This window comes from Cervus elaphus, chromosome 8, assembly GCF_910594005.1.
Source record: "Cervus elaphus chromosome 8, mCerEla1.1, whole genome shotgun sequence".
Classification (NCBI taxonomy): Eukaryota; Metazoa; Chordata; class Mammalia; order Artiodactyla; family Cervidae; genus Cervus; species Cervus elaphus.
In genome coordinates, this window is record NC_057822.1 from 22,619,440 (window position 1) to 22,691,528 (window position 72,089).

General features: G+C 43.7%; 1 protein-coding gene across 2 annotated transcripts; it reads left to right on the forward strand.

Annotated features, from left to right (window-relative positions):
• Positions 1-1,990: 1,990 nt before the first annotated feature.
• On the forward strand, positions 1,991-54,076 carry FAM124B (family with sequence similarity 124 member B). 2 transcript variants are annotated; one of them, XM_043909868.1, is made up of 3 exons: positions 1,991-2,091; positions 41,063-42,101; positions 51,260-54,076. In XM_043909868.1, exons 2-3 carry the CDS (start codon positions 41,370-41,372, stop codon positions 51,911-51,913), a joined length of 1,386 nt encoding a protein of 461 aa, XP_043765803.1. In that variant the 5' UTR covers positions 1,991-2,091; positions 41,063-41,369; the 3' UTR covers positions 51,914-54,076. The 2 variants fall into 2 exon arrangements, with proteins under 2 accessions (XP_043765803.1, XP_043765804.1); XM_043909869.1 differs by lacking the exon at positions 1,991-2,091 and having other exon boundaries at positions 40,927-42,101.
• The last annotated feature ends 18,013 nt before the right edge of the window (positions 54,077-72,089 follow it).

Sequence of the window (72,089 nt, forward strand, 5' to 3'; positions counted from 1 at the left end):
TATATCTAGGAGGATAAAGTGGAAACTAAAAAATGCCTTTTTTGAGACTTTCCTGGAGGTCTAGTGGTTAAGACTCTGGGCTTCTGCAGGGGGCATGGATTTGATTCCCTGATCAGTAAACTAAGATCCCAGGATCCCACATGCTGCATGATGCAGCCAAATGCACAATAAAGAAAAAAAAATTTAATGCTTTTTTTGATATGAGCTCAGATGTCACACCCCAGTTTTCTCCTGGTCGTGCACACCAGCCCTGATTCAGTGCCTCCGTCACCTACACCAGGGGCATTATAGCTCAAGGTGAGGACCCCTGGGGGCCACCTTGGGGCTGGCTACCACCTCCAAGTGCCCTTTTGGAAATTAAAGAACTACATAGGATATCAGTTTCTCTAAGAGGTGCTACTGTAGTGTAATTTTTTAAAGCCCACGATTTGTTTAATCCATATCTGATCACTGTTGCTGTTGTTCAGTCGCTCGACTCTTTGTGACCCCATGGACTGCAGCACGCCAGGCTTCCCTGTCCATCACTATTTCCCGAGTTTGCTCAAACTCATGTTCATTGAGTCAGTGACGCCATCCAACCATCTCATCCTCTCTTGAGCCCTCCTCCTCCTGCCTTTAATCTTTCCCAGCATCAGGGTCTTTTCCAATGAGTCAGCTCTTCGCATCAGGTGGCCAAAGTATTGGACCTTCAGCTTCAACATCAGTCCTTCCAAAGAATATTCAGGGTTGATTTCCTTTAGGATTGACTGGTTTGATCTCCTTGTTGTCCAATGGACTCTCTAAAAGTCTTCTCCAACTCTTCTATTCATCTAATACCTACTGATTCCTCCATACCACACACTGGGAAATCTGCTTTCAGTTGTTTAGTTGAAGGATGTATTAAGGAACCCAGTGTTCATAGCACCTTAGAACTTGGGCCACATTTTGTAAAATAGCTTCCTTTTGAACTTTTTGAGTGTTTGGGATGTAATGGAACATCTGATTCATTTCTTGAGGCTAGTCAGTGAAAGCCCAGTATGAGGAAGTCCTTTCTGCTCAGGTGTTGGTGGCTCATCTCTTTAGACTCAAGATTAGATATGGTTCTCTAGCCTCCAGGTGTAGGTACAGGTCCGAAGGGAGCCCTGGGGGACACCATCCTGGGGAAAGGGCGGAAGGTAGAGTCAGAAACTCCTAAGTCTCCTTCAGCTTCTAAAATTCCCTTATCCGACTTCAGTTAACGCCTTTGGGCTTCTCTCTTTAAACTCCTGGCCTCTTGTTTGTTCTTCAAAAGGTATCAGCACTTTGAAAGAAACACTGGGTGGTCCTTTACAGCATGTAACGCTAAAATAAATTAATAACCCCCATTTAGCCCGGATCTTCCCTAGTGGCTCAGTGGTAAAGAGTCCGCCTGCAATGCAGGAGACCTGGGCTCGATCCCTGGGTCGGGAAGATCCCCTGTTGTAGCAAATGGCAACCCACTCTAGTATTCTAGGAGAATCCTATGGACATAGGAACCTGGCGGGCTACAGTCCATTGGGTGGCAGAGTCGGACTGGGTTTAGCGACTAAACAACAACTAGGCCGCGGGTTTTATACGTGGATAATTCCCAAGACTTCTCATGAAACAGGTAGTTCTAGGGTAGAGGAGGTCAGAGCCAAATTGGCATGAAAAAGTAAAGAGGTGTTACATCCGGTGAATCGGGAAATAATCGGTCTGAAAATGAAAAGGGGGGCCAAAAGAAAACACTAGGCTCTGTTTACAGTGAGAGTTTCACCCGTTCGGCTCTCGCCTCCAGGAAGCCTTCCTGGAGAGCGCCGCCTCTCCGCGGCCCCATCAGATCCTGGATGGACCAGGTCCCTGGTGGCCCGGCCATCGGTCTCGCTCTAAGCGCCCCCGGGCACCAGGCCCGGGCCGGGCGGGGGGCTTGTGCCCGCGGTGGGGCTGAGGCAGGCGGGGGACCGCGAACGCGCGCAGGACCTGGGCGCAGCGGAGCGGCGCCAACATCCAGTCCGGTGGTGACCAGGTGGAACAGCTCGAGGGGGACCGAGGGGAGCGCAAAGCCACGGCGGCGGCTGCGGAGTGGCACATCCCGCAAGCCCTTTTGTGCCAGGGGTTAGTTGGCGGCTTCCACGTGGCCCGGGCTGGGATGGTGGGTGGGGGAGGGGCGGGCAGGGCGGGGTCGTGGAGGGACCGGGCCGGAGCCTAGATAGGGGCGGGGCCGGAGCCCAGGTGGGGCGGGACCAGAGCCTAGGTGGGGCGGGGCCGGAGCCTAGGTGGGGCGGGGCCAGAGTTTGGGAGGGAAGGGGCCGGAGCCTAGGTGGGGCGGGGCCAGAGTTTGGGAGGGAAGGGGCCGGAGCCTAGGTGGGGCGGGAAGCCGAAGTCCCCGTCCAGCCTTCAGGGAGACTAGCCTGGCACCGATGGAACCTGAGTCCCTGGACTCAGCCTGCGAGAGAGGCGGGATGCGGGTGGGCTGGGGGGACCTGGCGTCGCTTCGTTTCTGAATGCGGCCTGCGAGATTCCCTGGACGTCGGCTTGTATTTCCTTCCTCTCTGTCATTGACGATGGGTCCCGGGTCTCTGAATGGACTCTCTGATTGCCCCGTTATTCTGCTTCCTGAATCCTTAGTGCCCTTTCTTTGGCTTCCCATTTTGGATTCTCCTGATACCGTCTCCCATGAACTGAACTCCCGTCCTCACCCCCACCCCCATCTTTAACAGCGCACAGAGGTCACGTGGTGTCTTGCACAGAACCCCACTCAGCGTCCGCCCAGACCCCCTCCTTACATCCATCATGAAAAGATCCAAAAGCGACGTTAGAGACCAGGTCCTCCAACTAGGTTCTCAAACCCGGCCCCGTGATCACCCGAGCCCCATCATCTCCTTTGGACGGGAATTTGTGGACATCCACCCTTTGGCCCAGCTCCCTCTTTCCCTCCTTCTGTTTATGACTTTTCTCCTGGATACTTAAAAGGTATTTATTTATGTCTTCCCTTTGTACTAAAAGGTGAGTGGTGATACCAGCACTATTGATGGAGAAGAAGTTAAAGAGGAGTGAGGGTGGTGGCTGGGGATGAGGGGTGGGGTTGTGGAGGAGACCAGGGGGATCTGAATGAAAGGCCAAGGGTGCAAGCACACCACCTGGGCTTGAAGAGAACGTGCAGCTTAAAGTAACTGCAGTATCCGGGGTGCTGTTTCTCCTCTCCTTTCTAACTTGGGGTGATCACGTTTTGCTCCATAAAGACCACCTTCTTATGTGTTACTTGTGTAATGCTGAGCCAATGAAAAGAAAAATTCAATGGTGATTTTTGGGAAATGAGTACGTCAAAGCTGTATATTGTCACCCTGCTTATTTAACTTACATGCAGAGTACATCATGAGAAATGCTGGGATGGATGAAACACAAGCTGGAATTAAGATTGCCGGGAGAAATATCAGTAACCTCAGACACGCAGATGACACCACCCTTATGGCAGAAAGTGAAGAACTAAAGAACCTCTTGATGAAAGTGAGAGAGTGAAAAAGTTGGCTTAAAACATGACATTCAGAAACCTGAGATTATGGTCCCATTACTTCATAGCAAATAGACGGGGAAACAATGGAAACAGTGACAGACTCTATTTTCTTGGGCTCCAAAATCACTGCAGATGGTGACTGCAGCCATGAAATTAAAAGACGCTTACTCCTTGGAAGAAAAGCTATGACCAACTTAGACAGCATATTAAAAAGCAGAGACATTACTTTGCCAACAAAGGTCTGTCTAGTCAAAGCTATGGTTTTTCCAGTAGTCATGTATGGATGTGAGAGTTGGATTATAAAGAAAGCTGAGCACCGAAGAATTGATGCTTTTGAACTGTGGTGTTGAAGAAGACTCTTGAGAGTCCCTTGGACTGCAAGGAGATCTAACCAGCCCATCCTCAAGGAAATCAGTCCTGAATATTCATTGGAAGGACTGATGCTGAAGTTGAAACTCCAATACTTTGGCCACCTGATGTGAAGAACTGACTCATTTGAAAAGACTCTGATGCTGGGAAGGATTGAAGGTGGGAGGAGAAGGGGATGACAGAGGATGAGATGGTTGGATGGCATCACCGACTCTATGGACATGAGTTTGAGTAAGCTCTGTTAGTTGGTGATGGATAGGGAAGGTTCCATGGGGCCACAAAGAGTCAGACACAACTGAGTGACTGAACTGAACTGAACTGGACTGAATGGTGATTTTTTCCATCTGCTTGGCAAATTAATACCTGAGAGGATAAAGGCTCAAGTTACAGGGGACCTTCCCCCAGATTAGCTCAGTAACTGTGTGGGGATAAGAAGTAACTGTAGGAGTTAGAAATCGCTTAGCCATTTGAATCTTGACACTAATCAACAAGATTCAAATGAGTGTCAGTAGACCAGAACCCTGTGCAAGAGAGCAAAATACACAAGGGTCTTTATGTCACAGCTTTAAGCTGAAGAGGATTGGGCAAAAGAAAAAAAAGAAGAAAAAAGCAAAAACAAAAACCCAAAGCATCAACTGAGGAGTGAAGAAAGGCAGTTGTGGGTAAACCCAGTTCAAAAATGATCACTTTGATGAGCTGGATAGTTGCTTGCAAGCCGAAGATGGGAAACGCTTGTCGTTTTAATAATGAATCATACAAAATATTTTCTAGACCGAGGGTATTTTAATTCCACTGCTCTCTTCTTTGTAATACGACCTGATTGGGGAACATGGCAAGGTCAAAATCTATCAATTTGAATCCTAACTCAGGCTTTCCCAGGCTGCATTACCCCTGGGGCAAGAGGAGGGGAGGAGGGGGAGCTACCAACCTCTCAGAGTCTCTGCTGGTTCATTAGCTAAATAGGATTGTGTGTGAATTACATAATAAACAGAGCATCTATACACCTGGTAGCTGCTATGAACAAATATAATTGTCATTACTAAAATTACTAGTCATATTAATAAACTACTTTGTTAGAAATCATGCCATGGCTTTAATGGGCACTCAGTATATATTTTGTTTTTAATTTTCTTTTTAGTACTTATTTTCTTGTCTGGGGAATCCCTTGGACAGAGGAGCTTGGTGGGCTAAAGTCCATAGGGTCTCAAAGAGTTGGACATGACTGAAGTGACTTAGCATGCACATGTGTTTAAAGAATAAATGAATCTCCTTAATACTGTCTGTGTCTAGTGTTTAGTCACAGACTTCCTGTTTTATCCTAAAGGCAATATCATACAAACTAAAATACTGGCATTTACTTACTTTTGATTTGTTCTATTTAAGAATAATAGAAAAATTTACAGACTGTGGCAAAAGAAGCTGGTACAACTCTGTAATCTTATGAAAGATAAAAGAATGAGAAAGGGAAACTCAGGACTGCCCAGAGTCACCGCTTGTCACTCATAAATCCTTGTTGATTTGGGGAGTTTCCCAGTTTGCCTGTCGTTCTCAAGGTCAAAATCCAGCTTTCCCAGGATGCCAAGGCACTTTGGAATGTTAGTGGAAGATATTCTTCTTGGCCCTGGAATCCTTACATCATCCTAGGGGCTGTTGCCGAGAGAGGAGAATAATTAAAGAGTAAGTAAATTAATATTGCTCTCATTCTCCTGGCAGGGGCCATACAATGGGATTTGCATTACAAAGGTGGAATTTACATGATAAAGAAGTCCCTTAAGTGTTTTATAACTCAATCCTTTTAGGCAAAGTCTGCTACAGACTTGCCTTGCCTGACTACACGTTCTTTATAAAGCATTCCAATTCCACAGAAAACTAAGTGAACAGTGATATGATGAATGCTTTTTGGAGTAAATCTTGAAGGACTTAATAAGTGGAAGGGCATGGCGGTGGGGGGGGCCCAGCGGGGTGGGATGTATGAACAAAAGCCTCTGGAGAAAGGTGTACAGTGGTTGGGAGTCTCTTCTCTAGTGCTGGTGTAGAGGTGGTTCATGTGCTCCGTCACTTCAGTCATGTCCGACTCTTGGCGACCCCATGGACTGTCGGCTCCTCTGTCCATGGGATTCTCCAGGCAAGAATACTGGAGAGGGTTGCCATGCCCTCCTCCAGAAATCTTCCCAACCCGGGGATCAAACGCGCATCTCTTATGTCTCCTGCATTGGCTGGCAGGTTCTTTACCACTAACAGTAGAGGTGGGAGATGGGAGAATTTGCTCTGGGGATAGGAATTCACTCACAAATGAAAAGGGGGAAGGGAGAGAGGGATAGGTTTCTGGGAATAAACCTTACAGCCCTGGACCAGAAGTTTAGCATGATGAGGAGCACATGGGAAAAAAGGACAGCATTCAAAAACAAGTCATTGTGTTGTTGACTTGAAAAAATATTCACAACCTAAAAGTTCAGAGTTATGTTTACGTGGTGGAAATTTTTAGGAATTCAAGACCAGGAGGCAGCATCTCAAGTGACCCTGAGAGAACTGCTCTGAGGAGGTGAGGGGAGGAGCCAGGTTATACAGAAGTTTTGCAACAAAGGGCAGGTAGTCTGAGCATCAAAAAATGATGGTAAATTAAAGAAAACCAGATCTCCTAAATTAAGGAATTTATCGATTTTCTGGGAAGATGCAAAAGTCTGGATTCACTGAAATCATCCCTTTTATATGCATCAAACCATCAAACCTGGGGTCAGTGTCCTATGTTCTTCACACCCTGAGCTTCCATGGGGCTCACCTTAGGGAGTGGCTGCAATCTGATGGCCTGTGTGTGCTCAGGTGCTCAGTTGTGTCCAACTGTTTGTGACCCCATGGACTGTATCTTGCCAGGTCCTTCTGTTCATGGAATTTTCCAGGCAAGAATACTGGAGTGGGTTGCCATTTCCTCCTACAGGGGATCTTCCCAACCCAAGGATCAAACCTGCGTCTCTTGCGTCTCCTGCACTGGCAGGCGGATTCTTTACCACTGTACCATCTGGAAAGCCCAAAGATATTTTTCTCCTTCCTGAGTGCCCTTAGGGTCCAGCAGCTCACATTCAGTTCAGTTCAGTTCAGTCGCTCAGTCATGTCTGACCCCATGAACCGCAGCACGCCAGGCCTCCCTGTCCATCACCAGCTCCCGGAGTCCATCAAAACTCATGTCCATTGAGTCGATGATGCCATCCAACCATCTCATCCTCATCGTCCCCTTCTCCTCCTGCCCCCAATATTTCCCAGCATCAGGGTCTTTTCAAATGAAAAGCTCTTCCCACCAGGTGGCCAAAGTATTGGAGTTTCAGCTTCAACATCAGTCCTTCCAATGAACACCCAGGACTGATCTCCTTTAGGATGACTGGTGGGATCTCCTTGCAGTCCAAGGGACTCTCAAGAGTCTTCTTCAACACCCCAGTTCAAAAGCATCAATTTTTTGGCGCTCAGCCTTCTTTATAGTCCAACTCTCACATCCATACATGACCACTGGAAAAAACCATAGCCTTGACTAGACAGACCTTTGTTGACAAAGTAATGTCTCTGCTTTTTAATATGCTCTCTAGGATGGTCATAACTTTCCCTCCAAGGAGTAAGGGTCTTTTAATTTCATGGTTGCAATCACCATCTGCAGTGATTTTGGAGCCCAGAAAAATAAAGTCAGCCACTGTTTCCACTGTTTCCCCATCTATCTGCCATGAAGTGATGGGACCAGATGCCATGATCTTAGTTTTCTGAATGTTAGGCTTTAAGCCAACTTTTTCACTTTCCTCTTTCACTTTCATCAAGAGGCTCTTTAGTTCTTCTTCACTTTCTGCCGTGAGGGTGGTGTCATCTGCACATCTGAGGTTATTGATATTTCTCCCAGCAATCTTGATTCCAGCTGTGCTTCCTCCAGCCCAGCGTTTCTCATGATGTACTCTGCATATAAGTTAAATAAGCAGGGTGACAATATACAGCCTTGACATACTCCTTTTCCTATTTGGAACCAGTCTGCTGTTTCATGTCCAGTTCTAACTGTTGCTTCCTGACCTGCATACAGGTTTCTCAAGAGGCAGGTCAGGTGGTCTGGTATGCCCATCTCTTTCAGAATTTTCCACAGTTTATTGTGATCCACATAGTCAAAGGCTTTGGCATAGTCAATAAAGCAGAAATAGATGTGTTTTTTTGGAACTCTCTTGCTTTTTCATTGATCCAGCGGATGTTGGAAATTTGATCTCTGGTTCCCCTGCCACGTTGGAGGGCTACAATCCCTGATGACTGTGCCATCCTTGCTTGCTGATAGGGCAGGAAATACTCCATTTCTCAGTGTCTTCATGGCTGTTCCAGAATTTCCAGTATGGGAGGTGATACCTCTTTCCAGATACCTCAGAATATTTGTCTGGAAGTTCCCTGCAGGGCAAATGCTGCTTTTACTTAGATTACATCTTTATTCGGAGTGGCTCACTGTAGATTAAAGAGATAGGAGTGACTAACTTGCTGCCTCTCCCTACCACCGCTTCATTATTTAGATTGCTTTGATTAAAAAAAAAATGCAAATTGCCAAAAAATGAGATTTTGTTATAAAGATATTAAGGAAATTAGAGTCCTAGTTACCTCCCACAGAAACCCAGCCGCCCTCACAGAGACTGTAAAAGAATCACAGTTGGTGGCAGAGCAGAAAAGGACTGCGGACCCAGGCTCCCACAGGAATCCTCTATTATCCTCCTTGGGGACTTGGGGTCTTTGTGTTCTGTTCCCACTGCTGTTGCTTGTCCAGGCGATCTTGCTTCCTTCCAGGGTCTCTTTGATATCAGCTGTCTGTCTTTGTGACGCTCAGTCACACCTCCCTGGAAAGAATATAGTCTTGGTCTCCATGACCCCAGAAAAGGCCCTTTTCCCCTCCAAGGTTGCAGGGGAGGGAGTCACCCTGGAAGACTGCTTTTTAGAACCATCTGGGGCTGTTTCTCAAAGCAGGGTGTGTAGGAGGCACCTTTGGATAAGGGTCTTGGCCTCCCCAGGAAATCTGCTGCTCTCCACTCTGAGAGTGTGCTCAGATTCACAGTTTAATGACTGGGGAACTGGCCCAGCTCTCCTCAGTCTCAGAACCCACTGAATGTGTGGGTGGGAAAAGGGCCTCAGAGGGTTTGAGAAATCATATCATCTTAGAGAACAATCACCCTTCATACCATCGCTGGGTATTGGGACATTCAGCCTACCTTGCAAAATGACAGAATGACAATACAACAGCAAGGAAGGTTTAAAGAGTCCGAATGCAGATCACCACTCTAGAACTGGGACCAGATTTCATCTGCCCATATTTAGCAGCAGTCCAGGGGTGTATTGCCGTTTCCTTCTCTAGGAGATCTTCCCAATCCAGGGATTGAGGCTGCATCTCCTGCATTGGCAGGCGGATTCTTTACCGCTGAGCCACCTGGGAAGCCCGCTGGAAAATATTAGAGACTGTATTAATTTAATTGACTGCCTTTGCAACTATGGTATATGAAACACATCTGAATTTTGGCTCCCGAATGAACATTTCTATGCTCAGTGTCAAGTTTATGAACACTTTCTTCAGAGGGAGTTGTAACATGACCAAGTGTGTGAGCTAAATATGGACAGTTCCCTTTGATGGAGATTTCCTACCTGAAGGAACTTCCCCTGCTCTTAGCATCACATATATGTCCTTTTCCTCCCTGTGAGGAGGGAGGTGCTTCTAATATAACTGGTCACACTTTACAGATGAATCATTTATTTCTATGGAACAAACCACCTTGAAACTTAGCAGACAATGACTATTTGTTCAGGTCTGGAGGGGTGGGTGGCAGTCAGGGGCTTACGTAGGGCTCAGCAGGTCAACATTTCTCTGCTCTGAGATGTTAGGGGCCTTAGTGAATCTGTATGTCTGAGACTGGCTGGGAAGCTTTTTTAAAAAATAATATTAGCATCACTAAGCTGGAAAATCCAAGATGGCCTTATTCACACGACTGGGGTCCTGGTGCTTGCTGTTGGCTGGGGGGTCTTGGGTTTCTCTCTGAGTGGTCCCCCTCTGTCTTTCTCCATGGTCCTTTATCCTTTGGTAGTCTAGCCTCAGCTTCTTCAACTAGTGGCTGGTGTCTGAAAGCGTAAACATGGAAGCTGCAGGGCCTCCTAAGGCAGAAGCCTGAAAGTCACATAGCATCACTTCTGCTGCATTCTCTTGGGCAAAATAAGGCACAGAGACAGCCTAGGTTGCAGGAGAGAGGAGATGGAGCTGCTTGTACACACAGGGAGGGGAGGATCATCTACTGTAGGATGTGAGCTTATTGAAAATGGCAGAACCACCTTCTGTATTGAGGGTGACCCTCAAGTTTATGCTTGCTATTACCTCAGATGTCTCAGTAACAGAGAGGTCAGCACTGGAGTTTTGCTTTGATTAGAAATGTTTTCTGTTGAGATGAAATCTGCTCCCAGTTCTAGAGTGGTGATCTGCACTCGGACTCTTTAAACCTTGCTACTGTTACGAAATACACTATTTTTCCTTCTCTTTGTCTCTCTCTATGGTTTTTTTTTTTTTTTTTGGTGACACCGCATGGCATGTGGGATCCTAGTTTCCCGATCAAGGACCAAATCCTCACCCCTTGCACTGGAAGCTCAGAGTCTTAACTGCTGGACCCCAGGGGAAGTCTCCTATTTTTTCATTTCAAGGATTGACTGATGATGATTCAGACAGAAGACCTCAGTGGTCAAGGACACATTCACCTTTCTGCTGTAAAATGTTTGTGCCCTGGGACAGGACCGAGGAGAATGTTGCAAAGATTCAGAGCGAAGGCCCTTAGAGTAAATACCCTCTCTCCGTGGACCTGTCTCCCGTAAAATGATGATGCTCACAGCACCAAACGATAATTTTTCTTCTTACCTCTCACCCTTTCAAACATGAGTCATTCTAACTATTTATCCTTTTTCTACCCGGATTCAGTTAATGAATTATCATCCAAAAAATACATTTTATAGGATTATACCTTTATCATTTTCAAAAAATAGAAACAGTACTGAGAAACTTTTCAGAAAAGCTTGAGCCATCAGAATGCTTAGCAATGGGCTCCTGGACCCTCTCTTCTTCTGGTTAACTGAATATTGAGCTGTCATCATTTCACCTCCTGTTGGAAAATAGTTCTTGTTCAGTCACTAAGTTGTGTCCGATTCTGTGACCGCACAGACTGTAGCCCACCAGGCTCCTCTGTCCATGGGATTTCCCAAGCAAGAATACTGGGTACATTACCATTTCCTTCTCTAGGAGATCTTCCCAATCCAGGGATTGAGGCTTCATCTTCTGCATTGGCAGGTGGATTCTTTACTGTTAAGCAACAAGGGAAGCCCACTGGAAAATATTAGAGAATGAATTAATTTAATTGACTGCCTTTGCAACTCTGGTATATGAAACACGTCTGAATTTTGACTCCCGAATGAACATTTCTATACTCAGTGTCAAGTTTATGAATGCTTTCTTCGGAGGGAGCTGTGACATGACCAAACGCATGAGCTAAATGTGGAGTTCCCAGAAAGTGACTTGTTGACAGAGTCTGAGTTTTAGTGTAACTTTCCTCTTCTGGATAAAATTAAACACAGCCCCTCTTTTCAAAGAATGCTACCTACTTGGAGATTTTACTATCAACAGAAACAAATACTTTCAACCAAAATGAAGGGAAATTATTTTGTCATTGAATCATGGAGAATTTTACTCTTGTTTCATCTGACTCTTCAAGAGGAAATCAGTAATTAGTATGAGGTTGGTATGCAATAACACGGAACCCCACTTCTTCCTGATAGGAAGTCCCGAACAATAGGGGATATGAACTTTTACTGGACTATTATTATAATGCATAGGCATACCTGTCCAGACACATTCTTCCTGGAACTTCCATTTCTGTTAAACTTTTTATCTTTCACACATTTCCCTGTCAGAGTCTGAATGCCCTCTGAAAGATAAGATTTGCACTTATAACTATAAATGTAGTTCCAGGACTAGGTGATATTTGGATTTGATTGAATAAAGTTGAACTTTGAAGAAGACTTACTTGATTAGTATTTTAAAAAGAAAACCCTTCCAATACAGTGTCATTATTTATCCAGTCAAGTATGGCTTACAGACTAAAAATTCCATGTGCATTTTCCAACTTACATGTAAAATCAGGAAGTGTGGTAAGCAGAGATATTCTGCAGTTATAAAAGATAGAGCTCTTTCTATAGTTAAAAAACTACGTATATATATTTTGGATGTTACATCAAATCGTTCCACAGCTGTCTCTGTTGTTTCCTCTGTGTTTGGCCTTTATAAGTTCCTTTATCTTTCTGTTCATTTGTTAATTTATTCTCCAAGCTTTGAAAAACCTGGTATATATTGGGCATTGGAGATCTAAGGATGAATACAGCTGTAGTCATTCCCCTCTGGAGACAGACGCTGAAGGAGAGTTAGCAATAGGCCAAGTGTTATCACATTAGTATGAATGTGGGGAACTTTGGGGAAGTCAGGGAGGGCTTATTAGAGGAAGAAGTTCCTATGCTGCATTCCTAAGAAATAGCAGGAATTCACCAGATACAAAATGGGGGCAAGGTGGGCATGCTTGGGTGCACGTGTGGATCAGGCCTAGGGATTTGGATTTGGAACTTACCATGGCATAGGGCACAGGAGAAGCCATACATGGTAACATATATGCCATTTATATATTCATTTATATATACCTCTTCTCACACAGGTCACATGTTCAGAAAAGAAAGGGAGGAAAGACAAAGACCTGGGCAAGACTCCCTGGAAATGTGGGTCTGGAGGACTTTGGACCTTTCCCTCTGGAGTGAGGTGACAATATTTTATTGAGCCTGAAGTTGTCCTATTTGTGTTTGGATGATCTGTTAGAAGGCCAGCACATCTGAGGGGGCAGTGGTTCCTGGGGATAGGAAGAAAGAGCCACCCCGAAAGGATGGTTGGGGATGAAAATCAGTTTTGAGGAATTTGCAGAGGAGTGTTCCTAGGCGGAGGAGCACCATGGCAAGGTCAGTGTCAGATGGACGCTGTGAATAGCATGGACTATGGGAATGCGAGCTAGATCTGGGTTGAAGAGCAGCTGCTTCTAAAAATAGCTGCTGTTAATTGAGCATTTACCGTGGGCCTCATCCCGCTAAGCCTCTCAGATGCATGTATTAATCCTCACGGCAACCTCGAAAGTGGGTACTAGTGTCATCTGCCCCTCCCCAGTTGTGAAGCCTCTTAAAGAGATGACATTACTTGCCTCACATCACACAGTAGTGAATGGCAGTGAAGACTGTGATGATTCTGTGATGGGTGCCTGCCTCCTGGGGCTGCAGTTGTTGTTATGAGCATATGGGTTAGGTTTCATCAGGAAACAGATGGGACCTTCCAACTGGGTAATTTGGGAGTGAATCTAAAACAATGGGGCTTCCCTGGTGGCTCAGATAGTAGATAATCTGCCTGCAGTGCAGAAGATCCAGGTTCATTCCCTGGGTCAGGAAGATCCTCTGGAGAAGGCTATGGCTACCCACTCCAGTATTCTTGCCTGGAGAATTCCATGGACAGAAGAGCCTGGTGGGCTACAGTCCACGGGGTTGCAGAGAGTCGGACAGGACTGAACAACTAACACTTTCAAGATACCGTATCAATAATAAAGAAACTAAATGGGAAGGTTTAGGGAAGTCACTAAGAGCAGCGCAAGACCTCCAGGCAAGGAGTTGGTGTGCTAGGAGGGGAGAGGACAGCGGGGAATCTTGGATAGGAGCTGTGACCTTCATAGGTGGCCTGAAGCTGACCCTGAGATGACCCTGCAGGGAGGGAGCCAGAGGAATGATATCCTGCCCTCATAGTCCTGCAGCTCTCAGATCCCATCATTGCCCAAACAACCAGACGCTAAGGGCAGGAGGTCAGTCTCAGGACTCAGAGCAGGGTGGAGAAGGGTGGAGGATGGAGCAGGGGGATAGTGAACGCTTCCAACACAGTCAGGCCAAGGGAGCTGGACCGACAAAAGCTGAGAAGCAAGGCCAGGTAGAGTTTGTGGTCCAACAAGCCTGATGCTATCCTCAGGGCAGACGAATGGGACCTGTGGTGCTGGGCCAACCCAGGAAATCTGGCCCAGGGCATCTTTGTGGTCCCTTTTGGGCCACAACCCCCTCAGACATCTCTCAATTCTTGGATGCAGAGGGTCGACAGTGAAACAAACCCTACACTAGTCAGGGCGATGGGCTCTTGGTTCCCAGGACCTCAGGATCCACCATGGGACTTCCTGGCGCCTGTTAAAGAGAAACTGTTGTCAGATTTCTCCAGCTGTTCCCAGTGGTCAGGTACATGTGGACAAAGAGATGCTAGGTTATGACCTGGAGACCATTTAGAAAGGCTCCCGTCTTCATCCTTCAGAGAAGAGAGAGATGCATGTGTGTGTGTCTGTGCCAGTGTGTGTGAGTGAGTGAATGAAAGAGAAAGAGAATGAATGAATGAATGGGCTGGATCTCATAGGATAAAACTGATGTCAGAGCTGGGGTTAGAGCCTTTTTTGGTGCCCTCTGCAAAGTTTTATTATGCATGCTCCCTACTGCCCTGGAGCACCAGGACCCATACCTAGAATTGTCAAATTCTGATTTGGGTAGGTCTGGATTCCATTCATTCATTTGTGAAAATTAACACAACAGGAGTATTTATTCATATCTTGCAATGAGCAGGAAGCTAAATTAGATGAAAGTGAGAAATGATCGCTGCAGACATTTTTTGAGGGGGATGAAACTGTGGTGAACAGTTTCTATTGGCTGACCATCAGCCATGTACCTGCCGACCTGCACAGATCACCAGGGACACCTGTGCCCCCCAGTGGGTTCTGAGCTGGTAAACTGAGTTGCCAGTTCCCCTGGGTTTTGCTTAAGAACAATTCTTATGTTAGTTCTTCCACCTGGAATATGTCTTTTCCTTTTCATGATACTGGATTCTTCTTTTACTTAAAAATTGCTATCATTTCAGTTTATGCCTTTTATAGTAAGGATACTCCAAACTTGTGTGGATGGGACACACAAGTTGGAAGATACATAAATGTAAGTAGAAGCCCTCCAGGCCCCTCTGTCCATGGAATTCTCCAGGCCAGAATACTGAAGCAGGTAGCTGTTCCCTTGTCCAGGGGATCTTCTCAACCCAGGATTGAACCCAGGTCTCCCACGTTGCAGGAGGATTCTTTACCATCTGAGCCACCAGGGAAGCCCAAGAATACTGGAGTGGGTAGCCTATCCCTTCTCCAGGGGATCTTCCCGACCCGGGAATCAAACTGGAGTCTCCTGCAGTGCAGGCAGATTCTTTACCAGCTAAGCTACCAGGGAAGCCCTTGAACCTTACGTACTAGAACTGTTTTTATGGAAGTTGAAATATTTGATTAATTTACAAGCTGTCCTTCCATGATCATTTAGGAATTTAGCATAACTAAAGAGACTGTATTTAGTAGTTTGCAAAATTTCTCAAATCTATTGGATTGACCGAGAAGTTTCCACAGCATCTTATGGAAAAATCTGAATGAGTTTCTTGGCCAAATCAATATTTCATAAACAATTTTTATTTTGGCATATGATAATTCAAAGCAATTCATAGCCTTTAAAAAATTCCCTGGTGGGCTAATGGTAAAGAATCTGCCTGCCAATGCAGGAGACACAAGAAATGCAGGTTCAATCCCTGGTCTGAGAAGATCGCCTGGAGAAGGAAATGGCAACCCACTCCAATATTCTTGCCAGGAGAACCCCATGGTCAGAGAGGCCTGGTGGGCTACAGTCCACAGGGCTGCAAGAAGTCGGACATGACTGAATGATTGAGCATTACACTACAAAAAATTATTAGAGGTGGCTAGTGCCAAATATTGAGAAGAAAAACAGGAAACCCTTGTTCTAAATTGGCATCTTCTTTTGTTCAGTCAAATCAGCATCAAAGCTTGTGGGATTTAATACTCAAGAGGAAAATGTCTCTTCTGACTCCATTGATTTCATCATTTTAATGCAGGTGGAGCTTTGATTCTGTTGAGCCAGTTAAGCCGTGTTCTTGGTCTTCCAGTGCTTTATCTTAATACCAGGCAAATCCATCATGGCTAGCAAATGTTTACTGAACAGAACCCAATTTATTGAGCATTCCTAGGTGCATGCAACCATGCCAGGCATTGCAGAGAGCAGAACAGGCTGGTAAGGCAGCATCTCCACTGCATGGAGGTTTAGAGTCTCTTGAAGGAGATATCACTATCAGTGAAATGACTGGGAAATGGTTAAGTAGAATGAACACGTGCCGACTACTTATGGTGTTGAGTTGCTTAGCTCTCTGCTCTGGACTGTCTCTCTATACTCACTTCCTTGGTGATCTCACTCAAGGCTTCTTATTTTAAGTTAAATGATTTTATTATGATAAGTAAGATTATATTGTACAGTGTTGCGATTTAAAAAATAGTCAAATCTCACTTATGGCTTTTAATGGCTTTAAATACCATTGATATGCTGCTGACTCTCAAATGTGTGTCTTCCACTCCAAGTTGTCCCAATGCATCTCAAACTCATAGCCCAGACCCAACTTACTCCATGACCAGGTACCGTCCTCGTGGGCAATGACATCACTGTCCACCCGGCTGTTCAAGCCAGAAACCTGGAGTGTCTAATTTCTCTCCTTCCCTCACCCTTCTTATCCAGTTTACTCCAAGCCTGGCTGACCCCACCTCCTCTACCTCCCAAATAATTCACGGATTTTTCACATCTCTGCTGCTTCCCTCACTGCATTGTAGTAGGAGCCTCCTAACTGGTCTCCTGACCCAACCCATTCTCCTCTGTGGTTACTGCCAAAAACATAAGTCAGAGTCTGTCACTTATTTGAAATCCTTCACTAGAGTCTATATGTGGGTTAAAGTTGGATAGAACCATGCATGTGTACAAATGAATAAACGCATATAAAAAATCTGTAAAGCTGAATAGGATCTGTAGTCTACTTAATGATGTTGTATTGATGTCAGTCTCCTGGTTTTGATATTAGTCTCTTGTAAGATCCTGCTCTTGGGGGAAGCTGGGTGAAGGGTACATGGGAATCTACACAACTTCTTATGAGTTTATAATTAGTTAAAAAATCAGATTGAAAAAATGTGCTCAAGAATGAAGAAAACCACTGGCTTTGTACTGCAGCGAATCCAGCTCCTTACCATGGGCTATGGAAATCACTAACTGCTGTGGTTCCTGCCAACCCTTTTCCAACTCCTCCCAATGTCATTGTTCCATCAGTTACACTTTCTCAGGTACAAGGGATTCCTGGCAGTTCCTAAGACATAGTGAACACCTTTCTGCTGCAGGATATTTGCATATGCTGTTTCATGTGCCTACACATGGTATCCCCATGGCTGGTTCTCCTTCATCCCTTGGAAATGTCTTTCCTGGCACCTGACACCTATATAGGACCCCACTTGGCTCTTTTCCTTAATAGAACTCTTTGAGTTCTGTAAGGAGAGCTTGCCTAGTATTCATTGGAACATATAGCCTAGTGAGAAAACATCAATGATCATGTTTGTTTTACTTACTACTGTATCCTTGGTCTCCAGCGTGATGTGTGGCCAGTCAGTGCAGTTCAGTCACTCAGTTGTGTTCGACTCTTTGCAACCCCATGAATCGCAGCATCCCAGGCCTCCCTGTCCATCACCAACTCCCGGAGTTGACTCAAACTCATGTCCATTGATTCGGTGATGCCATCCAACCATCTCATCCTCTGTTGTCCCCTTCTCCTCCTGCCTTCAATCTTTCCCAGCATCAGGGTCTTTTCAAATGAGTCAGTTCTTCACATTAGGTGGCCAAAGTATTGGAGTTTCAGCTTCAGCATCAGTCCTTCCAATGAACTTTCAGGACTGATTTCCTTTAGGATGGACTGGTTGGATCTCCTTGCCGTCCAAGGGACTCTCAAGAGTCTTCTCCAACACCACAGTTCAAAAGCATCCATTCGGTATTCAATACATATTGTCTGATAAAAAGAGCAAACAAACATTATTAGGGTCCCAGAAAATGAAGATGTCAGTGTTGAAAGGAGCTTGAGGAAAACATTTTATAGAGCTTGCTAAAATTTGAATTAATAATGAGTATCTGGTGTAAATGTTGTATTCCATGAACTAGTACTCAGCCATAAAGAATGAAACCACCATAAAGAATGAAACAATGTCATTGACAGCAGCATGGATCTACCTACAAATTATCATACTAAGTGAAGTAAGTCAGAAAGAGACAAATATCACATGATATCACTTATATGTGGAACCTAAAATATGACACACATGAACTTATTCACAAAACCGAAACAAACACACAGACATAGAGACCAGACTTGTGGTTGCCAAGGGGGAGAGAGTAGGGGAGGGATGCGTTGGGAGTTTGGGAATGCAAACTATTATATTATATATGTGTATATATATATATACACACACACACACATATAACTGATCCCTGTACACCAGAAACTAATACAACTTTGTAAATCAATTATTCTTCAATAACAGAAATTAAAATTTAAAAATTCTATCTTCAAAATATAAATGTGTATCATGGATAAGTACAATTCCATTTTATGTTTTATCTGTTTTGAAATTTTGCAATCTATTTTAAAACCAATAGCAGGAACTACTGCAATGTCTAATATTTTAAGTCTCCCCCTATAACATTTGAATTTATTTAAACTCATTTTTTTCTGATATTTTTGTGCGGGTAAAAGGAGGGAGATGATGCATATAAGTTACTTTATTTAAATATATGTTTCTCCTTATTGAAGTTCAATGTGCACATTTCAGATAATTTGGAAAATACAGAAAGATAAAAATAGAAAGAAATGTCAGTTATCCTATTCTCCAGCGATCATCACTGTTCACACTTTTATTTTCTTACTGCTCTATGAATATTTCTCTACCCAAGTTAGAAACATACTATATATGAAATATCATACCTTGGCTTTAAAATTTTAACATTAACATAAGCAGCTTTTCATCAGTAGATACTTTTTGAAAAAAGCTTTTCAAATGATAATGCCATAGTTTACAGAGTGAGGTGCACTGCAGTTTATTATTGTCCAATTTGAAATTTAGGTTGTGTTTTTTCCCCTTTCACAGATTTACAATGGGATGACTATTTCTGTCCACAAATATTTGTCAAAGTTTCTAATATTGGCTTAGAATAACTTTTTAGAAAGAGGATTATTGAGAACATTTTTAAAGTTTTTGATAATATTTGGCCCAATTGTTTTCCAAAGGAAAAAAGAAAACAAAGACACAAATCAAAATCTGCATCTCCCTAGCTATTCCTTTATTACAGAGCCACTGCGGCATTTTATTCTAAACCCAAACTGATATGACCCAGCCCATGTGAGATCCCTTCCAAGAGATGTATTATGTAGGTACCAGAAGGCCTCACACTGGGCTGATCCTGCATAAGAAATGATCTCAATGCATGGATAACCCAGGCAGGATCATCCCGTCTCGTGCATGTTTACTTCCTCATTATTCCAGGGAGAAGCATTAGTATTCAGGTCTGGTTTCCTAAGCCTTCAGTTGGCGAGAAAAGTGAAGGAAGTGGGTTAGTTTAAATTCCCAGGGTATTCCTTTGCATCAGTAAAAGTAACAATGTTTGAATAGATACCTGTATTTCAGCCTGGGCCCCAGGTGCCTGAAGAATTTAGGGCATGATTAAAAGAGTTGAAAGGAAGCAGTGTCAAAAGACCTAGAAAATCTAGTGTGTCGAGAATGAAAACAGGATTTCAAGCCTTTGAACTTCACATGCCATTCACAGCTGTGCATCCTGGCAGATTTGGGCCACTGGGTAAACATCTTTGGAAGAGAAGCATTTGACCTTTGAGAGAAAACTTTTTTGCACCTGAAGGAAGATGAAGGACTGCAGTGACAATAGGCTGATGAGTTTTCTGGAAATCAGTTATTTTTATTTTTAATGAGGTAGGACATGACTGCACAAGTGAATCAGTATTTTTGGCTCTTCCATCTGTGTCTCAAGTACTAAGTTTCAAAATTGTGTTGGCCGAACACAGTGAAGGGTTTTTCACAGTTTTGATTGTGATGATTACCAACAAGTAAACAATGTGTGTCTGTGTGTGTGTGTGTGTGTGTGTGTGTGTGTGTGTGTACACAGTGAGCACGGATGTTAGAATTATATATTCTGTAGACCAGGGAATCCAATATATCCAGGTAGGTTGGAAGTTTCTGCTCAGAGCTCTTAAGAGCCTCAGTGGTGACGAAAGAGGAGTCACTCAGTAACCTCAGAACAACAAAGCTTGGCATAAATATCCCTGTCTTCAAAACAGCAGTTCTAGTGGAGTTCTGTTTCTTTACCTCTGTATTTCCTGTTGTTCCAGAGCTTATGTGGCCAACAGAGATACAAATCACTGTGCTATGCATGTGGCATGCTTTCCTTTGAAGGAATGCTAGGGTGTAACTAATTACTAGGCAAATGGACAATTATTTTTTGAGAGTTTTTTTTTTTTCCAGCATGTTTGTTGATACAGTGATTAGGCTATTTATAGTAATCTTTTCAAGCAGTTTCTGCATCTTTCCTTGTGAGAGCAAATAGATAAAATTCATAGAGATTTGGTGATGGAGTGTAAGAGTGCTGCTAGTTCTTTTGGTAAGAATGTGGTGCTAATGAGGGCATGATCCCCTGAAGATCAGAACAGCAGTTCCATTGGTACCAGTGGAGAATTCTCATCGTCACCAGCTATCTCAGCTTGGGGTTATTCATCATCAGAGGAGCTGTATCAGTGGGAGAGGATGGTCCAGGGCAAACTTTTCGCCATCTGTGGTTCACCTCCTGGTGATGAGTTGTCTCCGTTGTCATCCTAGAACCTGAGGATGCTCTTCTTAGAGAAGACAGAGAATTAACAGAGAGTTGAAAATATGCCTCATGGTGCACCTCTGGCTTTCCTTTGCAAATGCCAGGTATTACCTGGCAAGGCTAACACTTCAGGGAGCACGTGTCATTCCCTGGGCTCCCAGGAGGGAGAAAGTGACCTGAGTGGTACAGGCAGCGTGCGGGAAGCCCTGGGAGTGAGAGTTTTAAACACACCTCCCGTTCGACAGTCAGGGGCTTGCTCTGGGCACAGCTCTCACCATATAACAAGCGCTTGGTCAGTATTCACTGCTGAGATCAAGAAAGATGGAAGCTGTCCTTGCAAAACCTCATCAGACCATCCATCACCTTCCCTCCCACCCAGGGGATAATGTGTAGCTGGCCTAACCAACTGATGACGGAGTACAGGAGGCTAACAAAGGGATTTTCTGATCATGTCTTTAACTCTTTAAAAAACATGCTTTCTAATTTAAGAGCAGAACTTGGCTTTTTCCTCTCAATCCCTTTCCCATCATATCTATTATTATTGCTCAAAACTCTGTTGTCCTAGACCTTCACACATCCAAAACTGAGGGCTGTGGAAGACATTTTTATTTATATTTTTGGCCAGGCCATGAGGCATGTGGGGTCTTAGTTCCCTGACCAGGGATCGAACCCAGATCCCCTGCATTGGGAGTTCAGAGTCTTAACCACTGGACCGGGGAGATATTTTTACAGTTAAAGATAATACTGTAAACTATGTTCATAAAATTAGCAATCTTCCCTTTCAGAGGATACTAATACCTAAATGTAAAATGTTTCATTTCTTTTAAGGAATATTAAAAAAATATAGCTTCCACTGTATAAGAGAAATACACATGATAAACCAATTCAAGGGATGTCTGAAGGATGGTTGTTCCTTCCCTTATAGGAATCTCAAAGTCTCTTTGTTTGGGTGGCCAATGAGTACAGCAGAAAATAGCTAATTTATTTCACTTATGACTTTTACTTAAATATTTTAAAGTTCTTATAACATGACACTTCTCCCTTAAATATGGGTTACGCATCTCTAAAAAGTCAGGACTTTTCCCTATCTTACCACAATATCTAACAACATTAACAGTAATTCCTCAGTTGTGTCTAGGGGGCTTCCCAGGTGGCTCAGTGGTAAAGAATCTGTCTGCCAAAGCAGGAGATGTGGGTTTGATCCCTGGGTCGGGAAGTTCCCCTGGAGGAGGAATTGACAACCCACTCCAGTATTCTTGCCTGGAAAATCCCATGGACAGATGTGATGGGGTGTAAGAGTGCTGGCAGGCTGCATTCCATAGGATCACAAAAAGTCAGACATGACTGAGCATGCACACACAGTTGTAGCTAATACTCGTCTTCTCCCCCTGCCCAAATGTGCCCACTTGTCCCTAAATGTCACTTCAGCCGGTTCAGTCACTCAGTTGTGTCCAACTCTTTGCAACCACATGGACTGCAGCACGCCAGGCTTCCCTGTCCATCATCAACTCCACTTACTGTTGGTTTATTTGAATCAATCAAGGTCTGCACATTGCATTTGTTTATGTCTCTTAAATCTCTTTTAATCTAGAACCATCCCCTCCTTCTTTCTTCATTCTATTGACAATGAAGAAACAGCCAGCTATTTCATAACAGTTAGTTTCATTTTATTAATTGCTAAACAAGAAGGCAACCACAAAGGGCAAATTACTTTTGCCAACTTAATGAAACTAGATGTCTTTATTCCATGACTGATATTTTTGGTCTGGGGTTTACTGATATTCAGCCTCAAGAGCAAAGGAAACAAAAACGAACCCTGACTTTGACTTGAATTTGACTAGCAATTCTATGGCAGAATCCCTGTGATTCGGTTCATGAGTCTCTGAATCCTTGACTGCTTGTCACTGATGGGTACCCAATTACTATGAATGCCCACTGTAGTTTTCATCTACCCCTCATGCTATTCAGGTCACTTTTCAGACAGCCAACATCCTTTATCTGTGGGTTGCTTTTCAGAAGGTATGCAACCCCCTACCAGCACTACGAAGTATCTCTGTGATAAGGAGCCTGTATGACTTAGAAAGATGTTTACTGATTTTCCCTTTTACTTGGTTGTATCTTACATTCTTTGGTACCCTTTTCTCATATGGAAAAGAAAGCCCCCATGACAGAATGGCAGTTGGTACTAGTATTCTCTCCAGTAACTGGGCATCTTAAATCTTAGAGTGCACATGTACTGGGGATGTGGGGAAAGGGTCCTTTATTCCACCAGTTTCCAACCTTTACGGCACCAAGGACTGGTTTCATGAAGGACTATTTTTCCATGGATAGGAGGGTGGAAAGGGCTTCCCGTGTAGCTCAGTTGGTAAAGCATCTGCCTGCAGTGCAGAGGTTCAGTTCAGTTACAGTTCGGTGGCTCACTTGTGCCCAACTCTTTGCGACCCATGGACTACAGCATGCCAGGCTTCCCTGTCCATCACCAGCTCCCAGAGTATACCCAAACTCATGTCCATTGAATCGGTGATGCCATCCAACCATCTCATCCTCTGTTGTCCCCTTCTCCTCCTGCCTTCAATCTTTCCCAGCATCAGGGTCTTTTCCAGTGAGTCAGTTCTTCACATCAGGTGGTCAAAGTATTGGAGTTTCAGATTCAGCATCAGTCCTTCCAATGAATATTCAGGACTGATTTCCTTTAGGATGGACTGGTTTGATCTCCTTGCTGTCCAAGGGACTCTCAACAGAGTCCTCTCCAACACCACAGTTCAAAAGCATCAATTCTTCTGCACTCAGCTTTCTTTATAGTCCAACTCTCACATCCATACATGACTACTGTAAAAACCATAACTTTGACTAGATGGACCTTTGTTGGCAAAGTAATGTCTCTGCTTTTTAATATGCTGTCTAGGTTGGTCATAGCTTTTCTTCCAAGGAGCAAGTGTCTTTTAGTTTCATGACTGCAGTCACCATCTGCAGTGATTTTGGAGGCCCCCAAAATAAAGTCTCTCACTGTTTCTATTGTTTCCCCATCTATTTGCCATGAAGTGATGGGACTGGATACCATGATCTTAGTTTTCTGAATGCTGAGTTTTAAGCTAGCTTTTTCACTCTCCTCTTTCAGTTTCATCAAGAGGCTCTTGTCATCTGCATATCTGAGGTTATTGATATTTCTCCCGGCAATATTGATTCCAACCTGGCATTTCGCATGATGTACTCTGCATATAAATTAAATAAGCAGGGTGACAATATACAGCCTTGATGCACTCCTTTCCCGATTTGGAAACAATCTGTTGTTCCATGTCCAGTTCTAACTGTTGTTTCTTGACCTGCATACAGATTTCTCAGGAGGCAGGTCTGGTGGTCTGGTATTCCCATCTCGTGAAGAATTTTCCGCAGTTTGTTGTGATCTACACAGTCAAAGGCTGTGGCATAGTCAATAAAGCAGAAGTAGATGTTTTTCCGGAACTCTCTTGCTTTCTCGATGATCCAGCGGATGTTGGCAATTTGATCTCTGGTTCCTTCGCCTTTTCTAAATCCAGCTTGAACATCAGGAAGTTCACAGTTATGTACTGTTGAAGCCTGGCTTGGAGAATTTTGAGCATTACTTTGCTAACGTGTGAGATGAGTGCAATTGTGCGGCAGTTTGAACATTCTTTGGCATTGCCTTTCTTTGGGATTGGAATGAAAACTGGCCTTTTCCTGTCCTGTGGCCACTGCTGAGTTCTCCAAATTTGCTGGCATATTGAGTGCAGCACTTTCACAGCATCATCTTTCAGGATTTGAAATAGCTCAACTGGAATTCCATCACCTCCACTAGCTTTGTTTGTAGTGATGCTTCCTAAGGCCCACTTGACTTCACATTCCAGGATGTCTGGCTCTAAGTGAGTGATCACACCATCGTGATTATCTGGGTCATGAAGATCTTTTTTGTACAGTTCTTCTGTGTATTCTTGCCACCTCTTCTTAATATGTTCTGCTTCTGTTAGGTCCATACCATTTCTGTCCTTTATTGTGCCCATCTTTGCATGAAATGTTCTCTTTGTATCTCTAATTTTTTTGAAGAGATCTCTAGTCTTTCCCATTCTATTGTTTTCCTCTATTTCTTTGCATTGATCACTGAGGAAGGCTTTCTTATCTCTCCTTGCTGTTCTTTGGAGCAATAAGAGCTTCCGTAGCCTCTTATTCTTAGCCATTAGAGGGCAGAAGGAATGAAAACCACAATCACAGAAAACTAACCAAACTGATCACATGGGCCACAGCCTTGTCTAACTCAATGAAACTATGTGCCAAGCCATGTAGGGCCACCCAAGACGGATGGGTCATGGTGGAGAGGTCTGACAAAACGTGGTCCACTGGAGAAGGGAATGGCAAACCACTTCAGTATTCTTGCCTTGAGAACGCTATGAACAGTATGAAAAGGCAAAAAGATAGGACACTGAAAGATGAACTCCCCAGGCCGGTAGGTGCCCAATATGCTACTGGAGATCAGTGGAGAAATAACTCCAGAAAGAATGAAGAGACTGAACCAAAGCAAAAACAACACCCAGCTGTGGATGTGACTGGTGAAGGAAGTAAAATCTGATGCTGTAAAGAGTAATATTGCATAGGAACCTGGAATGTTAGGTCCATGAATCAAAGCAAATTGGAAGTGGTCAAACAGGAGATGGCAAGAGTGAACATCAACATTTTAGGAATCAGCAAACTAAAATGGACTGGAATGGGTAAATTTAACTCAGATGACCTTTATGTCTACTACTGTGGGCAAGAATCCCTTAAAAGAAATGGCATAGCCATCATAGTCAACAGAAGAGTCCGAAACACAGTACTTGGATGCAATCTCAAAAACAACAGAATGATCTCTGTTTGTTTCCAAGGCAAACCATTCAATATCACAGTAATCCAAGCCCCGACTAGTAATGCTGAAGAAGCTGAAGCTGAACCATTCTATGAAGACCTAAAAAACCTTCTAGAACTAACACCCAGAAAAGATGTCCTTTTCATCATAGGGGACTGGAATGTAAAAGTAGTCAGTCAAGAGATACCTGGAGTAACAGGCAAATTTGGCCTTGGGGTACAAAGGGAAGCAGGTCAAAGGCTAACAGAGTTTTGCCAAGTGAACGCACTGGTCCTAGCACACACCCTCTTCCAACAACACAAGAGAAGACTCTACACATGGACATCCCCAGATGGTCAATACTGAAATCAGGTTGATTGTATTCTTTGCATCCAAAGATGGAGAAGCTCTATACAATCAGCAAAAATGAGACTGGGAGCTGACTGTGGCTCAGATCATGAACTCCTTATTGTCAAATTCAGACTTAAATTGAATAAATTAAGGAAAACCACCAGACCATTTAGGTACGACCTAAGTCAAATCCCTTATAATTATACAGTGGAAGTGAGAAATAGATTCAAGGGCTTAGATCTGATAGACAGAGTGCATGAAGAACTATGAACAGAGGTTCATGATATTGTACAGGACGCAGTGATCAAGACCATCCCCAAGAAAAAGAAATGCAAAAAGGCAAAATGGTTTTCTGAGGAGGCCTTACAAATAGCTGAGAAAAGAAGAGACGTGAAAGGCAAAGGAGAAAAGGAAAGATATACCCATTTGAATGCAGAATTCCAAAGAATAGCAAGGAGAGATAAGAAAGCAGTGCATGAGACCTGGGTTCAATTCCTGGGTTGGGAAGTTGCCCTGGAGAAGGAAATGGCAACCCACTCCAGTATTCTTGCCAGGAGAATCACATGGACAGAGGAGCCTGGCAGGCTGCAGTTCATGGGATCGCAAGAGTCTGATGTGACTTGGCGCTATCTTTTCTTTCTAGGGGGGTGGGAAGGTGGTTTCAGGCGGTAATGCAAGCAGAGAAGAGCAATGCAGAGAGGCAGATGAAGCTTGGTTCACCTGCCACTCACCTCTTGCTGTGCGGCCTGGTTCCTAACTAGCTGAGAACTGTTACTGGTGCCCAGCCTGGGGGTTGGGGACCCCCTGCTTTATTTGCAATGAAGGGAAATAGCCACTTAAAAAAATATAGGACTCCTTTTTAGGAAGTATTTAGTAAATGGTACTCACTGTTTTGCCAGTTAAGGTTAGAGGTTATCCTTTCTTGCACCTGTGGACCAAAGTGCATGCATTGGCTTGTGTTCTAGTTCTAGTTAAACCATATTAAACCAGGAGATCCAAGGCAATCCACCTATCTTCCTTAGCCTTATATTCTCAATCTAAAAAACCAGGAGGGACTTCCGTGGTGGTCCAGTAGTTAAGAATCTGCCTTTCCACACAGAGGATTCAGGTTCGATCCCTGGCCAGGGAACTTAGACTCACATGCCTCGAGGCAATTAACTCCAGTGCCACAACTGCTGAGCATGCGCTCTAGAGTCCATGTGCCGCGGCTGAGACCTGATGCGGCCAAGTAAGTAAATTAAGAAAAAAAAAAAAAGTCAGAGGATCCGACTAGACTTCTAAGCTCCCATCTAGCTGTTGAGCTTGATGACCTCATCACGTTAATAGTAACTTTAATTTTCCCATAGTGTCTCTCACCTCCTCCCATAAATAACTTCTTCCAACAGGCGCTTGCCTCTGAGTGTGTTGGAAGCCTCTGTAATGGTTTGGGAGCCGTAAGTCAAGATGTCCTAGTTCTTACTCTTCAAGTATGACTTTGCTAAACAGGTAATTTCTTGTCTAGTTTTACCCACAGTAAGTTTCCCACATATGGTAACTACTCATCTTTTTTAATTGAAACCAGTGAATCTAAATATATTTATGTTAAAATGTGGGTTATCAGAGGGTTGTCTAGAATTGGTTACATATTGGACCAAGCAAACAAGCTGGGACTGAAGAGTACCAGCTGAAAATGCAGCATACACAGTGTCTGAGCTAAAAAAAAAAAAAAAAAAAAAAAGCATTATTGGAAATCAACCCTGTGCCAGCCCACACGTAGGCTCTTTTTTCCTCACTAATCCTCACAGCTACCAAGGGTAGAGCTGGCCCATTTGGGGAAGAAGAAAAGAAACTTAATTTTGAGCATAACAGAGCAATGATTCCAAACCAGGTCCTCCCCATCCTCAGACCAGTTCTCTTCCCTGTGTTGCAACTCAGCCTTTTAAAGTTGTGTATTTGAGCAGTATTGTTGCTTATACTTAGATTGTGGGTGATTCAAGATCTGTTCTCATTTTTCTCATGTGTTATGCTACAGAATAGATACCACAGACACATTTAGAAACCTTTTCAGAATGATTCATATTGGGAGAAAAATCCAGCCACATGATATTTGTATCAGGTAGCCATAGAAACTGCAACTTCAATCAGTTCTCATAAAAGTTCTTTTGTGAAGTTGAATAGACCCAAATTCCTGCTTCGTGGTTTAAAAACCCATCGGTTATTAATGTGTACGGTTATTTCCCCATCTCTTCTATTTTTGCTGTGTGGTTGGCACAGCCGTGGCCTTTGGCAGCAGCTGGGATATAAATATAAAGTGGGAATTGAGGCCCATTGGGAGTGGAAGAACAGCTGACAGAGCAGAGCAAAGCCCCAAGCTCTGCAGGGCCGACCAACCAGCCCAGGCTTGCTGGTTTCGGTCTGATTGACTTGTCGGCTTTGTGCTGAGCGAGGGAGCTTTCACGGTTTAAACGTTGGCATGGGAAGCGATGTTTCTTGCCCTGAGAGTATCCATCTCTATTTGTAATCTACATGGTAATTAAGGTCAGACTTTTTGATGGAGCATCGTCTGTGGCAGAGTTTGAGGCGTGGTGCTCTATTATATCCCTCTTTCTAGAATATTTTAAAAGCTGCACATTATATGTTAGGAAAATGTTTAAAAATTGTTTATGCTTCCCAGTCAGCTGGCGTCATCCTCACTAATTCATCGATGTGTCACTTCATGAATGCAAGTACTTAAGTTGGCTATGTACCTGTCTAACACACAGATGAGAGTTCATAATGCTTATGATCCCTTTTGCAAAGGCTGGCAGGAATTTTTGTCATTGTTTTGTTTTATTTCCTTGGGATTGTTTCTTAAGCTTCTAGTGAGAAAATATTGCTATAGCTTATTAATTATAGTTTACCTGTAACCTAAATTGTTGATAAATAGCTAACATTTTTCCACTAGGGGAACAGAAATCAAGTACATCGTGTGGAAAATTTGCCACATATATTCAGCCAACAGTGAACAACTTTCTGTAGCAAACATTTTTGAAATGCTCAGGTGTCAGTGCACAGTCCCCAGTTTGGAGAGCCTCAAATTTTCTGTAAAATTATTACTATTGTAACAGAAAATGAAAACATCAAATAATTAAAAGTTATTTTGCCTTCACATATTCAGATATCATATGACCCAAACTTCTGTGCTCTTAGGTTTTTCCATCTGTTTCTCGATGTTCTCATCTGCTAAATGGACATAAGCATAGTACCTACCTCATAAAGTTGTTGTGATGTTTAAATTAGTTAATAGATCCAATATTTAGAACAGTGCCTGGCACACAGTAAATGTTCAATGAGTATTACAGTCATTATTATTTGTCTGATACTGTCAGGACTTTCTTCTTTCCTGGGTTGCTAGGAACATTCTGTATCATATGGACATCTTCTGAAACTCATATATGAAAACTTCGTAGCCACACCCAGCTAAACCTGCTCTTCCTGCAGAATTTCCTGTCTTAGCACATGGCACCAGCAGCTACAAGAACAAACCCTTCATTCCTCCATGGCCCTGCGTACCACAGGGCCTTTGCATTTGCTGGTCCTTGTCTTAGAATGTCCTTCCCGCTTCTCCCAGGTAAATTCTGCTTCTTTTCAAGATCACAGCTTCCTTATTCTGAGACGGCCTGTTTGACCTTCTGGAACAGGGCAAATATTCTACCCCGCTGTCTGTAACATTAACATGGGTACCACTTTACATTTCACTGAGTGATGATCAATGTTTGTCTGTGCCACTGGAATATAAACTCCATGAAGACCAGAGCAGCATTAATTTTTGTTAGTTATAGTGTCCCCAGCATCTAACCCTGTGTCTGAATTACATGGTAGGTGCTTAGAAACATTTGTTGAAAGAATGGATTAGAAGACTGCAGTTCATATATTATTTGAATTTGAGCACATATTATTATTTAATTCTAAAAGTAATACATGGTATTTGTAATAAATATGAGTAACATAGAAATACATGAAGAAACAAAGAAAAGAAATATTCTTTTATCCTGTAATCCCATCTCTCAGAAGTATCCTCTATTGTCACTCTTATTCAGATTTGGTTTATATCCTTTAGACTTCCCTCCTATGTTTATCAGTCATACACATATATACATATGTATGAAATCAGAATTTTACATTGTATACAAATGCTTTCGTTTCATTTAATACTATACTGGAGCTATCTTTCTAGGTTGATACATAGGAAGATTTTTTTTTTATATGGACCATTTTTAAAGTCTTTATTGAATCTGTTACAATATTGCTTCGTTTTATGTTTTGGTTTTTTGGCCTTGAGACATGTGGGATCTTAGTTTCCTGACCAGGGATCGAACCTGCATCCCTGCATTGGAAGATGAAATCTTAGCCACTGGGCCACCAGGGAAGTCCCGAGGTTGGTACGTAATAGGTCTCCCTCATTAAAATGATAATGAAATACTTCAGAAAGGTCTAGAGACAATACAATGAGCACACCTGTACCCCCCACTCAGCTTGATAAATATTGTCAATACATTGATCATATCCCCCTGCACTATCTTGAATTTAGTGCTTCTCGTCCCCATGAATTTCTTTATTCTTTGCCCAGAAGTTGAAAGTCACTCAGTCATGTTCGACTCTTTGTGACCCCATGGACTGTAACCCGCCAGGATCCTTTGTCCATAGGAGTCTCCAGGCAAGAATACTGGGGTGGGTTGCCATTCCCTTCTCCAGAGGATCTTCCGGACCCAGGGATCGAACCTGGGTCTCTCATGTTGCAGGCAGGTTCTTAACCATCTGAGCCACCAGGAAAGCCCATTCTTTGGCTACGTAGGTTTATATCTATCACCATGCGAGAGTTCTTGCATGCTTCCAAATTTTATAATAATGGTATCATTTTATATGTATTTTCTGCTTTTTTCACTCAAATTTATGTTTATGAGATTCATTCAAACTGAAGTGGGTAGTTCAGGCTCATTCATTTCCCTTGATTCTAATGCAAGAATGTGATATAAATAGTTATCTATTCTTCTTTTGGTGCATTTCAATGGTTCCCTCTCCCCCCACTCCTTTTTTTTTAGTATTTCAATCAATGCAGTTATAAAACATTCTTGAATTTGCCTTCTTTTGTGTGTATGTGAGAGAATTTCTCCAGAGTCTATACTTGGGAGGGGAAATGCTGAGTGTAGAGTATGGAGCTCTTCAACCTTACTGGATGGTGTCAGTTTGCTTCCCCCAAATCCTCTCATTGTTTCTTGCAGTTGCATCGTATTCCGTGAAAATAGTGTACACTAATTTATCCATCATTCCTTTTGCTAGATACCCATTTGTGATACCCAGTACTACCCATTTACTGGATATTATTTGGGGAGTTAAAACCCATATTAAATATAAAATCTTTCATAAAGAGATAACTACACTAGCAGAACATTGAGAGCTTGGATGGCCTTCTAGGGTATTTTAGTTTATTTGGTTCACTCCATGTAGAGAGGCAGGTCAATTATTATTATTAATAATAATTTTATTTTTATTTATTTATTTCATTTATTTTTGGCTGTTCTGAGTCTTTGTTGCTGTGTGCAGGCTTGCTCTACTTGCGGTGAGCAGGGGCTACTCTCGAGTTGTAGTTCGTGGGCTTCTCTCTGGGGTGGCTTCTCTTGTTGCGGAGCATGGGCCTGTAGGGTGCTCATGCTTTAGTAGTTACTGCTCGCAAGCTCGAGAGAACAGGCTCAGTAGTTGTGGCTCAGGGGCTTAGTTACTCTGCAGTATATAGGATCTTCCTGGACCAGGGATCGAGCCTGTGTCTCCTGTATTGGCAGATGGTTTCTTTACCACTGAGTCACCAGGGAAGCCCAAGGCAGGTCAATTATTATTATTGCTACTTTTTATCTTTAATGAATGATGAAACCAAACCTGAAGGATTAGAAATTCCAGGTCCTCGCTGGGTGAGCTCTAGCCCAGTGGAGTGGCTCACAACCCTGGCTCACAGCTTGTTCCCTTCTCCTCCTCTGCCTTCTTACGAGGTGCAGGGAAAGAATGTTGCCTACCGTTCCAGTTCTGCAAGGATCAAGCCTTTAGCCACTTCAAGCACTGCACCCTGAGGGGAATTCAGGATGTAGAAAAACAGGAAGCATTCTGTGCTTTGGATATACTGGCCCCTAGATAGTTAAGATGCATGTCTATGGAAAAATTGCAATGACCCCAGACTCTTTCATCTTCTAGTGTATAGAAAAGCACTAAAATCAGTAACTCGAGATGTCTGTTTTTTGTGACTAGCAGTAATCTTAGACTTGACTACATGTTTTTCCCAGGAAAAAGGTTCATGTATATCTGGTTCCTGCCTCACCTCTTTTTAGTAGCTCCTCAAAGCTATTTGAGAGGCTGTCTTCCGGGCTATCATCCTCAGTAAGATCTTGGATAAAATCTAACTCAAAACTTTTATGTTGTGTGATTTTAGTTCAGTCAACAACAGCTACTGAGGGGTTCAGTCAAGAACAATAACTAAAAAAAAAAGAACAATAACTGGTCAGAGCCTTAGAAATGATGTCAGAGCAGAAGACTACCACAAAGATGATGGAGGAAATGCACCTTCTTTGTCGCACCTGTGAAAACGCTGGGTATCTGCTCACAGGCTCTGTGACTGAACTGCATTGTCCTGGGAAAGGGGAAACAGATGGCAATTTAATAGGAAGCCTGATAGTATTGTTTGGGGTTGGGCAGGGGCGATCCTCTGGGGAGCCAGGAGAGACGTGTCAGCTAAGAGCCACGCCAGCCTGGAGAAGAAGCTTGCCGCGGCCGCTTCCTCCCTCCCCTTCTCTGCCTGGAGGAGCCCAGAGTGGGGCAGGAATCAGAGGTTTCCATTGTCTGCCTGCTACTGGTTCTAACTCCCTGGAGAAGCCAGAAGTTATGATTAAAGGGTACAGACTGTGTGTGTGTGTGTGTTTTAGGAGAAAGTCTGGGATGGTGAATGCTGAGTGTATAAATAGTATCAGAGTAGGAATGCTAAGGATGGAGAAACACGTGAACCAGAGGTGTCCAGGGCATGGGACCCAAACACTGTGTATAATGCCCAACCCTCATACCTTCCTTTTTCCTTTTTATGTGCTGACATGAGTCCTGAATTTGAATGGCTCTCACCTGATTGTATGTATGCAGCTGCTGTGCATGGCTTTCCTTGGGAGTGGTGGGGAAGCATGTTTCAAAAACCAGAAACCCAGGCTCTGCCACTAGTGATGCTGGGAAAGCCCTTTTGCTTCCCCACGGCTCTTGTCCTTTAGAAGATGCCAAGATTCCTTCGCTGCAGATGCCTTCTACCTTGTGCCTGCTCTGCAGATACAGGGGTGTCGGCTGCTGTCAGGGGTTTAAAAGTGAGCATGCCACAATCCCATCCCAGCGCCTTTTCTCCAGCTCCCACCTCAAGTGCTGAATGTCTAGCACCCGGCCAGCAACTGAGTATCAGACAAAGAGTCAGAGTTAAGGTTGTTTTGGGAGCGAGGAAAAGAGGCTTGAATGACTCTAAGTCTGCTCGGTGCTTCCTTTGAGTTTCTTCCATTGAGGAGGTAGACTGAGTCACAAGTGTTATTCTGTGATACCGAGTGTTGTGGTCTGTCCGGCCAACACTATCTCCTGGAACCCTCACAACCCAAGACACAAACACGCACGCTGATTTCGTACAGTGAGGCCACTCTTCAATTCTCTCTGGGTGACACTCACATGCCCCATGTCCCTTATTCTGTACTCCAGGGTCCTGTCTGCTTGTTGCCTTTCCTGTTCTCATTGTGGATTCTCCACCTGCATCATCATGTGAACTCCCACAGTTGCCCAGAAATCAATGGTTCCTCACCCGCCTTCTCGGGTCTGTGGCTCCCCTCTAGGTTCCACATTAAATGGCCACCAGACATATTGACTTGGGTGACCCATAAGCATCTACACTCATTGTCCAGACTGCATCCCTCAACCTAATTCCCAGCTGCTGCCTTTCTCCAACCATCCCTGCTTGATGGCTGAAAGCCTCAACTGTAAGTACCACACTGGGAGGTCCCTTGGTCCCATCACTGCAGCTTTCTGCCCACATCCAATAAGCCTGCCCATTCACTTTGACTTTCCATATCTCACCCCTATCCAGGTTTTCCTTAAAACATGACTTTCTTTTCAGGGCAGTTCTCAGCTTGAAACTTTCTGTGGTTCTGCTCCCAGTAGAAGAAATGCCAAAGCCTTTATGATGACTTTTGAAGCCTGGCTGCCTTTCCAGCTTCTTACCCCCATCTGTGTTCCCACCCGGCAGCCACCTTGAGTTCAGTCCATGGATCACAGGCCGCTCTTCTGCAGGTGTATATAGCTTCCTCTTCCTGGAATTCCTCCTTCTTCCCCCACACCCAGTCTCCTCACCTGCCTGGCTCCTTTTCTTCCAACCTTCCGGGACTTCAAATAGCATCTCCTCTTTTTTTTTTTTTTTTTTTTAAAAAAAAAGGATTTTCTTTTTAACTTTTTGTTTTGAAATCATTTTCAACCTATAGAAAAGCTGCAAAAGTAGTACAGAGAATTCCATCTACCCTTCTCCTAAGTCTTCCTAAGATTAACAACTCTCATGAGTATGTATAGTTATCAAAACCAGGAAAAAAACATTGGTATGATATTACTAACTAAACTAAGCAATTATTCCAATTTCACTCATGTTCCCCCTTATCTCCCTCTTCTATTCCGGATCCAATCCAGAATCCACATCCTATTCATTTGTTGTGTCTCCTTCGTCTCCTCCAATCTGTAAAATTTCCAATTTTATTCTTCATAACTTTCAGACTTTTGAAGAGCACTCATCATTTATTATGTAGAATGTCTCTCAGTGTCAGCTTGTCTGATGTTTTCTCAGGGTTTGACCAAGGTTATGAACTTCTGGCAAGACTTCCATAGAAGTTGTATGTCTTATTACTGGTATTGTTAACCTCAGTCACTTGATTTCACTGATGTCTATCACAATGATGTCTCCACTGTGGAGTTACTGTTTTGATCTTTTTCCTAAAAGATCAAAACAAAATAAAACAGGAATGGCATTGAAGGATTTTAAGCAAGGGACATGACGTGTTTAGTGACATGTGTTTCAAAAATTCCCTCTTTGTTGCAGCATGAAGAACAGGTTAGAAGAGGCTAGAATGTACCGTGGGGGCTTGCTTCAGGGTATAGTACGTCCCATATGTGGTGATAAAAGTGGGGAGAAGTGGGCAGATTTTAGAGATATTCAGAGGGTAATATCATAAGGCAGGTTAATGAGATCAGGCAGAGGTTCTGATATAATTGGCCTGCAACCGGGCTTGGGAAAAATCTCTTGAAAAGCACCCAGTTGATTGTAATGTTCAGCCACACTTAGGTCCGCGGCCAGCCCACAGCTTGCTCCAGATGGGCTTCAGGTTAATGCCACTCAGAGTGATCTAAATCAAGATGCTCAGTATCTCTCTGGATACATGGGGAGAAAGATGGAGGTGGGGGGTCCCCTGCCAGCATCTCCTCTTCCTTGGGCTTCCTTGACCCTCTTGTCTAGGTTGGTGGCTCCTCCTAGGAGTTTCCATGCATCCTGCAGTGACCTTGATCCCTGACGACATAATTGAAGTTGCTTCTCCAAAGCAAGACTTGGTGATGATCTGGTCTCTGCTGTGGGCAAGTGGCTGACTGTCAACATGTGGGATAAGTAGACAAACTTTATAAAGAGAGAAAGAAGCTCAAAGTTTTCTTGGGGTGCGGGTGGGATCTCAGGGTTTGAATGTCTCCTGGTATATTTATGAGATTTGCCGTAGGGACAAATCCCAGAGGCCGTCCGTGGGTTCCGGCAAACCCTCCTAACTAGCTGATTTCTTAGAATTCCTGGCGGTGCCTGTCACCAGCTTCTCCACTTTGCTGTGAAGAGTTGACCAGTTGGCTGCCATCCAGAAGCTGGTGATTGACAGATACCTGGGCATCTTTCCCAAGTTTCAGGGAAAAAAAGGTAGTGAATATAGTGTCAGCTGTCCAGATACTGGGAGGCAAAGCTGATGACTTCCCCTAATATTTCCACCTGTGCTTTCAACAGAGGCAGGGTGCACAAATGAAGAGTACCGTGGAGCCCAGCTGAATCTGGCCACCGTGATGGGTGGAGGGGGCTATAAGGAATGGAGGCCATTACTGGGGGAGAGGGGTGGGAAGGGGTCAATATTTTAGGTTGTTCTTGGAGAAATAATAATCACAGAGGCAGCCAGTCAGAAAGGAGGTTGGTGGACCCCTCCCCCATCCACCTGTTCTTGGCAGTTAGGCAGCCATCAAATTAAATAACTCTTTTCAGTCCTGACAGAAATGACAACCTCACGAGGAAAAAAATAATGTTTTAACGCTAGATGGAAGATTAAAACAACATCAAGGAGGAAAACCTTTTCTATATAAGGGCTTAAACACTTGCCTTCTACAAAATGTTGTGAGTTAATATCTTTGTCTCGGGGTATAATTTTTCTTCTTGAATCTTTAGAGTTATTTCTAGAATGGCAAACACTGTTCCAAACACCCGTGTCTAAAGTCTTGAATGCCTGCATCAGCTCTGTGAGTGAAGGACAGCAGAAGGAAAGGGTAATTGTATTGAGGAGTGAGAAAGTTACTGTCTTAAAAAAAAAAAAAGTTACCGTCTTCACATGCCAGTGTGGAACCTAAATTAAGAGTTTTTTTTTTTTTTTTAAGCTTCAGAACTATAATGCCTTTAAAAAGTCTAATGATTTTTGGAAGGTTGGAGCAAAATGAATTCAATTACTGAATCACAGATGGTAATTAAAAATCAATGTATCTGTAATCAACTGTATTTATAGATTTTTTCCAATGCAAAATATATAGGATTTACGAAACTCAAATGATTAGAAGCATAGGTTAGATTTAGGAAGGAAATCTGAGGGCTTCCCTGGTGGTTCAGTGGTGGAGAGCCCTGCCAATGCAGGGGACATAGGTTTGTCCCTGGCCTGGGAGAATTCCACACGTCATAGAACAACTAAACCCATGGCACCACAACGACTGAGCAAACGTCCCGAAGCTACTGAGGACCACGCACCCTAGAACCCAGGCTCTGAAACCAGAGAAGCCACAGCAATGAGAAGCCCACACACCGCAACTAGAGAGGAGTCCTGCTCACCACAACTAGAAGAAGGAACACCCAGCACAGCCAAAAATAAATCAATACATAAAAATTAAAAAAGGAAAAAAATCTGAACAGAAATGATTCCCTTCTGCAGATAACAGTGCTGTGCTTAGCTGCTCAGTCGTGTCCAACTCTTTGTGACCCCATGGACTGTAGTCCACCACCCCAGGTTCCTCTGTCCACGGGGATATTCCAGGCAAGAGTACTGGAGTGCGTTGCCATGCTCTCCCCCAGGGTATCTTCCTAACCCAGGGATCGAACCCAGGTCTCCTGCATTGCAGGCAGATTCTTTACCCTCTGAGCCACCAGGGAAGGCCACAGACAACAATCAGTTCAGTTCAGTTCAGTTGCTGTCATGTTTGACTCTTTGCGACCCCATGGACTGCAGCACGCCAGGCCTCCCTGTCCATCACCAATGCCTGGAGTTTACTCAAACTCATGTCCATTGAGTCGGTGATACCATCCAAACATCTCATCCTCTGTTGTCCCCTTCTCATCCCACCTTCAATCTTTCCCAGCATCAGTCTTTTCAAATGAGTCAGTTCTTTGCATCAGGTGGCCAAAGTATTGGAGTTTCAACTTCAGCATCAGTCCTTCCAATGAATATTCAGGACTGATTTCCTTTAGGATGGACTGGTTTGATCTCCTTGCAGTCCAAGGGACTCTCAAGAGTCTTCTCCAACACCACAGTTCAAAAGCATCAATTTTTCGGCACTCAACTTTCTTTATAGTCCAACTCTCACATCCATACATGACTACTGGAAAAATCATAGCCTTGACTAGACAGACCTTTGTTGGCAAAGTAATGTCTCTGCTTTTTAATATGCTATCTAGGTTGGTCATCACTTTCCTTCCAAGGAGCAAGTGTCTTTTAATTTCATGGCTGCAGTCACCATCTACAGTGATTTTGGAGCCCAAAAAAATAAAGTCTGTCACTGTTTCCACTGTTTCCCCATCTATTTGCCATGAAGTGATAGGACCAGATGCCATGATCTTATTATATCTGAAGTTATTTGGCTTCAGGTAAGTAGCAGAGAGAAAGTAGCCTCTTGGGAAACCTATATGCAGGTCAGGAAGCACCAGTTAGAACGGGACATGGAACAACAGACTGGTTCCAAATAGGAAATGGAGTACGTCAAGGCTGTATGTTGTCAGCCTGCTTATTTAACTTATATGCAGAATACATCATGAGAAATGCTGGGCTGGAAGAAGCACAAGCTGGAATCAAGATTGCCGGGAGAAATATCAATAACCTCAGATATGCAGATGACACAACCCTTATGGCAGAAAGTGAAGAGGAACTAAAAAGCCTCTTGATGAAAGTGAAAGAGGAGAGTGAAAAAGTTGGCTTAAAGCTTAACATTCAGAAAACTAAGATCATGGCATCTGGTCCCATCACCTCATGGAAAATAGATGGGGAGACAGTGGAAACAGTGTCAGACTTTATTTTTTTGGGCTCCAAAACCACTGTAGATGGTGACTGCAGCCATGAAATTAAAAGACAGTTACTCCTTGGAAGGAAAGTGATGACCAACCTAGATAGCATATTAAAAAGCAGAGACATTACTTTGCCAACAAAGGTCTGTCTGGTCAAGGCTATGGTTTTTCCAGTGGTTATGTATGGATGTGAGAGTTGTACTGTGAAGAAAGCTGAGCCCCGAAAAATTGATGCTTTTGAACTGTGGTGTTGGAGAAGACTGTTGAGAGTCCCTTGGACTGCAAGGAGATCCAACCAGTCCATCCTGAAGGAGATCAGTCCTCGGTGTTCATTGGAAGGGCTGATGCTGAAGCTGAAACTCCAGTACTTTGGCCACCTCATGCGAAGAGTTGATTCATTGGAAAAGACCCTGATGCTGGGAGGGATTGCGGGCAGGAGGAGAAGGGGACAACAGAGGATGAGATGGTTGGATGGCATCACTGACTTGATGGGCATGAGTTTGAGTAAACTCCAGGAGTTTGTGATGGAGAGGGAGGCCTGGCATGCTGTGATTCATGGGGTCGCAAAGAATTGGACACGGCTGAGCAACTGAACTGAACTGAACTGAACTGAACTGAAGTAGCAGAGAGGGAAGGCAGCTCCACCCATCAACAGAAAATTGGATTAAAGATTTACTGAGTGTGACCCTGCCCATCAGAACAAGACCCAGTTTCCCCTTCAGTCAGTTTCTCCCATCAGGAAGCTTCCATAAGCCTCATCCTTCTCCATCAGAGGGCAGACAGACTGAAAACCACAGTCACAGAATACTAACCAATCTGATCACATGGATCACAGCCTTGTCTAACTCAATGAAACTATGAGCCATGCCATGTAGGACCACCCAAGACAGAACTCTTTGTGACCCGATGGACTGTAGCCTACCAGGCTCCTCCATCCATGGGATTTCCCAGGCAAGAAAACTGGAGTGAGTTGCCATTTCCTTCTCCAGGGCACCTTCCCAACCCAGGGATTGAACGCAGGTCTCCTGAGTTGCAGGCAGACCCTTTACCACCTGAGCCATCAGGGAAGCCGTACAGATAACAATATGTTTTGTTAAATTTGGTTCTTTTACTATTAAAGCAATCAACATATATAAGATGAAGCTAGAGTAAGTGATACCCTAACTTTATTTTGTTTTGTTTTTCATCACAGAAGTGCTTTTTAATTTGTGAAACATCAAGTCACACAATGTTCCACTATGTGAGTATGAAATTCGCTTAGTCTTGTCCGACGCTTTGCGACCCCATGGGCTATATAGTCCATGGAATTTTCCAGGCCAGAATACTGGAGTGGGTACCCTTTTCCTTCTCCAGGGGATCTTCCCAACCCAGGGATCAAACCCAGGTCTCCCACATTGCAGACAGATTCTTTACCAACTGAGCCACAAAGGAAGCCCGAGAATACTGGAGTGGGTAGCCTATCCCTTCTCCAGTGGATCTTCCCAGTGCAGAAATTGAACCGGGGTCTCCTGAATTGCACTAAAAGTGTTAATAAATTGCTCATTTAAAAAATTATAGTTAGAATAATGTGCTTGTCCATATTTTTAGTAGCACAGTTATCAGAATTCCAAATGATTTTTAATTGACTATTTAGAACACATTAGGGTAAGTGTTATGTTTAGAGCTTGGATGTTCTTATTGAGTATTAGCCATGCCCTTCTCCAAGGGATCTTCCCAACCCAGGAATCAAACTCATGTCTGCTACATTGCAGAGTCTTTACCATCTGAGCCATCAGGAAAGTTTATATATTTAGAGTTTGGGTGTTCTTATTGAGGATTATTCAGTTTGAGATTCAACAGCACACAGAGTCTCTGAGATTCAACAGCACACAGAGTCTCTGAGAAATAAATGTCCTTAATGAGAACTTGCTTGGGCAGCCTTTCCTTATACTCAGGGAGAAAGTCTAGTCTGGGACATCTGGGTCCCAGAGAGGTACCTTCTCCCTGGCTCACAGGGGGGCCAACTCACTCAGTTCCTGGGTTCAGATGTTCCCTCAGCCACTTTGAGCTCTGAGACCTTGAGCAAGTTATGTGACTTTTCTGTGCCTTAGTTTCCTTCTCTGTAATTTGGGGACAATGGTCTCTTCGTAGGTTTGCTGGAGGATTAAACCAATTTACGTAAAGTTCTAGAACAGTTTATGACCGGTAGGTAGTAAATCCTTTCTAAAGAACGGGTTTGAGTAAATATCTTTTGAATACACTTGGCAGCAGAGAGAATCATTTTCAGTGAACAGTTAAAATTATTTGGATATAATAACTTCTCTTCAAAGCCCAGGCATCCATTGTTCAAGAAGAAAAATAAAAAGACAAAGGGGGAACATTCCTGGCCAAGGGACAAGTTGGGAGGATTGTTTTAAAGCAGTCATTGTGTTCAGGTGGCCTGGCGGGCTACTGTAATCAGGGAGGGAGGGAAGGAGGAAACCAGAACCCATTGTGGGCCCAGAAAATGGATGTCTTTTCAACTAAACAGATTGCTATCAGCCTCTCACAGCCGACGCTTATTCCTTTTTGCCTGGTCATTTCCTTTACGGAGTGTCTGTAAGAACCACCCACTTGAGTGTTTCTCAGGATTATGGGTTTTTAGGTCAAACAGAAAGCCAGGGAGCGCCCGACACAGCCCTGCACTCGAGGTTACATTATACACCGGCTGGATGACACGGACCCCGCGGCTGGTGTGTGTCGCATGGAGGCTGCTGTCCCCGAATCTGCGGAGGGCTCTCACACAATGTGGCCGGCAGCAACTAGGCATACGGGGTAAGAGCGTGGCTCTGAAGTCCTGAAGCTTTCCTGTTGGGCTGCAGGCTGAGTGTGGGAACCTCCCGCCCCTCCAATTCATTTCAGAAGCTGGATCCGCGGGCCGCCAGCATCCTTTGTCATCCTCGGCATCCACGATGGATGAGACACCGGAGCCCCCGGCCATGACTGTCCACCTCCTGGCCAATGCCGGGCAGGGCTTGCTTTTGCAGCAGACCCTGGATCGGCTCCTGGATTGCATTTGCCCAGATATCCGTCTCTTTCTTGTGTCCGAGCGGACCAGTCCAGTGAAATACTACGACAAGTGCCACTCCAAGCGGTCACGCTTCCCGGGGATGTCTGTTCTGCTTTTCTTGCAGGAGAACCTTGGAGAGGAGAGGCTCTTCCACGTGCTTGACTCCCTACAGCACTGGCCGTGGCAGGGCTACCCCGCTCAGAACGCCCAGGGAAGACCCTGCCCCTACCTTCTTGCCAATCAGGAATTCTACAGTCTGGACAGCCAGATGCCCATCTGGGGCGTGAGGCAGGTGCACTGTGGCACCGAGATCCTGAGAGTGACCCTCTACTGCCGTTTTGATAACTATGAGGACGCCATCCGGCTCTACGCAATGATCCTGCAGAGAGAAGCCACCTTGCAAAAGAGTAACTTCTGTTTCTTCAGGCTCTACTCCACTGAGACCTTTGCCCTGCAGCTCTCCCTGAAGCAGCTGCCCCTCGGAACATCGGTGGACCCCAAAGAGGCCTCGGTGTTGCAGTTCAAAGTCCAGGAGATTGGCCAGTTAGTGCCTCTTCTACCCCATCCTTGTGTCCCCATCAGCCGCACCCGGTGGCAAACACAGGACTATGATGGCAACAAGATTCTGCTTCAGGTATGTCTGTTCGGTCTCTGTGATCTCTAGACGCCCATGTAGCCGTGTGATTTGACAGCCAAGAGATGACTTAATGTGATTCTAAACGTTGTTTGCACACCAGGATCTCTGGGGAGCTTTCAAACCTTCTCATGTCATGACTTCACCCCAGATCAGTTGGACTGGAATCTTTGGGGGCACCCAGGCTTGGGTATTTTTTGAAAACTCTTTGGATAATGCTAATATGTAACTTGTAGCACAGTTGAGAGTCACTGATTTAATCAAATCCCCTCATCTGACAGATAAGGAAGTTCAGAGGCTGTGAGCTGGTAGCTTACACAAGTAGTTTGCAGTAGACTCAGACAACATCCCATTTTTCAGATTTTCCTTTACCTATGCTCCTCAACTAGACACCAATATTTTGCCCACTCTTTCGGTTCAGAAATTTCGTTAACTCCTTCCATGTGAACCTAAGAAAGCTGAAGTTATAATTAAAGTTGGGAATGTTAAGTATGTTGGGCTTCCCTAGTAGCTCAGTTATAAAGAATCTGCCTGCTGATGTAGGAGACGTGGTTTCGAGCCCTGGGTTGAGAAGATCTCCTGGAGAAGGAAATGGCAACCCACTCCAGTATTCTTGCCTGGAGAATCCCATGGACAGAGGAGCCTGGTGGGCTACAGTCCATGGGATCACAGAGAGTCAGACATGACTTAGTGACTAAAACAAAAAACAACAACAAATGTAAAATATGCCATCCTGTTGACTTAACTTTTAAGCATCTTGCATCACTGTCAAATTTTACCCCAGATCACGTTAGATGGTTAGAACCCTTCAAAATTGAGAAAAGCTTGAATTGAAAAATCTTCTGGTAAGCATCCTACTGAAAGCAAGCGTAATCATTAGCATTACCACGTGTCATTTCTTATACTGTATTATGTGGCAGTTGAACCTTGCCACTTAGTGGCTCCAGGACTTTTGAACCTTGGTTTCTTCATTAACACAACGAGGGTTGTATAACATCTTCCTAGAGGACAGGTTGTTATTTACATTAAGGGACCTGAGTTACACAGAGCTTAAGATAGTGCCCAGAAAGCAATTTTAGCTCTTATTGTTTATATTGTGCCCTAGACTAAGTATTTCACTTTGATTATTTTATTTAGTTCTTCTTACAACCTAGGAAGTTTTACAAAAGGCAAAACCAAGGAGTAGAGGTACTAATTAGTTGCCCAAGATACAAGATTAAGTGTTTACCTGGCTCTAAAACCAGGCAGCTAACCACTGCAGTCCAGTACTCTGTGTAAGTGTGTGCAGGCAGGGAGGTGTACATGATATTCACAGCAAAGTTTCTGTCCTTGAGAAATGGTCAGGAAGTGCTTTAAGACCTACTGGATAAGGTAAAAACAGGCTAGAAGATGAATTATCTTTCCCTTTGATTAATTTTGTTCTCATCAGCTTTGAGTTATTAATAAAATATGAGTCATACTGATTCTATATGAAATGATCTCTAAATCCTTTACCTTCTCATTCACATTAAGCGGATAGGCACTGTTTCTGTTAGTTGCCTATTATATCATTCACTAATTTGCAAGGCATCTAAAAATTTTCCTTCAGTCTTAGTTAATCTCCAGAATTCAAATCTCACTCTTGAGCAAAAATGTAATAAGTGTGTGCAGCAGGAGACACATTTTTGTTCTAAAGGCTAACTGACATTTTTACTTCTGAATCATGGCTTATACAGCTTAGCTCCATTGGAAAGTTAGGTGGAATTTGGGAGTTTTTTGGATAAATGTCAATGAGGTTAGGCTTTTGCAAACAAAACGGGGAATTATCTTCTGGAAACTTCTGTTTCTGGTGTCATATAAAAGTCTCTGAAGAATTCACGTACAAAGGATCAGATATAATACACTATATAAGATAACACATTGTAGCTACTTCACTCCTGTAATGGGGTGAATTTTTCAGGATATGAAACCCATTGCAAACTTCCTTGTGGGGAGAGAGAGTGAGGGGTAAATGCATTGGCTTTGTGTGTGCATGTGAGTCTATGTGTGTGTGTGCACACGTGTGTGTGTGTGTGTGTGTGTGTGTGTGTAAGCCTTAATTTTATTTCTTTTTTAAAATTAAATTTTTTAACCTTTATTTTTTGTAAATGTATTTATCTTTTAATTGAAGGAAAATTGCTTTACAGAATTTTGTTGTTTTCTGTCAAACATCAAGATGAATCAGCCATAGGTATACATATGGCCCCTCCTCTGGAACCTCACTCCCCATCCCACCCCTCTAAATTATTACAGAGCCCCGGTTTGAGTTCCCTGAGTCATAGAGCAAATCCCCATTGGCTATTTATTTTACATATGGTAGTGCATATGCTTCCATGTTACTCTCTCCATCCATCCCGCCTTCTCCTTCCTTCCCCGCCCCTGTGCGCATAAGTCTCTTCTTACATTGGTTTTTGTGCGTAAGTAGCCTGGGTCTTAAGAAGCAGGCTTAGGAGCTGACTCTCAGCTCTGCCACTTCTCCAGACAGGCTGCTGTGGTCAGCAGCTGGCTGCCAGCAACTCTGAAGATGATCCATTTGAGTTCCTCATCCCACAAGGGTCCCCTAAAACTTCTGGACTTCACGTCAGTTGGACCAATCTGGATCAGACTCTCTTCTCTCTCGAATGCACTCAGTCACTCATTCAGGGGAATGGGGTTGTGTGGAGAGCTTAGTTCTGAGGCAGAGGCTGTCCTCTCCTGCATCCTTAGGTCTTTTCTGGACTCAGACTCTCTTGGGACTCCTGGGCAGGGGGAACAAGAATCCCCAGGGAAGAACAGTGAGGGGACAAATTACGGGTAGCACAAATGACTGATGGCCACCAAAGAAAAAAAAATAATACAATGCAGGAGACCTGAATTCGATCCCTGGGTCAGGAAGATCCTGTGGAGAAGGGAATGGCAACCCACTCCAGTATTCTTGCCTGGAGAACTCCATGGACAAAGGAGCCTGGTGGGCTACAGTCCGTGAGGTCACAAAGAGTCGGACATGACTGAGGGACTCAGCGTGCATGAATGTATTTACCGGAGAGTTATTATCACAAGTTCACTTCTCCACATGTAACCCTTGCTCAGGGCCAGGATGGACGTGTGCTGAGGGGGTTGCAGGGGGTGGTTTGCTAGATCCAGTGAGGGTGGTGGGCAAAGCTTCCCTGAGGGGTGAGACCTGGCCCTGCCTGAGCTGGATAGCCCAGAAGGAGGTAGCCAGGTGGAGACAAGAGGAAAGTGTTCCGAATGGAGGAGATGATGGGTGAGAATGTGTAGAATAGCATTTTCTTAGCCATCGTGTTCAGAAAACACCCTATGGTCCCAAGTGGCTGGAGAGAAGGGAGGGGTTGGGGGAAGAGGATGGGCAGGCGGGCAGAGGCTACATCCTCAGGCACATGGTCAGCCACTGGGGGGCAAGCACCATGAGGACAGGGACCGTTTTTGGTCCACTCCTGTATTCCCAGTACCTACAACAATGTCCGGCACGTGGTAGGCAAAAACCATTCTTGGGTGAATGAGTAAAAACCTTGCCAAGTAGCTTCTATTTTATCCTGACTATAATCACCAGTCACTGATAGAGCCTCTGAATGGTAGTGACATGTACAATTTGCATTATGAGATCAAAACAGGGGATATACATGGAGGTGTTTTGTAAAGTGGAAACTGTAGTATAATTATTGTCTGTGTAAGAAGGATGCTATGTGTCTCTCCATGTCTTTTCTTACATGACCTCTTGTCAGTGAAGGCTGCCTGATGCTTCTCAGAGCCCAGGATATGTGTTTTTGAGAGATTGATATTAGGGTACATAGTAGATGCTCAGTAATGAATGAATGTCTGAATACATGATCAGGAATGTCAGTGTTTATTCATTCACCAAGTACTTAGTGAATGCATACCTTGGGCTACCCTATTCTCCACTTGGCAGTTTTCATCCTACAGTCCCACTACTTAGTGGATGTATCTGTTGTTGGGTGTCTGACATAAATTAGGGGGGCTTTCCTGGTAGCTCAGCTGGTAAAGAATCTGCCTGCAATGCAGAAGACCCCGGTTCAATTCCTGGGTTGGGAAGATCCCCTGGAGAAGGGACAGGCTACCCACTCCAGTATTCTTGAGCTTCCCTGATGGCTCAGCTGGTAAAGAATCTGCCTGCAATGAGGGAGACCTAGGTTTGATCCCTAGGTTAGGGAGATCCCCTAGAGAAGGGAAGGGCTACCAGCTCCAGTATTCTGGCCTGGAGAATTCCACAGATTGTATAGTCCATGGGGTTGCAAAGAGTCGGACATGACTGAGCGACTTTCACTTTCATAACTTTGGGGACATTCTCAGTCATTATTGTTTCAAATATTTCTTGTATTTCATTCTCTCTCTCTTCTGGTATTTCCATTGTATGTCTATTACTCCTTCTGTAGTTGTCCCAGTTTTCAGGTTGTCCATTCTGATTTGTAGGTTTTGTTTCAGCCTGTTTTTTCCTCTCTGCTTTTCTTTTTCAAGGATTTTATTGATATGTCCTCTAGCTCAGAGATTGTTTCCTCAGCTGTGTTTGGTCTACTAAGAAGCCCATTAAAGGCATTCTTTATTTCTGTTACAGTGCTTTTTTGTTTTTGTTTTTTAATCTTTTTGGTTCTTCTTTTAGGATTTCCATCTCTCTTTTCAGATAGCCATCTGTTCTTGCATGCTATTTACTTTATCCATTAGAGTCTTTAGTATATTAATCAGAATTATTTTAAATTACTGGCCTGATAATTCCAACATCCCTGCCACGTCTGGTTCTGATACTTGCTCTGTCTTTTCACTGTGCCTTTTTACCTTTTGTAATGTCTTGAAATATTTTTTTTTCCTGATAGCCAGGATGATGTAGGAGACACAGGAACAGCTGTAAATAATGCTTTACTAATGTGGTGGCAAGGAGTTGGGGGAAGGGAGTCATTCTAAAATTAGGTCTCAGTCTGAATGAGTCTATGCCTTGAACTTCACAAGTGTTTACACTTTTTTCTCTCTCCTCTTAGGTAGAAGAGAATGGCTAGAAGTGGGTTGGCGTTGAATACTTCACTTCTCTCACATGAAAGGCTAGAGGAAGCTGGAGTTGGGTATTCCTCTTCCACGGGTCAGTTCAGTCCAGTTGCTCAGTCATGTCCGACTCTTTGCGACCCCATGGACCACAGCGTGTCAGGCCTCCCTGTCCATCACCAACTCCCAGAGTTTACCCAAACTCATGTCCATTGAGTTGGTGATGCCATCCAACCATCTCATCCTCTGTCGGTCTCTTCTCCTCTTGCTCTCAATCTTTCCCAGCATCAGGGTCTTTTCAAATGAGTCAGCTCTTCAGCTCTTCACATTAGGTGGCCAAAATATTGGAGTTTCAGCTTCCATGGGTCAGTTAGGCTATGATAATACAGCAGCATGTTAGACTTGGGTTAACTAGTTTCCCCAGAAAGGTCTTTTTTCTTTCTGGCCGCACATGTGGGAACCATGCAGTCTTTTTTTTTTTCCCTCAGTGTAGGAGAAATCCTCTTTTGCTATTTCTTAGGATCACTTTTAGTAAGAGACAATACTATTTTCCCTGCATGATGTCAGATTTCCCTTAACAGTTTGATCATGTTTCAGTGATGCAGAGTCTGTTGTTTCTCAAGTGTTTGGAGCCAAATGTGTGACAAATAATCTTCCTGTTCATCAAGGTATTTGCTAATGTTCCTTGAAACTTGAAAACACCTAGCTCTCAATCTGTAACATTTTATAAATATTTCTTAGAAAGATGTGCTCTAAATAATCAGAATCTCTACAAATGCATTTCAATTGCTTCTTTGGCAAGAGAAGCTTCATTTTCTCTCAAGAGATTTATCTCAATCACTCAGCATTATGTTTCTCCTGAAAATTCTTCACTCCAACTGCACAACCTGCATTTCTACAGTGAAAATCTTGTACTTTCTTCTATCATATGTTCTAAGGACTTCTCTTAAAAAAAGGAAAAGTTGATGTTCTCTCTCTTAAAGATTGCAGAAATGACCATCTGTAGGATGGATGTCCTTCTGCAGTTTCTTGAAAAGACTTTGTATCCACTTAATGGCCAATAATTAGGGGACATACATTTCTACACACAAACAATTTGTTAGGCATTAAGCTTTATTTATTTATCTAACAGACATCTAGTGATTACTTACCACATGTTGGGTATTGTGCTAGGTACTGGAGATATAGTGATCAAGATTTGTATAAAGTCCTGGCTCTTCCTATTAACTAAGTATAGAAGAAGATAGCAGAGAATTTGAGCACACAACTGCAGAATAGCATGGTGGCTACTAGGATGTGGAAAGTACAGGCTGCCAGGACAGCAAGTAGTATGATTAATGATGATGATAGTAGCCAGCTTATGTTTAGGAACACTATGTCCTGGGCACTGTTACAATTTAAACTTCTCAGCGACTCTCTGACATTGGTACTTTTTATCATCTCCTTCTATGTATGAGGAAACCAAGGTACAGAAAAATTAGGTAACTTGTCTAGAGTCCCACAACTAATAAGTGACAGAACCAATATTTAGGGGCACCTCTGATGGCTTCCCTGGTGGCTCAGATGGTAGAGAATCGACTTGCAATGTAGGACACCCAGGTTTGATCCCTGGGTCGGGAAGATCCCCAGGAGAAGGAAGTGTCAACCCACTCCAGTATTCTCGCTTGGAGAATTCCATGGACAGAGGAGCTTGGCAGGCTACATGGGATCACAAAGAGTCAGACACCACTGAGCAGCTTTCACTTTCACTTTCTTTTCTGGTAGCTCAGTGGTAAAGAATCTGCCTGCCAATGCAGGAGACACAGGTTCAATCCCTGGTCCAGGAAGATCTCTGGAGAAGGAAATGGAACCCACACCCGTATTCTTGCCTGAAAAATCATGGACAAAGTATCTTGGCCGGTTATAGTCCATAGGGTCACAAGGAGTCAGACACGACTTAGCAACTGAACAACAACTACCCAGATTCAGTGACACAGAGAAGGCTTCTAGGAGGAAATGATGTGTAAGCTTGGAGTTGACAAAAGGTAGGCGTTTTCAGGAAAAAGAGTCAGAGGTGACACATCCCAGACAGAGGAAATAATATACACAAATACTGGCATTAGGAAAGAACAAATAATGTTCCAAGAATTGAAAAAGGCTCAATTTTGACAAGAGGAAGAAGGGGGTGAATTAGGCTGGAGTAAGAAAAGACAGACTGCGAAGGGTATTTGTTGTTGTTGTTGAGTTTATCAGTCATATCTGACTCATTGTGACCCCATGGACTGCAGCACGCCAGGGTTCCCTGTCCTTCACTATCTCCTGGAGTTTGCTCAAACTCATGTCCCTTGAGTTGATGATGCCACCCAACCATCTCATCCTCTGTTGCCCTCTTCTCCTCCTGCCTTCAGTCTTTCCCAGCATCAGGGTCTTTTCCAGTGAGACAGCTCTTCACATCAGATGGCCAAAATACTGGAGCTTCAGCTTCAGCATAAGTCCTTCGAATGAATATTCAGGGTTGACTTCCTGTAGGATTATCTGGTTTGATCTCTTTGCTGTTCAAGGGACTCTCAAGAGTCTGCTCCAGCACCACAATTTGAAAGCATCAATTATTCGGTGCTCAGTCTTCTTTATGGTCCAACTCTCACATTCATATATGACTACTGGAAAAACCATAGCTTTGACTATATGGATTTTTGTCAGCAAAGTGATATTTCTGTTTTTGAATACTCTGTCTAGGTTTGTTATAGCTTTTCTTCCAAGGAGAAAGCGTCTTTTAACTTCATGGCTGCAGTCACTGTCCACAGTGATTTTGGAGCCCAAGAAAATAAAGTCTGTCATTGTTTCCATTGTTTTCCCATCTATTTGCCATGAAGGGTATGAAAAATAAAGTGCTAGTTGTTCAGTTGTGTCCGACTCTATGAGGCCCGATGGACTGTTGCTCACCAAGCTCCTCTGTCCACGGAATTCTCCAGGCAAGAATACTGGAGTGGGTTACCATGTCCTTCTCCAGGGGATCTTTCCAACCCAGGGATTGAACCTAGGTCTCCCGTATTGCAGGCAGATTCTTTACCATCTGAGCCACCAGGGAAGTCCCGAAGGGTATGGTGGTCTATTTAAGGGATTTGATTTTATCTTAAGAAGAGTAGGGAGCCACTTGAAACAGGAGGGTGACATGATCAAAACTGTTTTCAAAGCTTCTCTGGTTGTGGAGTGGAGAATGGATTGGAGGGAGGCCAGGAGCACCCATGAGGTGTCCCTACAGATGGCTGTTGCAGTATTTCAACCAGTGATGCCAACATCTGCCCTAGGGTTAATGGCAGTGGACATGGAGGGACAGGAAGACCTGAGAAGTCTTTGGAAGACAGAGTCCATGGGAATGGGTGACATGGAGGATGAGGAAGGGAAAATGAGGCTCTTGCTTGGCTAGTATATAGCAAATGATGCCAGGTTCTATGAGAGGGAGGAGAGTTAGCAGAATAGATTTAGTGAGAGGAGGGCGATGAGTTCACCTTCAGACATGTTGAGTTTTAGGAGCTTGTGCCTGGATGATGGTTGGATAGATAAGTCTGAAGCTTAAGAGATGGATCTGAACTATAATGAGACTTTCCGATGCCTTCATCAGTCAGATAATAGTTGAAGGCACGGGATTCAATGAGATTTTCCTGAGAGAGTGTGCAGACTGAGAAGAGAAGATGGCCCAGGTTAGCACTGAAGAACTATGCCCTGTGATGAAACTGAGAGGGATGGATGGAAAAAGAAATCCAGAAGAACGTGTTGACATAGAAATTTAAGGAGAAATCTTCAAATGTAAAGGAGAAGGGTCAGCCTTGTAAAATTCCAATAGAGTTCAAGTAAGAATTAGTGACACGGAGGCTCCTTTAGATTGCATAGTCTAATATCAATCCTGAACAATTTCTGAATATGTAAATAGCCAGATTTGAGTTCCAGAAGAGAGAAACTTTATTGGATTAAATAAAAAGGTAGAATATAATGTCCAGAAAGCAAAGCTGGCAGCTCATCCTGTTGAAGGACTGTACCTCTTACTTCTATTCAGTTCAACCGACTTTATTGAAAGTGTGTGTGAGCACAGCATGGCAGAAGGCTGAGTATGATGTAATCTGTTCTTGGCACTTAGCTAATGGAAAACATTAACTCTTCTCCTTGTCCCGTAGGTCCAGTTGAATCCAGGGCTTGATGTGAGGAATGACGAGCCTCCTTTTCTGAACAGCACCTTGGGAGCTGACACTCTTCCCCACAGCTCCAGGCTGACCCCTGTCTCTGCAATTAGGACCCTAGAGCTGAGGAGTCGAAGGAGTCGGGGCAGGAGGTTCAAGGTGGGCTCCGTGGAGCGGCCTGAGCCTGGTGGGCGGCCAGTGTCAGACAGTTCCAGTGACACTTTGTGGAAAAGCCCTGGCGGTTCAGCTCAGCCCAGCAGTCCAGCCACGGACTCCCAGCCACAACTGTCTTCTCTTCACCTCGAACCCAGGGCCAGAATGAAGGGCCTCAGCCGGGAAAACAGCTTCGAGAAGCTGGAGGCAGAGACCAATGTTGACACCGGATTCACCGTGGTCAGTTCTGAACCCAGGCCATCTTTTGAGAGCAGATTTCCGAGGAATCTTCCGACCCACCAACCACCATCCTGCTTGTCAACCTCTTTCTCAGGGTCAGCTGCTTCCAAAAACAACAGGATCTTTAAGGAAAGGGTTCACCCCCTGTCACTTGCTGGCCAAAGGGAACTTGGTGCTAAGAAGATACTCTCAAAATGTCCTCTTCCTCTGCCAGTCCAAGGTGAAGCAAAAGAAGCAGAAGAAGAATTCTTTATATAACATAAGACGACTGTCTTTCTAAAACTTGAGATCAAATAGGATGTTCTAGAAATGGAGCACTGACCCAGAATCAGCCTGTTTCTTGTTCATCTGAGGGGGCCTGAATATGAGCCATGCATGTATCTACATCACTTTTATTTCAAATGTTCAAAGTCTAGCTGCTCTGTGAGGCGCTGATGAGTGGTTTTCATTTGCTGTCGTGGTCATGAGGGAATGCAGCCAACGCACAGGGAAAAAGCCCATTGGCTCACGTCCCTGGGGACACTCTAACCCAGCTGGGTGTGTTGAGTTTAGCATCTATCAGGATAATTGCATTGTATGCAAATGAGTCGGATGTGTTATGCAATGCTGATTAGTGACTGTAATTTGGTTTTAATTTTTACTTGGGTTGCATAGCTCATGCCCCCGGGACAGCATTGGACTATTTATTCTTTAGTGTTTTTTTTTAATTTTTATGTGACCTCATTCGGTAATGAGGCCCTGTTCACCACGAACCCTCCAGTGATTTTTGCCTTGAAAGTTGTTTGCATCTGGAATGAGTTAACATGCAAAGCGTTTTGAAAATTGCAAACATTTTTTTTTTCCTGTTTAATGAGCAGCAACCCTGGAAGCCAAAAAAATCAGGTTAAAAGTGAAAGCTAGGCTCCAGGGTTTTCTCGCTCCTCCATTTCTTGTTTGTTTCTGTACTACTCTAGTGGGGCCAGTGGTTCATATAATTAAGCAGAGAGGAGTGGGATGTGACTGGATGATTCGAAATCTCCACCGAGTGTGGCAGGAAGATTGCATTGGTTTGGTCACTAGAGCAGGACTTGGGTTCTTTTGGCCATGTACAAATTGCTAAATTCCTTTGTAATTCTCATTCATTCATTTATACATTCACCGATGCAGCAGATTGTATCAACACCTCCCTTTGAATAGGATAATGACATATGGTGTGCATAGGTTCTGTGGCCATCAAACCCAAAACTTGTTTATGATTTTGCCTTATGAGAAATTTTATCAGCTTTTAAGAACATGTTGGAGGGCAAACATTTCCCTGGGAAACATTTCCACAATTGATACCACACTTGCTGCATCAGATTGTATGAAGAACCTGTGGATGAAGATTGGGCATACTGTGAACTGCAGTTATAATCATAATGGACAAATACTTAATTGCTCACATGGTGTCTTGTTTCACTGGGTTGATACTCACATGTTCAAAAACATCTGAGGTCTGTGTGTTTCAGTTAATTTATAAGGTGATTTTATTCCAAGAACTTCATTTTCCAGAACAGATGTTAAGTCACTAGAAATGCTGATTTAGCTGGATCTTTTGAAGACTCTAACACTTACTACACCCAACTGCAGAGAAGGGTGAGTTCAGACTTAAGGATGAATCTCATGGTGGCGAGACTGGACTGGGTTTAGGTGCTCTGACTGCCTAATAGAATAGAAACGGAAGACAGCTGAAAATGGACAAAGACAAGACTTATAAATGGATTTTTGTCCTGACACTATCAATATATTCTCATCCCCATCTTTTTCTTTCCCTCAGGTTAGAGTTAGATCTTAGAATGTGGAATGAAGAACTTACATTTAGTATGGTTTTCTATAATAGGTGTTTAAAAAAAATTAAAGTCTTATTTAAACTGAACTATTGAGCTGCCTTGAAAAGCACAGCAGGAAGTTCTGAAGTTTCTTTCTGGCTTTTTTTTTAGGATATCTAATTCCTTTAACAAAATACATGGGTAAGAATAGAAGTACATGGAAATCATGAAGAATATTGAGGACTTTGAATGATAACTTACAAAACTGACTTGTAAAATAAGAGTGTGCTCGTAAAATGTCACCTTCTCTATCCTCCTGCTCATGACAGGAATTCAATTTACCACATGATAGGAGAGAAATTCCAGTGGGTAGGAGAGAAATACCAGTGGGTGGATGAGAAAGGCCCAAATTTGGGTCTCAGTTTTAAAATTTGCTGTTTATATGTGACCTTAAACCTTTGATCTTCTGTTGCCTTATCTTCTGTACCAAGGTTGTTAGAAAAATCAACATTATGCATATGAAAGCATTTGGATATTGTTAAACACTGTAAACATGTAAGATATTATAATTTCAAATGATCCTTCATACCCATATTTTTAAATGTATTAACAATAAAGGATTTTTAAAAAACAACCTTTAGTAAAAGCAACGATAAAAGAAAAAAAGAAAATCCAGTTCTCTCATATTTTTGCAATATGTGTCATTTATATTTATATATCTGGAGGAAAATTATAGGATCAAATATATCCTAAAAGTTCAAAAGAGATTACATATAACAAGAGATAAACTATGAACTAGTCTAATCCAATTTATCAAATTATCCAGACTCTTTACTTACTTGTACTGTATTTCCTGAAATGTAAAATGTATCATGAGAGACTTCTGATGATCAGATAATTTTATATTTTTTTATAGGTATATTAAAGCCCAGTTGCATTTCAGTTGTTTGGCTCTTTTTAACCCCCATAGTATTCACATTTTTTTGCAAGCATTGTTTGGATATTGCTAAACACTAATAGAAATGGTAACATTTGGAAGCTTGCAAATGTGTTTGTTAGAGGAAGTTGTTTAGTTGCTGAGTCCATGGACTGTAGCCCGCCAAGCTCCTCTGTCCACAGACTTTTCCAGGCAAGAACACTGGAGTAGGGTGCCATGGTCTTCGGTCAATATTGCCAACTCAGGGATTGAACCTGCGTCTTCTGCACTGCAGGTTGGTTCTTAACCAGGCAGCCACCAGGGAAGCCTGTTAAAGGGAGTAAAGAGGGAAGGAGAGGGAGACACCTTGATTGACAAAAGTCAGTGAGCAAGGGTCTCAGCTGCACCCCATCATCCTTGGCTCGGACGGTGTCACAGAATCCAAGCTTGTACTGATGGCCGCGTGACAGACCAATAAATCCAGAGACAGATTATTGACGCAAGGAATAGTGATATTATTCAGAAACTGAGACAATGGTGGAGGAGTGTCCCAAAGAACCATCTTGCCTGGGTTTTGGAGGCTAGTTTCTTTTCTAGAACAAAGGTGGGGGCAGAGGTGAGGATGTAAAGTAAAAAGGCTGATACATTGTTGCAAACATTTCCGGTTCTGGGGACTCTAGAGGGGATGTATTCATTTCTTTCTTCTTGCAGTCATTCTTAGGTGGGCTTGGTTAGGAGGTTTCCTGTGAACTGAGCAAAGATATCTTAGTTTAACATTAAGGCACAGGAGATGGGGTTCCCAGATATGGGCCATTATGTATACCTTAAGCTATAGGCAACATCCTTTGTAGTGATTAACATGTAGCAAAAGCGATACAAAGGTTAGAATAAAAGAAACAAATCCAAAATGGAGTCAGATTTGTTCCTATTACAGCAGGGCTTTGTGGAAGTGACCTTGGTCCTTTCACCACTGAGGACAACCCAATTACAATTGGGAGGTGCTGGAGGCAGGGGTGGGAGGAGGTGAAAAGCCCTTCCTTCCCTCCCAGAGAGAGATGCAGAAAGGGGAGGGAAAAGGGAGAGACAAGAATGGGTACAGACCCATTGTCTGTAAATCAATCGGAAACTCCTAACTTTCATCTCATTATTATAAAACCTAGTCAGAAATTCCTGGGATAACTTAACCTTAAACCTGGATGCCTTTTTTTCTCTTTTTGACTGCCCAGGGGCTGCTCTAGTTGCAGAACCTGGGCTCAGTTGTCCCACGGAGTGTGAGATCTTAGTTCCCCGACCAGGGATCAAACCTGCATTCCCTGCACTGGACTGAGTACCTCCTGGCTTGGTGGCTCAGATGGTGAAGAATCTACCTGCAGTGCATAAGTCATGGGTTCAATCCTTGCATCGGGAAGATCCCCTAGAGAAGGGAATGGCTACCCACTCCAGTTTTCTTGCCTGGAGAATTCCATGCACAGAGGAGCCTGGCGGGCTACCGTTCATGGGGTTGCAAAGAGCTGGACACAACTGAGTGACTAACAATGCATTGGAAGGCAGATTCTTAACCACTGGACCACCAGGGAAGTCCCCCCACCCCTCCGCACTGCCCCCGATCCCAGCTATCTTTCTTGTCTTCTCTAAGCCACAGTGTGTAGATTCTTTACCTCCCTTTTCATCTCTTTTTCTTCTTCCCTGAACCCCTCCCTTTTCATTCCTTTGTCTTTCTTTTCCTTCTTCTCTCTTCCTTTTGTCTTTTCCTCCCTCTGTGTTTCTGTGGGGGTGTGAATTTGATACTCTCTTCATTCTCCCCTCTGTTTAAAATACTTTGTCTTTGCAGCATCTCGCAAGATTCCTCAAGGGTTGACCTGTAGCTAGAACTTCTGACAGCTTGCCTTGGCTCACCACGGAGGGGATCAGATGGAAGGTTTCCTTTTTCTCTGAGGACATTCTCTCCACCTTCCCATTCATTGCTGGGATCCCGCTCTGGGGCTGCTCCACCTGCATCACTTAGAAACGAGCCTGTCTTTCCTCCCATGGCTCGCTCCTTCCTTTCACATCTCTCCAACCTTTCTTTGAGGTCTGAAGGTATTTCCCGAGCATATCTCACAATTAGCAATTTAAAATATTGGCCATCATTTGTGATAGGAAAACAAAAGGCGCTTATGGTTCCAGAGGGCACATAATGAAGATTTATGTTATTAACTAGCCTGCTAAACTTTATTTCAAAAATGTTGAGAAGTCTAGTTATTCCAGAGAATCTATCTGACACAATAAGGTCCTGCTTAGCATGAACAAGGTATCCTATTAGAAGATTCCATTTGCCAGAGGTGATTCTGAGGTGTTTAAGAACAATAATTATAAAGAAGAACAATAATACTAAATCTTGAACTGATGATGGCTGACTTAAGAACCCCTTTCCTAGGTGGGAGTTTCTCGCCTATGTATTTCCCGCTTTACACCAAGCCTGTAAGGTAAGTGCTACAATTATCCCCATTTCACAGATGAGAAAACTGAGGTACAGAGAGGTCAGGAGCCTAATCAGGAAGGGAGATCTGTTTCCATGTGATGCCTCCCTGCCTCCACACCTTGTGTCCTGACAACAGGTGTGCCGCCCTGCTTTCCTCCTTACATGGCCCAGACCTGCCCTGGTGGGCTCCATCTTGTCCTGTAGGTCTTAGGTTCCATGCCCTGTCCGAACGGGCCTGACTAGATGATGCCCTATTAAACCAGCCTGGGCACCAGACCCTGCTGCGGTCCTAGGATTGCGGTTGAGGCATGCTAATGTCTATTATAAATCATAGTCCTTTTTATATCCCTTTCCACGGGACAGCGGTTGCATCTTACAATTTTCTCTTGCTTTGCGCAATGGTGTAAATTGCGAAACTAAGTGTGACTGAATCTTAGCAGGACTGGACTTTTCAGTGGGGTGTGTAAACGCTTCCCTTGTTTTGCACTGGAGCATTCATCCGCCAGTAGAGGGCACTGTTGTGATACAATCGAATGACTGCAGGGGCCATCTCCAAGCTTTACCCCTCTGCTTCAACACAAGAGAGCACAACACAGATATTTTTTAATTAATTTATATTCAGGAAATTTCCCCATAGGAGTCTCAGCGGGAGGCAGAGCCCAGCTGAAACACCTTCCATCCTTGCATCCCTTGAGGTAGTCACGAGGCCAATCTGGTAGGTTTGATGTGGGAAAACTCCTTTAGGCTTGGGGGTGACAGGCAGAAGTCCCAGGGAGAAGTGATGTCAGCCTTTGGCTTTGGCGCTCATACCCTACACTGGTCCAGAGGCCTGATTTTGGTTGTGATTCATCCTCCTTTTGTTCTTTTGTATTTTTGGAGTCAGTTCTCCTAGCCTTCTGATAAATCCGTTCTCAGCTTGAATCAGTTACAATCAGTTCTGTTCTTGCACCAAATAACGGGCTGAAATCCAGTGAGGCAGAGTGAGATCGGGGTTCAGGTCAAGCACCAAATTGGGGCACATCGTTAGGGAATTGCGTTTTCAAAGGGCTAAACAAAGCTGTTTAAAGCCGGTCGTTTGGGGGTTCAGTGTCTCTTTGATGTTCTCTTGGCTTTGATTCTTTTGATTTTTTTCGTTTGGGATTGCTTCTTTCTTCTCCCTCACGGCTGGGACAGTAAGAACACCCACCCCCGCCCCCTTACCAGGCTAAGAAGGATGCAGCAGGGGACTCACCGGGGTGAGCAGAGTCCCTTCTGAGACGCAGGTCGGCCTCTAGACTTGTCTAGGGATGATGGAAGGAACCCTATGTAGTACATGTGGTCAGGCTTAGGTCACCAGGAGGACAGGGCCTCCAGTTAGTTAGAGCCGTTTGGCTTCTAAGCAAGAGAGACTGAGAACTAACTTCAACAAAAAAGAGAAAGAAGGAAAGCTACTGCACCCTTTAACTGAAAGTGTGCCTCAGAGAATCATAGCCCCAGGGTCATATTCGACCAGCAAAGCCTCCTAGTGGAGAGACAAGCCTTTTCTAAGACTTCCTAAGAAGACTCTCTGATTGGGCTGGCCTGAGTCACATGTCCATGATGGGACTAATCATTGTGCCCAGATGATGGGATTCTCTGATGGGTGAGGTTGTGGCTCTGTATCTATTTATGTGAATGAGATTTGGGAGGATACATGAGGGGGAGTTAGCCCCACTTGAACAAAATGTTCAAGTTTATTGACTATGCCAAAGCCTTTGACTGTGTGGATCACAACAACCTGTTGTGAAAATTCTTAAAAGAGATGGGAATACCAGACCACCTGACCTGCCTCTTGAGAAACCTGTATGCAAGTGAAGAAACAACAGTGAGAACTGGACATGGAACGACAGACTGGTTCCAAATAGGAAAAGGAGTATGTCAAGGCTGTATGTTGTCACCCTGCTTATTTAACTTATATGCAGCGTACATCATGAGAAACACTGGACTGGATGAAGCACAAGCTTGAATCAAGATAGCTGGGAGAAATTATCAATAACCTCAGATACGCAGATGACACCACCTTTATGGCAGAAAGTGAAGAAGAACTAAAGATGAAAGACCGCTTGATGAAAGTGAAAGAGGAGAGTGAAAAAATTGGTTTAAAACTCAACATTCGGAAAACTAAGATCACGACATCTGGTCCCATCACTTCATGGCAAATAGATGGGGAAACAATGGAAGCAGTCAAAGACTTTATTTTGGGGGGTTCCAAATCACTGTAGATGGTGACTGCAGCCATAACATTAAAAGACGCTTACTCTTTGGAAGGAAAGTTATGACCAACCTAGACAGCATATTAAAAAGCAGAGACGTTACTTTGCCAACAAAGGTCCATCTAGTCAAGTCTATGGTTTTTCCAGTGGTCATGTATGGATGTGAGAGTTGGACTGTAACAAAGCTGATCACAGAAGAATTGGTGCTTTTGAACTGTGGTGTTGGAGAAGACTCTTGAGAGTCCCTTGGACTGCAAGGAGATCCAACTAGTCCATCTTAAAGGAAATCAGTCCTGAATATTCACTGGAAGGACTGATGTTGAAGCTGAAACTCCAATACTTTGGCCACCTGATGGGAAGAACTGAGTCATTTGAAAAGACCCATTTGATTTCCCCTGATGCTGGGAAAGATTGAAGGTGGGAGGAGAAGGGGACGACAGAGGACGAGATGGTTGGATGGCATCACTGACTCAATGGACATGAGTTTGAGTAAACTCCGGGAGTTGGTGATGGACAAGGAGGCCTGGCGTGCTGCGGTCCGTGGGGTCTCAAAGAGTCAGATGCAACTGAATGACTGAGCTGAACAAAATGTGGGTTCCCATAAGAAAGGGGCTTTTTATTTATCAGAAACAACGAGAAGAGATGTTGGCAGACAATAGAAGCAGATGTCCTCTCTTGACTGCAACTGTAGGAAGGAACACCTTCTGTGTGGTCTTTGTGAGTATAAATCTGGATGTAGCTCCTGGGTGCCTCTTCCTTGCCATGAGCCTAGTTTTTTATTTTTTTGATAAAATCAATCTGGGGATAATTTTTTAAAATTAATTTATTTTATTTGATTGTGTTGGATCTTAGGTGCAGCCCACAGGCTCTTTGTTGCAGCACTGGGTGGGGAGTGGGGGTGATGGTGATGTGTGGGGGTGGGGCTTCTCTAGTTGTGGTGTGTGGACCTTGTTGCCCCATGCATGTAGGATCTTAGTTCCCTGCATTGGAAGGCAGAGTCTTAATCACTGGACCACCAAGGAAGTCCCAAAGAACATAGTTTTGACAACATGAGACCTTCTAACATCTGGCTTCCATCAGCCCATTTTGTTTTCTTTTAAAACCTGTATTACTTTCCTAGAGTTGTTGTAACAAATGACCGTAAAAGTCATGGTGTAAAACAACAGAAAGTTATTCTATCACAGCTCTGGAAGCAGTTGTCAGAAATCAGGTCAGACATGGAGCCACTCTGCATCCAGGGACACATCGGAGGATCCCTCTCTGACTTGTCCAGCATCTCCAGGCGCTCCTTGGCTGTGGTTGCAAAACTCTCATCTCTGCCTTCATGTCCACATTACCTTCTTCTCTTCTTTATGTCTCTCTGTCTCTTATAGTGACACTTGATATTGGATTTTGGCACCCTTTCACCCTATACGTAAATCAGGATGATCTCCTCTCAAGTTCTTTAACTTAATTACATCTGTAAAGACCCTTTTTCCAAAGAAGGTCACATTTACAGGTTCTGGGAGTTAGGAGATGGACACGCCTTTTGGGGGGACCACCATTTGATCCACTGTAGAGCCCCGACACGACTGAAGTGACTTAGCAGCAGCAGGGCCCCTACAATGATGGTTTACCTCGTTCTGGTTTAGTTATCTATTTGTATCATCTGTCACTCTACTTTAGCCCACATTTCTCTCTCTGTCTCTCTCTCACACACACACAGGCACACATATACGCACACAAATACAACCTCCGTCAGAGTTAGGACCTGTCATCTTTGTGACTGTAGTTATAAGACCTAAAACAGTACCTGAACCAGAGTGGACAGTGTTAGTTGATTGAATAAAAGGATGAAAGAGTTGATTTTCTTGGACTGTGTCCTGTTACCACGCCATCCATGTATTTAGTGAGCTCCTGACCCACTTCGTTAGTGCTGGTATGTATCGCTCTCAGTCTTCCATTTTAAAATTATTTATTTTCTTTTGGCTGCACTGTCTTCTCCTTCGCGTGGCCTTTCTCTAGTTGTGCCAAGTGGGATCTCTTCTTCCTTGGACTGCGTGGGCTGCTCATTGCAGTGGCTTCTCTTGTTGTGGAGCATGGGCTCTCGGCATGCGGGTATCAGTAGTTGTGGCTCCCCAGATCTAAAGCACAGGCTCAGTAGTTGTGGCCCACAGGCTTGGCTGCTCTGTGGCACACGGGATCTTCCCAGACCAGGGACTGAACCAGTGTCCCCTGCATGGGCAGGTAGATTCTTATCCACCGTGCCACCAGGGAAGTCCCTTCAATTTTGGTATGTACTCTCTGAGGCCTATTATTGTTTTTTTAATAATTCTGGGTGAATGCTTCTGCCCTTTAATTCAGAGCAACAGAATTTATGTGCCAACTGATGAACTATTTGCTGCCCTAGGAGTTAATAGTAGATAAAGACATGTAGAAATACATATTGCCTAAATTTAACCTTATTATCATTACCAGTCCAGCTGTAAACAATATTGACTTTTCCCCCTCCTCCCAGTATTTGTCTCATCTCAAATTATAGATTAAGCTAGCAGTCCTTGGGCCATGTGTGCTCAGAGTCTTTAAGGGTTTTTTCAATCTAACTCTCCTTTTTCAAGTCAGTCACCTTCCTCAATTTTTATTTCCTTAACTCAGCACTGAACAACTGAGACATGAAAGGGAGGCTTTAGCTGGACTCCAAATTGGTTCTAATAGATTGAAAAGTAGGAGGTGAAATCTTATTTTTGACTGCCTTAGTCTGATTTTTTAAAAAATTTATAATTAACATGCTTTGCCACCCAAGCAGTTCCCAACACCTCCTGGGAAGAAGTATGAATGGAGTAATTTCTATTGAGAAACTTTCCAGACACAGAGGTAATTGAGTGACAGTTTTGCAGGTTGCTGTGTGACCACCGTACACACATTGGGGTTTTGAAACGTCTTCTCAATAAGTCTCTTTTGAGCCCCTACCTCCAAGCAGCACAGGGCTAGACACTTAGGAAATATTCGCCTGGTTTGGGACTGGAGGGATTAGAATTGATTCTTGCAGTTTTCTCATGAGAGAAAAATTCTCACAGTTTTGAAGAAAGTAGTCAGTGTACACTAGAGAGCCAGGCTTCAATTAAATACGTTGCACATTGCTGTGCTAAATGAGCAAGCTTTAGGAGGGCCCTGCAGACACCACAAAAATGTTCCCCAAGTGCAAAAGCATAAAAACATAACTGCCTTGCTTAGATGTTGCCCTACAAAACTTAACACAGGACTCCTAAGGAAAGAAGAGCAGATTGAGTCGATCCAGGAGAGTCATAATTAGTGAACAAATCACTGCCTTAAATGGTTACTCAGTGGTTTTCCCCGCAAGGAGGGGGAGCAGAATTTGCTTTCAGTCACACCCATGAAAGTCTTGCTGAGGCCGAGTAATTTCATGTAAAATTTGACTTTGGGACTATTTGCAGTTTGCCTAGGAAAATGAGGAATTCCCATGAGGCCACTGAGGGCTGCTTCATAAGGAATTTCTTCTTCCTTTTGTTGTGAGCATAATTTAGCAAAGAAGTGAAAGTTTAGCTGTGTCCTGGGAAGTCTTTATTAAATCTGAAGTGTTCCCCCATCACCTCTTGAATTCAATATGTTGGACATCATTCAGTTATACTGCAGACTGACATTTTTCTGTCCTATATGGTGCTCAAATGAAGATGATTAATTTCTGCGCCTATGTTAGGTTTTTGTAAGGACACTTCTGCTGAAAGCCTATGAGCTAGATGAGGAGGAAAAGTACATAGTGGAAACAAGCCAAGATGCTCTTGGCTGTCACCTGTGGCTGTGACCGGTTCCCTTGCTCCAAGAGGAGTGAGGGAGAGGGTGCCTGGGAAAAAGGCAATGAGGAAAGATATTTTTAAATGTATTAAGAAAGAGGTGCCAGAATCTCAGAAGTTTTTACAGAAAGGCAAAAGCTTTGCTTCTTTGAGTTGATAGCTCTATAGTTTCTGCTGAGTTATCCCTGGGTCGGACTTCCCAGGTAGTGCTAGTGGTAAAGAGTCTGCCTACCAATGCAGGAGATGCAAGAGACTCAGGTTCGATCCCTGGACTGGGAAGATGCCCTGGAGGAGGACATGGCAACCCACTCCAGTATTCTTGCCTGGAGAACCAATGGAAAGAGGAGCCTGGTGGGCTACAGTCTATAGGGTTGCAAAGAGTTGGACATGACTGAAGTGACTTAGCATGCATCCCTGGGTCATAGTCGCACAAAGATCCAGTGAGGTCAACTTCCATGGGGTAATGAGTGACTCAGGCAGTGGGAGTGACTGGGAGGTGCAGTTCTGCCCCGAGAGAGACTGAAGGCAGAAAGGAGGGCTGTGTGCCTGGTTGGTAATTTTATTTTGCAGACAAGGGGCAGTTGGGGGAGAAGGAAGGAACGAGTCTCCTCGGATAGAAGCCAACCACAGGAGCAGAAGTGGGGACAGAAATCAGGCCAGGATCTGCTCTCAGTTGCCAGTGGCCAAGGCAGCAGGACCTTTTGTTTAAAGTGACAGGAGCTGAAACAAATTTCCTGATGCTCTGTGAATGCGTTGCCAGGGGGACAAGTGAAGGATGCAGAGCATCCTAGACACGGTGGTTTAGTCAACGTGGGCTCAGAGCCAAAGTCCACTGGCTTCAGGCCTGGAACTAAGATGAAGCCCTGGAGACAAGAGAAAGTGACCCTGAGGTGTGTATGTGTGTACGTGTGTGTTTTGTCCACCTGCCAAGGGGATGCACAGGTCTTTAGTAGGATAATAATCATCACTCAAGCATAATGAACACTCAATATGTCCAAGGTGATGTTCCTTTTTTAAAAAAATATTTCTTTATTTGGTTGCATGGGCATGCGGGGTCTTTGTTTTTTTTGTTTTGTTTTGTTTTATATTGTAGTGGTTTTTGTCATACATTGACATGAATCAGCCATGGATTTACATGTGTTCCCCATCCCGATCCCCCGTCCCGCCTCCCTCTCCATCCCATCCCTCTGGGTCTTCCCAGTGCACTAGCCCTGAGCACTTGTCTCATGCATCCAACCTGGACTGGTCATCTGTTCACCCTTGATAGCATACTTGTTTCAATGCTGTTCTCTCAGAACATCCCACCCTCGCCTTCTCCCACAGAGTCTAAAATTTTGTTCTGTACATCTGTGTCTCTTTTTCTGTTTTGCATATAGGGTTATCATTACCATCTTTCTGAATTCCATATATATGCGTTAGTATACTGTATTGGTCTTTATCTTTCTGGCTTACTTCACTCTGTATAATGGGCTCCAGTTTCATCCATCTCATTAGAACTGATTCAAATGAATTCTTTTTAATGGCTGAGTAATATTCCATGGTGTATATGTACCACAGCTTCCTTATCCATTCGTCTGCTGATCTTCATGGCAGCATACAGGATTTTTAGTTGTGATATGAGAACTCTTGGTTGTGGCATTTGGGACCTAGTTCCCTGATCAGGGATCAAACCCAGGCCCTCTGCATTGGGAGCATGAAGTTTTAGCTACTAGATCTCCAGGGAAGTCCCTAGAGCCCTGTTCTAAGATTTTTTTGGTGTACAACTCAAAGTCTAAGATTTTTACATATATGTGGCTCAGTGGTTAAAAAAAAAAATCCGCCTGCCAATGCAGGAGATACAGGAGACACGGGTTTGATCCCTGGGTTGAGGAGATTCCCTGCAGGAGAAAATGGCAATCCACTCTAGTATTCTTGCTTGGAAAATTCCATGAACAGAGGAGCCTGGGAGGCTACAGTCCATGGGGTCGCAAAGAGTCAGACACAACTGAGCCAGTGAGTGGTTACATATACTAACTCATTTAATCCTCACAATGACTCTGCAAGGGAGGTACTATTATTATTCTCATTTAACAAATGAGGAAACTGAGATAGAATATAAGCACAAGTGTTTACTTGTGCAACAATATAGAGCCCAGGCTGAAAGTTCTATAATTCCCGACTCTATGTTACCTCACTATATGTGAATATATAACTGAATAATGGCCCCCAAAGACATCCACTTCCTAGTCCCTGGAATCTGTGGATATTACTTGATGTGAAGAAAGAGACTTTGCAAATGTGGTTAAGAATGTTGAGATGGGGAGATTATTCTGGATTATTATCCCGTGGTGTTTAAATATAACCACAAGTTTTCTTACAAGAGAGAGATTTGAGTACAGAAGAGGCAGAAGGTTCTGTGATGATGGAAACAGGGGGAAGAAGGTGATGTGATGGGAGGAAGGAGTCATGAGCTGATGGCTTCTAGAAGGTGGGAAAGGCAAGGAAAAAAACTCTTCTCTAGAGCCTCCAGAAGAGCCAGCTTTGCCAACATCTTGTTTTTCAATCTGCCAAACCCATTTCAAACTTTTGGGCTCCAGAATTTGAAGATAATAAATTTGCATTGGTTTAAGTCAGCAGGCTCATGATAATCTGTTACAGCAGCTGTAGGAAATGAGTGGACCATGATTCTCAACTCTTTTCATAGAAAAGCATAAAGGTGATGCCTGTCCTCAGGCATATACTCACATTTTGATACCCTTGACTCCCACCAAATTAAATAGTGATGTATCAATATATGTTGATATGTGTGTCTGTGTATGTGCATGCATGTGTGTGTTTGGTGAAAACAAGGCATAATGAGCATATAAGTATGTGATTCAGCAGTATATAAATCCATGTGTGCCTGCTCAGTCGCTTCTGTCATGTCCGATTCTTTGAGACCCCATGGACTATAGTCCACCATGTTCCTCTGTCTTTGGGATTCTCCAGGCAAGAATACTGGAGTGGGTTGCCATGACCTCCAGGGGATCTTTCCGGCCCAGGGATCGAACCCTCATTTCCTGCAGCTTCTGTATTGCAGGTAGATTCTTTACCGCTGAACCATCAGGGAAATTCATGTTTAAGAAAACATTAATATTATTCATCTAATACATTATTTTAAACCTCATTACTTTGAAATGCAAAGACTATATTAACAAGTAAGTACTCCTGGTGTTGTGCATGTGTTTGTGCTCAATTGCTCAGCCATGTCCCAGTCTTTGTGACCCCATGGACTGCAGCCCACCAGACTCCTCTGTCCATGGGACTCTCCAGGCAAGAACACTGGAGTGGTTGCCATTTCCTACGAGGATCTTCCCAAACCTGGGATCCAACCTGTGTCTCTTGTGTCTCCTGCATTGGCAGGTGGATTCTTTTTTACCACTGTGCCACCTGGGAAGCCCGCTGTTGATGCAAACCTAAGCAGGCTTTATTCATCTTGTAATGATGCACATTGTTATTTGCCTTATTCATTTGGTTTGGTGATTAACATCCACCGACGCCCACAGAAAGGTTCACAGCGCTATTACACTCCAAAAATGTAGATGGAGATACCCCAGTCACGCTTTTTCATCTTCCCTTGTCCTTTCCTTAATAAAAATATGTTTGTGGTTAGAAGGATAAGGAGAGGGATATAAAAACAAAATGACGACTCAGCTACCTGGACACCCTATATTAAATCCTCTGTAGGACTCCTGTGTAAGATGTGAGCTGGCTCCCCTATGCACTGACGCTTGGTTAATATTCATGTCAGTGAAAGTGAAAGTCACTCAGTTGGGTCCAACTCTTTGCGACCCCATGGACTATACAGTCCATGGAGTTCTCCAGGCCAGCATACTGGAGGGGGTAACCTTTCCCTTCTCTAGTGGATGTTCCCAACCAGGAATAGAACCCAGGTCTCCTGCATTACAGCTGGATTCTTTACCATCCGAGCCACCAGGGAAGCACATGTTAGGGATATACTCATGTTAAGGAGATCCTTATTCATCCTAGAAATCACCCGTAAGTGAAAAAAATGATAAACCACAGAGGCCATCAAATTACATAATAGAAGGATTTAAAAAGGTTGTGAAATATTTTTTGCTTATTTTCGTTGCTAGCTAAACCTTATGCCCTGTGAACGTATTAGGCTGTCACTAGGCCAGATTAGTTGGACATCAAATACAAGTTGCCCACGTGTACAGATGAGTTTCCCAAGTATCAATATAAACAAGTTCTGACACTTCATTTCTGTCTTTGAGGTAATTGTGGGCAGCAAGGATTCATAACATGTTCTATAGGAGCACAATATCTTGCCAGGTGGGAATGGTTTGCTGGAATAATCAAGAAAGTGCTAGATTTTTTAAACAGTGATTTTGAAGTCTTTATCAATTTCCACATTGCATTGAAAAGTCTTAGTTGTGTAGAATAAAGACATATAGAATATTTTTGAGAAAATAAAAATGTTGGATTCCATTAATAATGGAAATCTCTTCCTAGGATGAATCATTATTTTTCCTGCCCACTCATGATTTCCTCACACCTCTGTAATTTCGATGATCTCAGTTTGTTTGGTCATCTGTGTTATGTTACACACGAATCTGATTCCTCTAAGAGGTAGTAAGACTGGGAAACGTACAGGTTGTCTTAAATTATCATATTTCCAAATCATATAATAGGGTCTTTAGCTCATAATAGATGTTAGATAGTAATTGCCTGCATTATATTGACAATCATGTCTATGGATAGAATTTTATTCTAATAACATTGACAACATCACTATTTAAAGACTATCTTCAGGGGCTTCCCTGATGTCCAGTGATTAAGAATCCACCTTGCAATGCAGGGGTTATGGGTTCCATCCCTGGTTGGAGAACTAAGATCTTGCACACCATGGAGCAACTAAACCTGCGGGCTGCAACTCCTGAGTCTGCAGGCACCACCTAAAGAGTCTGAGTGATGTAATGAAGACCCTTTGTGCCACAACTAGGACCCGATGCAGCTGAATAAATAAAAAATGAAAACTGGTCTACCTTCTTTAAAATAAAAACTATCTTCAATCTAGAACACAGGTTTTATTAGTATTCATGAACTGGGGGCCAACACAAGATTAATTTCAGGGATAGATAGTTTATTACTCTCCCTTCCCAAGAAGAGGGGGCGGCATGCCATGCTATGCAGGGCCACACGGCTCCAGGGTCGGTCAGAAGAGGAGGGAGAAAACGTGCCCAAGAGCCTTTATTGTGGTGTCCAGGGAAGGAACAGATGAGGCAGGTCTTCAGGTTTAGGACTGGCTAGTTTGAATATTTCAGGCTTCCCTGGTGGCTCGGATGGTAAAGAATCTGCCTGCAATGCGGGAGACCTGGGTTTGATCCCTGGGTTGGGAAGATCCCCTGGAGGAGAGTATGACAACCCACTCCAGTATTCTTGCCTGGAGAACCCCCATGGACAGAGGAACCTGGCAGGCTGCTGTCCATGGGGTCGCAGAGTCAGACACGACCGAGCGACTAAGCACGCTGGGTGTAGGGGCTGGACCTAGTCAGCTGGTACCTGGCCCTGGAGTGAGTAGGATCAGGCAGATAGGTCCAGTGTGAAGAATTCAGTGAGAGCCAGATTAAGGTGATTGAGATGCGGACTCTGGACTGACTGGTTTGTCAGTGAAAGGCTTGCTCTCGGGTGAGTCTTTTAACTATCTCTAGGAAGTGGCTAGTCCTGAGAGGGACAGTTTCTCCAGGCTCAGCAAGGCCCCAGATGTCAAAGCATCAGAATAAAAAGACAAATGAAGAAACCGCTTCCAGACGTACGGAACAGTGAGGATATGATGGTGACCATTTCCCCGAACACTTGTTTTATGCTTGGCCTCTTGCCATGTGCTTTGCATGTGTGAACTCAGAACCTTCTGAGCTGGTGATGTTCTAGCTAGGCTAAGTAACTTGCCCAAAGGCAGTCTGCTGGTAAACATCTAAATTAGGATTACCATCCTAGACAGTCTGGCTCCGGAGAACCGCAAAGGGGCCCAGTACTTTTGATGAAGATGGCATGTGGTTTAATCGCTCAGTCGTGTCTGACTCTGTGACTGCATGGACTGTAGCCTGCCAGGCCTCTCTGTACATGAGATTCTTCAGGCAAGAATACTGGAGTGGGTTGCCATCTCCTTCTCCAGGGGATCTTCCTGACCCAGGACTCAAACCTGGATCTCCTACTTTGCAGGTAGATTCTTTACTGACTGAGCCAGCAGGGAAGTCTTGAAGGTGGCATGGGGCAGTTCAAAAACACAGCAGAGGTAGAAAATGAACTTGGTGAGAAGGTGGGTACAGAGTTGACTATATATTCTTCTCAGTGGGGAGAAGAATGAAATATTATGTCTATTTTAAAATTCTTCTTTTTTTATTGTAGTTTAATTACTTTACAATGTTGTATTATTTTCTGCTGTACAACAAAATGAATCAGCTATATGTAAACATGCATACTCCCTTGTGGAACTCCCTCCCACCTCCCGCCCCATCCCACTCCTCTAGGTCATCACAGAGCACAGAGCTGAGCTCCCCGTGCCATAGAGCAGGTTCTCACTAGCTACCTGTTTCACACACGGTAATGTACATATGTCAGTCCTGATCTCCCAACCCTCCCTCCCTCTCTGTGTCCACATGTCCCTTCTTTATGTCCACGTCTCCATTCCTGCCCTGCAAATAGGTTCATCTGTACCATCTTTCCAGATTCCACATGTATATGTTTTATTTATTTTTTATTATTCTTTGTTATTTTTTTAAATTATGAAATCATGATAACACATTTGCAGGAGACTTGGAAAATACAGAACAAAGTTACATATAGTTCCACTATGTGAAAATCACTCAGTTGTGTCCGACTCTTTGCGACCCCATGGACTATACAGTCCAGGGAATTCTCCAGGCCAGAATACTGGAGTGGGTAGCCTTTCCCTTCTCCACGGGATCTTCCCAACCCAGGGATCAAACCCAGGTCTCCTGCATTGAAGGCAGATTCTTTTACCAGCTGAGCCGCAACAGCTATTTTTTAAAGTAGATAAATTAAGATTTTTAGTTGGAATTTCAATATCAACTAAAAATCAATAGAATTCATAGAATGAACATGCAGAATAGTAGAAGGATATAGTAGTCCTGAAGAGCACCATGAACCAATTCAACATAGTTAAGACTTATACAGTTTTCACGCAATAGTAGAATGCAAATTCTATTCATGTTCTCATAGACTATAAACCAGGAGACACTGGAATATAACCAGGGACATAAAACAAGGTGCAAATTTTCAAGGTCTAAAGGTATTGAAGTCATAGAGAGTCTGTTCTCTTATCACTGTGGAATTATGTTAGAAATCAATATCAAAAGATATTTGAAAATAGCTCACATATTTTCAAGGGCTGTGTGACATTTACCAAGAGAGATCTTTGACTTAGCCACTGAAAGCCTAAATAAAGTTAGAAGCCTGAAAAAACACAGAGGGTGATTGCAGAGGAGAAAACGTTTAAGTGAGAAATTAGTATCAAAATGAGAAATTATGTGTTTTAAATGAATGAAAAATACCTACACACAAAATCTCATCAAGCTTGAAGAAATAAATACTGTGTATGATACTGTAGTCTGGTCTGTGTTCAAAGGGACTTGAGTTAGTTGTCTTATATTAGAATGCTCTTAAAGAAACATGGTATTAAGGCTTGGCTTAAGTGGGTAGGTCTTCCAGTGGGTGGGCCATGTCAGCATTTCCATCCCAGTGACCGGGCTGGGAGCAGAAAGAGCCTGTCTAGGGAAGAGGTAAGGGAGATGGATGGGGTAAGGGAGATGGATCCAGAGGGTGTAGGGCTGGCCGACTCACACCATGTCTCAAAGTGTCATAGTCACTTGCCAGTCAGGGAGGACAGCATTTCTAAAGGGTCAGAGTGGGGTGTTTGTGGAGGGAGGTCAGGTTCTAGCTAGGCGGTCTGCAAGAACAGGAGAGAATAAAGCTGGCTTTGAAGAACCCCTGCTGCTGGTGGTAGTCTATTCCAAGGAGCCAATTTTAGACCCTTCTCATCTGGAAGCTTCCGAGACCGTGCCTTACCAGAGCTCTCCAAGTCAATACAATGCTAAACAGTGCCCAGGACCCACTCAAGTTTCCGTCTTGTTCTGGAAGCCTAGACTTTGTGTTAAAGTGATCCTGGTAAGACTGTATCAGAACCAAAGAACTGTGGGCCTCCCTCAGAAGAGCATTCAGAAATAGTCATACAATTCAATTCCATTGAAAAACACCGACCCGAATGGGGGAAGCTCTCACACATCTGCAATATGCACGGTCACCATTTTTTGTTTATTAAGCTTTTTATTGGAGTAGAGTTGATTTACCATATTGTTAGCTTCAGGTGTATAGCACAGTGAGTCAGCGATACATACACGAATATCCACTCTTTTTTAGATTCTTATCCCATACCGTTCATTACGGAGTATTGAAGAGTTTCCTGCACTCTACAGTAGGTTCTTTTTAGTTATCTATTTTATATATAGTAGTGTGTATGTGTTAATCTCAACCTCCCAATTTATCCTTATTCCCCTTCCCCCCACCCCCGCTGGTAACCATAGCTTGTTTTCTACATCTGTGACTCATTTATAAAACAGAAATAGAGTCACAGATGTACATTCTCTCTAATAAGTACCCACAAATCTCGGAGCATCAGTCATCTGTCTTGTATGAGTAGGGTGCTATTGCCACCTTGTGATCAGAGGTAGAAGTGTTTTTATTCTGGGAGTTATTATGTAATATCAATATTTCATTTCAAAATGAATTAGCCACGTCATCTGCTTTGGAACAATTCCTTTTCTTGTTTTGTTGCTTCACATATAGTTATAAGAATTTGTACTAAAATGAAGACTACAACAAAACTCTGCATTAACCCAAAGTGGGCAAAAAACCACCCCAAACCTTTAGAAGCAGGGAAGGGGCCGCTGTCACAAGCATTTCTCTGCCATGCTGTGTGTGTGTTCTGTCGTGTCCGACTCTTTGTGACCCCTTGGACTGTAACCCACCAGGCTCCTCTGTCCATGGGATTCTCCAGGCAAGAATACTGGAGTGGGGTGCCATTTCCTTCTCCAAGGGATCCTCCTGACCCAGGGATCAAACTGGCATATTCTGCATCTCCTGCATGGGCAGGCCGATTCTTTTACCACTGAGCCACCTGGGAAACCCAAGTGCTTCTAAGCCACACCTATTCTTTTCAGATGAGGTGAATCTAGTGAATTTGGAGC

Excerpts from the sequence above, each read along its gene's own strand:
- FAM124B (XM_043909868.1), top strand. The coding sequence starts at position 41,370 with ATGGATGAGACACCGGAGCCCCCGGCCATGACTGTCCACCTCCTGGCC. Across the intron at positions 42,102-51,259 it reads GCAACAAGATTCTGCTTCAG|GTCCAGTTGAATCCAGGGCT; the intron begins GTATGTCTGTTC and ends CTTGTCCCGTAG.